General features: G+C 40.2%; 4 protein-coding genes and 3 non-coding genes across 12 annotated transcripts in view; 2 read left to right on the plus strand and 5 right to left on the minus strand.

Annotated features, from left to right (window-relative positions):
• The first annotated feature begins 6,765 nt into the window (after positions 1-6,765).
• crebrf (creb3 regulatory factor) lies at positions 6,766-35,696 on the plus strand. Of its 6 annotated transcripts, XR_014906546.1 has the most exons (11): positions 6,766-6,896; positions 13,593-13,791; positions 17,926-18,051; positions 20,677-20,852; positions 23,000-24,156; positions 24,624-24,821; positions 26,277-26,466; positions 26,686-26,759; positions 27,074-27,193; positions 30,163-33,025; positions 33,058-35,696. XR_014906546.1 is itself a non-coding variant. In XM_085364595.1 (10 exons), exons 3-10 carry the CDS (start codon positions 17,941-17,943, stop codon positions 30,279-30,281), a joined length of 2,145 nt encoding a protein of 714 aa, XP_085220721.1. In that variant the 5' UTR covers positions 6,766-6,896; positions 13,593-13,798; positions 17,926-17,940; the 3' UTR covers positions 30,282-35,696. The 6 variants fall into 6 exon arrangements, 5 of the variants coding, with proteins under 5 accessions (XP_085220721.1, XP_085220717.1, XP_085220718.1 ...); XM_085364595.1 differs by having other exon boundaries at positions 13,593-13,798; positions 30,163-35,696; XM_085364591.1 differs by having other exon boundaries at positions 30,163-35,696.
• Positions 35,697-42,563: 6,867 nt separating this feature from the next.
• On the plus strand, positions 42,564-47,649 carry bnip1b (BCL2 interacting protein 1b). Its single transcript, XM_085363912.1, has 6 exons — positions 42,564-42,647; positions 44,046-44,138; positions 44,260-44,351; positions 44,597-44,704; positions 45,578-45,696; positions 45,794-47,649. Exons 1-6 carry the CDS (start codon positions 42,564-42,566, stop codon positions 45,988-45,990), a joined length of 693 nt encoding a protein of 230 aa, XP_085220038.1. The 3' UTR covers positions 45,991-47,649.
• Positions 47,650-49,183: 1,534 nt separating this feature from the next.
• stc2b (stanniocalcin 2b) lies at positions 49,184-54,105 on the minus strand. The gene is made up of 4 exons (XM_085363914.1): positions 53,970-54,105; positions 52,011-52,153; positions 49,766-49,977; positions 49,184-49,523 (listed from the first exon to the last, which is right to left on the minus strand). Exons 1-4 carry the CDS (start codon positions 54,103-54,105, stop codon positions 49,184-49,186), a joined length of 831 nt encoding a protein of 276 aa, XP_085220040.1.
• Positions 54,106-64,082: 9,977 nt separating this feature from the next.
• trnad-guc (transfer RNA aspartic acid (anticodon GUC)) lies at positions 64,083-64,154 on the minus strand. The gene has a single exon. It is a non-coding gene; the product is annotated as a tRNA-Asp (tRNA).
• Positions 64,155-64,731: 577 nt separating this feature from the next.
• trnad-guc (transfer RNA aspartic acid (anticodon GUC)) lies at positions 64,732-64,803 on the minus strand. The gene has a single exon. It is a non-coding gene; the product is annotated as a tRNA-Asp (tRNA).
• Positions 64,804-65,345: 542 nt separating this feature from the next.
• On the minus strand, positions 65,346-65,417 carry trnad-guc (transfer RNA aspartic acid (anticodon GUC)). Its single transcript has one exon. It is a non-coding gene; the product is annotated as a tRNA-Asp (tRNA).
• Positions 65,418-69,869: 4,452 nt separating this feature from the next.
• The window catches only part of bod1 (biorientation of chromosomes in cell division 1), a 2,490-nt gene continuing 1,036 nt past the window's right edge, over positions 69,870-71,323 (minus strand). The window contains exons 3-4 of the mRNA XM_085363915.1: positions 70,451-70,665; positions 69,870-70,371 (exon numbers count right to left, since the gene is read on the minus strand). Coding sequence (XP_085220041.1) covers positions 70,452-70,665 — 214 coding nt within the window. The 3' untranslated portion in view covers positions 69,870-70,371; position 70,451. The remainder of the gene's footprint in view (positions 70,372-70,450; positions 70,666-71,323) is intronic.

Raw genomic sequence — 71,323 nt, forward strand, 5'->3', positions numbered from 1 at the left:
TGGATAATGTGATTTCTGTTGTGTGTTGAAAAGTGGCTGATGACACTGATTTAAAACACTGTGATGGCCTCAGAATCAATGTGGTGGAAACTGTGTATTTTTAGCCTTTTTTTTTTTTTTTTTTCCCCAAATTTCAAAAATTGCTTCTTTAGGCAGAACAGTACAATTTGTAGCCCCAGTGCTCGTATATAAATCTTCTAGCGAATACACATCTCAATACTGTTCAGACTACTTGTCTGTGTCAGCTGTAAAGTTCTGATCATGAAAACATGATCAAATTAAAGACGAATGGGGTCTGAAATTGGAATTATCTGGCAAACTCCTGTATTTATGGTCTAAATATTCCCGTCCCAATTTGTGCACTCTGAATAGTACAGTAGTACTTAAATGACGGGGGGTGGGGTTCCTCTACAAGTAAAAATTAGTATAGTCATAAAGATGTAATAAAGCTGTACTGTAAGAACAGAGTGAAAGTAGTAATAAATTGCCCCTTGGTATTACTCATTATACTGTCAGGTCCATAAGTATTTGTATAATGACACAATATTTGCATTTTTGTCTTTGCATAGCACCACAGTGCTGATTTTCATCTTTAGTTGAGTGAGTTTATCAAACGTGTTGCATTAACTGTTTGGAAATTACAGCAATTTTTATACAGAGTTCCCCAGAGGCTCAAAAGTAATTGGACAAACATAATTTTAAATACCAGAATTGTTTTAAATACTTTGATGAAAATCGTTTGCAGTCCAATCCTCTGAAGTCCAGAACCCATGGACATGACCAGATGCTGTGTTTCCTTCTTTTAGATACTCTGTCAGGCCTTTACTGCAGCCGCCTTCAGCTGCTACTTGTTTTTGTGTCTGTGGCTTCAGGTTTGTCTTCAGTAAATGAAAAGCATTCTTTAATAGAGGTCAGATGTTGTAAAGATTTTTTTATTAACCATTGGAAATAATTCTGTCATAATGCACTTTAGTTGTTTTCTGTGATCTTTCAGGCCTTTTGATGTTTCCGAGTTGGTCAGTGCATTCCTTCTTTTTCGCAATGTACCAGATTGTTTATTTAGCCACTCCTAAAGTTTTTCCTGTCTCTCTGTATGTTTATTTTGGTTTTCAGCCTAATGATGTCCACCCCCACAGGCATCAAGTATTTCTTCTTACCTGATATAGAGTTCCAGTGAAGAGCTATCAAATCGAAGGTCAGCTCCAGATCTTTAATCTGGCCATCAATGTGCTTGTCGCATTATTGTTCAATTAATTTTGAGCCTTGGAAAATGAAGGACTGAATAAAAATGTCTGCAGTTCCTAATCAGTTAACGAAATGCTTGTTATTGTCCAAATACTTAACTAACTGTACATGACCTTATTGGTTTGTATACAGCATGTTATTCTTGTAGCTGGCTGGTAAGGCAATTTTACCTACTTGACATCCAGCTGGGGAGTTCAGTCCAGTGATTCCTGTCCTTGGGATCAAGTCCTCCATATGAGAGATCTGAGGGGCTATTGAGGGGGCTTGACCACCTAAAGACTTGATAACAATAATGAGCTGAGGGCTATTTCTGTGCTAGAGGTCAGATGCCTTAATTCACTCGGAACCAACAAGTTAATGTTTAACAAAGTGTTTAATTTCACAAAATGTCATACACTGATTGTAAAATATTGTACTTGCCTAAATGTATTTCTTTTTGAAATGTAAAAATGAAGTGGCATTAATCAACATGTTGCATTTAATCTTTCTGATGCACATAATAATGCATTTTAGAGTAATTTGCATTTTTCTCTGACTGTTAATAGAATAAAAGTTATTCTATTGTAGCGAGCTATTGTTCATTTTGGCTTTCAAACAAGGACACTAAGAAGTCTACTTCAGTGCTGACTATGTGTCAGCAGACAGGGTTTCATTTCTTCTCTATTAATAATTACACATAAGAAAATTGATTTGTTCAATAATGCAAAGTCCTGAAAAACAAGCCTCCTGGTGTCCAGTGAAGTTTTAATTCTGTGCTCCAGTTGGCATATAATCGAAATCACTCTGACAGGGTAAGTACTTATTCCACAATGAATTATTCGTTTTGTTTTTCCTGTCACTGCGTCTGTACCTGGAGAATTGACCTTATCTCCAGGAAGATTACCCAAGGTCCTTTAGTCGTTCTCTGGATCACAGAATTTCTGATGTAGATCAGATCAGATGGTTACTGAAGATAAAGACATTAAAAACACATTTTAATCATCTACTGAAAGAAATGCAATTAAATATATTTCCAGGTTATTACATGTAAACGGATGATGGTGCTGCTGTAGGAAACTTAAGGCAATAAAAGCCATCTCCAGGCTTCCAGCAATGTAATGTAACATATAATGGGCTCTGTAGCTTCTCCTGCTTGGCTTCCTAGCAGCAGGAAAACAATCACACTGCTGAAAATAGAACGCAAGTCTCCCAAGGCTCAACCACTTATGCACTTTTTCGTCATTCAATCAACCGGGTTGATGGGCACATAGCCAACTAGGTCAAACTCTTATAATTAAATATTTATGTGACCATTACCCTGTTTTACAAAGGCTTGATGAGTTATGACCATAGTCATAAATCATCAAGCCTGTCATCATGCACCTTTATATACTTCATAACTCATAATGAATTGACTGAAGATGTTTTCTTCAGATGCAAGGTTCCCCTTGATTTTAAATACTTGGGACATTACATCATTAGTAATGAAAACTGAACAATAAAATATCTCTCCAGTCGTTTTTATAATGCTTTTAGGTTGTTTACACCAGCAGGCCAGACCAGGAAATCTTTTTTTTTTTTTCCAATCTTCTATCTAATTTTGGTGAGCCCATTCCTCAGTTGCTGTAGCCTCAGTTTCCTGTTCTTAGCTGACAGGAGTGGCACATGGTTTGGCTTTCTGCTTCAAGGTTTCAAGTGTTGTGCACTCACCAATGCTTTTCTGTGTGTTTTTGGTTGGAAAAAGAGGTTATTTGAGTTACTGTTGCCTTCCTATCAGCTTGAGGCAGTCTGGTCATTCTCTTCTGACATCAACAAGGCATTTTTACTCAGAAAATTGCTCCTCGCTGGATATTTTCTCCTTTTCAGACCATTCTCTGTAAACATTCTCATCACAAACACTCAGACCAGCCCATGTGACACCAACAAACATCCAACATTCATGCTGATATCACCTTTCTTCCCCCTTCTGATGCTCGGTTCAAACTTCAGCAGGTTGTCTTGAGTATGTCTATATGCCTAAATGCACTGGGTTGCTGCCATGTTATTGGTTGATTAGATATTTGTAATAACGAGCAGATGAGCAGGTGTGCCTAATAAAGTAGTTGGTGAGTGTATGTATCATACAGACACAAGCCAAATGGTTTATCTTTATCTGAAATACATCTACTGATTATAGCATTTTTTTTAGAGAATTATAAATTGCTATTAGACATATTTTAGATGTGGGGTAAGTGGTTAAGAAATTGGACTGATGGATTTACAACTACATGCTTATAAATGCTGAAAAACTAGTTGATGCATTAATTACTTCTAGGGTGGACTGCTGCAATTCATTATTATCAGGATTTCCTAAAAACTCCCTGAAAAGCCTTCAGTTGATCCAAAATACTGCAGCAAGAGTACTGACAGGGACTAAAAAGAGAATCCAGAATTGAATTCAAAATCCTGCCCCTTACATACAAGGTCTTGAATAATCAGGTAGTACCATATCACCCTGTTACAGCACTTTGCTCCCAGACCGCCAGTTTATTTGTACTTAAAAGTAGAATGGGGGGCAGAGCCTTCAGCTTTCAGGCCTCTCTTCTCTGTAACCAGCTTTGAATTTGGATTTGGGAGACAGACACCCTCTCTACTTTTAAGATTAGGCCTAAAACTTTCCTTTTTGCTAAAGCATATGGTTAGGGCTGGATTAGGTGGCCCTGAATTTTCCCTTAGTTACGCTGTAATAGGTGTAGGCTGCTGGGGGATTTCCATGATGTACACTGGCTCTCATCTACAACATGTCTTTGTCCTGTCTTCCTCCCCTCACCCCTACCACTTGTGGTAGATGATCAGTATGTAGTACTATGCAGTATGATCCTTTTCTAGGCTGGCGGAACGATAACTCATAACCAAAAACGTGTGCTAAATAAAGGGATTTAATTGATAACAGTGCAGCTGAGTGGGCAGACACGAGTTGCTCTGAGGATGCAGTGAATTCCTGTGAAATCTAATTTCAGCAGAGGCTCAGAAATTCCACAGAACTCTCTCTCTCTCTCACTCACTCACTCACTCACTCACTCACTCACTCACTCACTCACACACACACACACACACACACACACACACACACACACACACAATCCATATTTCATACTGTTCTCTTCTATCTGATTCTCTCCCATCCCTTACCAGCCTGGCCGAGCTTCCCACAGGCCGTTTGATGTGCATGTGATCTGTTTACTCTGAGGCTATTAAATCAGTGGAAGTCTGTAAGACTGCTGTATTCAGCTGACAGATACAGATGGGAAACAAATTAAAGAGGAAAAACTGACACATATTTGTCTTAGTGAGGTATTGGTCCACCATATGTTACCAGAACAACTTAAGTCTGCCTTGGAAGTCTGCAGAAGAGATCGATGTGATTCTTTAAGAGAGTCCTCTGACTGCAAACCCCCACATCTGAAGACCACCCATCAAACCCCCCCAACTATCGTATTATTAACCTCACTACTGTACTAACATTTTTTGGACTTTCACTTTTTGGACTGAGTAAAAATGAAACTGAAAGAGCTATGTTGTTTCATTTTCTGTTAAAATGACTAATTTTTTTCTGCTCCCTTTCTCTCATCAAGACTTTTAGTTCAGATCAAAATATAAGTCGGATCTTTTTTTTTCAAGGATGTTTTAATGGTAAATTTAAATTTGTTTGTGGCAGTCTGTACCCGTGTTGACACTTGGTGGTTTCTCTTTCCAGTGAAGAGGTGGGTGGAGGCTGCCTGGAACAGTTGGCTTTATGACCCCCTTTTGGATAATTTCTTTTGGAATGAACTCAATGGAGACTTACTCTGTTAGTCCTGCTTTTCCTCAGTCAGAGAGCTGAAAGCTTTTAAATTATATTTTTCAGCTTGCCACTGCTTCTTCGGTGAATCTGGAAGGATGTGTCTGTTCTTCGACAAGGACACTAAGTTGTTTTATCATATAGACTCTTTGTTAAAAAGCTGTTTGATAACTTTGTTTGTTCTTTACTCAGTTAGTCATAACCATGGATGTTCATTTGATCTCGCCAGGAACTCGCATGGCATCTGAGTATATTCTCACTTTATCACCCCATCATTATCACTCCTCAAAACTTTTAAGGAGAACTGTGAAGGGAATCTGTCCGTCCTTGCTCAGTGTTAGTGACTGCACACCCATAGAGTTTCCTGTTTTTATTCAGGGTTATTGACTGATTCATAAAGCCCAACACATACCAAAAATTTGCACTGTTGCAGTCGTGTTTATGTTCTCTCCCTTTATGCCTCTGTCAGTGTTTTGTTTTTTTTTAGTTTTTTTTAGCTTATTTCAGTTGTGTGTTTGTGTGATGTGTTTTCCACTGCCTGACCTGGTTTTGAGTCTTGTAACATTTCAACTGTATCTGAATGTTTCAACTATGTTTTGCAGATAGTTGTAGACGTTCTCTCCTGACCTTCACCATTCATACTGATGGTGTTTTGTTCTTAATGTTTTCAAATTTGGATTCATCACTCCATAAGTTCTTGTGTAATTTGACATACCTCAACCTTTTTGCCTTGTTTCTCTTCCTTATTAATGGCTTCTTGACAGCCACCCTTCCACTGAGACCATTTCTGATGAGGCGTCAGTGAGCAATAGATCATCTGAAGGATCAGATGCATCTCTCAGGTGTTGTATCAGGTCTTTGCTATACTTTTCCCCATTTCTTAATGACATCTGCTACAGATAGACTTTTAGCATGTCCCCTTCTTCTTTTGTCCTCCACTTTTTTAAGGACACACTGCACACTCAAAGGACACACTAAGGATATATCCCAAGTTTTCAGCTAACAGCTTTTTCGGAATCACCTTCTTGGTGCAAAAATGCTATTTTATCTCTCTCAAACTGTGTTATCTTTGGCATTTTTGTAGATTCAGCAAAAGTTTTGTGACTAAAGATTAAAAAAAAATAAACTGGTACTTTGCTAAGTTGTTTGTTATGTGTAGAAACAACACTGGTTCATCCCTTGAGTCAGATGACTTTGTGTGTTTGAATGATTCATAGATCAGAGTTCACTGTCTTAGCAAACAAACACACAAACAAACAAAGAATATTCCTCTGAAAATGCTTAGGTACAAGGACTGGGCCAAAAATGAATGAAAAAGCAATCGGTGTCTAAACAAAAACTTATTTAGACACTGATTAGACCCTTCCTAATGCCTGACGAACAATTCAAAATCACTTTAAACATATTATAGCGAAACACGATTCCCAAGAAACACAAAAAATCTAAAGCTTTCTAAATAAAATGTAAGAAATTAAAATAATAATAAAAATTATAAATTTGGGGATAGTTTCTTTTGAGTGCTTGGTCTCAGTTTTCTAAAGCAGACAGAAGTCTAATAAATTGTTTATTAAATAATGAGCTGAACCTCCTCAAGAAAGTGGGAAACAATGGTGAAATGTTGCAGGATGTTAAGGTCCAGCCTCGAGCTGCTCTCCCATTGGCCCTGCGGCGCACCACGTGGTAAGGCAGTCACGCGCTTTCCAGGAACCCGTCAGGAAGAAGAAAAACAAAACAAACCCGAGAGAGCTGTAACAGCGTGCGGACTCCATTGAAAAGGGAACGTTATTATCTCTAACACGGGACACACACGAGGTCCAACACCGAGAGAAACGTGTGTGGGGGCGTCCTCAAAGTGAGTACGACCGTTTTTCATCCGTTTCGGGGAAAGTTGGGCTTGGCAGCGGATGGGTGTTTTCATCGCCGCGGCGGATTAGCTTTGAAGCTAACTGTCGGTCGGTTGTTGTTGTGTATCGGGCTTCAGCTGGGATGAGGAAGGGGGCGGACGGAGGCCATACTGACTGAGGCTGCAGCTGAAAAGGAAGCGAGACTGTCCAGTTCCGCGTTAAAAACACAACCAGAAGGAATAAAACACGAGCTGTTTGGTTGTTGTTTTTTTCTTCTTTTCTGTTTTTTGGACCGCAGTTTGTTGAGCTCCTGTAGGAAGTGGAGAAATGTGGCTAGCTAATGCTTTACGACGAGCTCAGGTAAATTTCGATCACCGAGCCTAAAAACCTGTCCACAAAAGACAGACTGTTTAGCTGATGTAGTCCTCTAAGGTGTAGTGGGTCAGTTCCCAGAAGTGACTGATTCTGGATCGGCGTGGTCAAAAGTGTACTTATGTAAGAAGATTGGCTTGAACTCTACTTTAAAACTACCTACAGTCATCCTGCACGGCTTGGAATGCACTTAAAACTACACAGCATGCCTTTATATGTGTGGCAGAGCAATTGTAGACTGTTTGGAGGTGTATTTGTGGTAGGAAAAGCCTCGGTAGTCGCGTGAAACCCCTTCTACTGTGACTTTTTGCAGGCAGCCCGAAGTCTCATTAAGGTACACGCCCCCCAATGCACAACACATCGAGAGCAGCTGGAAAAAAACTCGACACAGCCAGAAATTTCCATGTGGTTGAAGGCAAACAGCAGACTTATATTTTCACCGAGGAAATGGCCTTAGTGACGATTTATTAGTGTTATTATATTACTTTGGGTTTTCACCTTGATAACTGCTTTATAGTTTATCGTCTGGATTGGGCACTTAAACGTTTGATTCAGTGTTTCTTCTTCGATATAAATGACTAAACGTGCCCCAGATTGAGTCGTACTGCAGTGCTGCGTTGAGGTTTTGTGGTAGGTGGTGGATTTTACTTTAAATATCTGTGAAACACGGTTATCTAGGCCACGGGCATGTAGGCCTCCAAGTTGTTTATCTTCTGCCTCAACCTAGGCTGAATCCAGGCTGTTTGTGATGAAGCAGCTCGTTTGATTGACGGCTGCGACGGCTATTCCAGGACACGTAGAGGCGGGACATATTCTCAGCTCGGCCAATGGAGGATTGGGATTACGTGGGTGTTGGCACAGAATGGTTAGTTTGAGGCTTTGTTTTGCTTTGCTGAGGATCTGTGATGAGTGCAGTGACTGGTGAGATACTGGTGACATTTATGGGTTTACTGGTGTTTTGTAATAGGCCATTTGTAATGTACACCACTCCGGTATACTCCGATTATTGTTTTGATGCGCACGCTTTTGCAAAACAAATGCATCCACCACGAAGTGGTGCAAATATGTGCATGGAAGACATTTAGTAAGAAGCAGATAGTATTTGCGTCTTTGTGCAGGGTTGATGTTACAAAGCTCACCCTGCATTCATCACCTTTTATCTGTGCTTGATTTTAGTTATGAGTGCTCCTTTTAACAGGATAAAAACATCTGTGTTGTACCATACAGTTATCAGGCCATCATATGCCTCAAATGCAGGGTAGTTTAAAAAAAATGCCTTCAAGCATGAAATACTGATTTTATTTGCTTTTATCATAAATAATTTGAAACCATATGTTATTGAAAGCAGTGCTTTTCATGAACGGATCCTGGATAGCAAAGTAATTTTACCATTGAAGGAATGCTGGGATCAGAGCGCGCCAAACCTAATTACCCAAAAGCCTGTCCTGCAGTGCTGATAGTGAACTTGAGATTGATTTGAAAATATTTTAGACTCGACTGGTTTATTGGGGATCACCAGATTTAACTGTTTTGTTTGTTTGTTTTTTAAATTGTTTGTTTTTTTGAATTTTAACTTTGTTTGTTGCAATCTTGTGACTGCTTTAAGACCTTTAAACAGCTCTTCTTTCTGTATAGTTTCCAAATGATTCACGTTTATCTACGCCTTTCAAAGCAGGCCTGTCGTGGCAGGAGAAGAGGAGGTAGCTGAGTCGCATGAATTTTTGCCACAGTGGTATGCATTACGTTTGTCTGTGACAATCCAATTAATTCAGTTAAGTTTCACGTCTCGTTTTTTTCTTCCGATCACGTGCCCGCCCAGCACAATGACTCTCTGTCCTTCTCAAAGGCAGCCAGCCGCCCTGCAGTTTTGGAACTGCTGTGTTACCTGTAATCTTCTTGCAGGTATGACGTTGTGGACTAAAATCAAACATCTGAAGTGAAGTAGGCGTCAGCCATCAGTGCTTATATATAGTGAAATGATTGATGTTTGTCAGATGCTGAATGCAAAGATTACTGAGCTGCAGGGTTAGTGAAAACACTGTCATAAGATTCAAGATTCAAAGTGTTTATTGTCATGTGTCACAAGAGAAAAGGCATTTCTTTGTGCAATGAAATTCTTTCTTTGCTGTCCACCCACAGATGCCAATTAATATATACAATAGAAATAGAACATATAAATACAAATAGTACAAATAAATAGCTGAAGACAGAAAAGGAGACAAAATATGGAGATTTGAAACAGACGTGTGCAAAAGAGCTATAGCTTAATATGCTGGCTTAATATATAAACATATTCAATTTAAAAAAAAGTCTCTGAATCTTCCCATGTGAAGTTGCTGCGTTAGCTCTTTCTCCGCATAAAGACAACATTTTTTTGCAGCTTTGAAAACCTTTAGGATTTGTATCTGGTTTTTCTGTGCTGCATAGGCAGAGACCATCCTCACTAACTTCGTGTGCAAACCCTGTCATTTTGTTCTATAAGCAGGCTTGAAATATGATAGAAACCTCTCAGTTCAGAAAAGCGAAACAAGAGTTAAGATCTGTTCACTGCGGAGGATGCTGTGGTAAAAGCTGCTCAGTGAACTGAAATCAGTCTCAAGATTTAAAAATCAAATCCTTGCTCATGCTGAAGTTTAAAATAACAGTTTTTCATGGAGTTTGTAAAAAAACTGAACATTGTTTTTCTTAAAAATGCATGAAACTGATTTCCAGATATATAAGAGCAGAGAGAAAGAAATAGATAAACGTCTGTTGGTACATCCTTAATAAACACAGCTGCTTTTCTAATGTTGGTATATGTTTTAACATGGAAAATCTCAAGGTGTAAGATAGTTACCTAAATGTGAAAAGCAACTTAAAGTTATTAATATTTTTCTCTGTCAGAAGACAAACACTGTGATCATTCATCACTAGATGATTCCTCTGAATGGCCGACACATAATCAATAATTGCCAGCTCTAGTGCCAGCTCTGTGCCTGTACCACTTAGTCGTAAACTTATGTATAAATAAATAATCTCCAGCCTTTAAGCACAGTTGCCTGTCAGTGAGCGCTCATACCTAGTTTTCTTATACGACTTATGGATTGGTGACCTTTTCTGATATTTGCAGACTTCCTCACATGTCCGTGCTCAGAAACAGACTGCTGTCTCATGCTTGTTATCACTGTAGGGATCATGGGCTGACTGCTATCAGTAGGTAACTCATTCCAAATAAGACACTGCTGACTGGCCTACTTGGACCACGTCCAGTGTTGTGGAGAACGAGAGCTGTTTGCATGATAGCGCAGCTCATGATTTGAACTCAACACTCAACTCCCCCCTTTTTTTCTTTTTTTAACCCTCAGTGCACTGAACTAATAGGGAAGAGAGGAAACAAACACCACTGGGTTTTAAAAAAATGATTTTTTAAATGCTTTTTTCCACATATAAATGTCTGAAGCTTCAAAGTTAATGGTCGCCTTTGAACGCTACTTTCCCACAAATCTATAGATTTAGTCTCAGCACAGTGACACATGTTGCACTCTCACACTTATAGTCACGCTTTCTGTTTTGCTTTTAATTTTAGTAAATGGTTTTTGGTATTGAAAATGCAGCAGTTTCGCTATCGGCTCATTATTTGCTATCGTTTTAATCATTCAGTGCAGTGATGAGAAACGAGGAGCAGGTGTTGTTGTTACTTTTTAAAATTTCCTTTATTTAACCACAAGTGTAATTATTGAAAATCGCCAAGGCCAAGATGGGTAGCAGGTCAATCAGCAGTGGCTACATACTCTAATAATGCACACATGAATACACAGCAAAGCACACAAAATAAATATACACACATAGGTGAGACACATACATTATAAACATTAAAAATAATGCAGCTTAAAACTTGAGAACATGTTTTAAATGTGGGGGAAACCTTTGAGAGAGGTTTAAAAAAATGATATCAGGGATCTTAAATATTACCCATAAATAACAGCTGGCATTAAGCAGATACACCAGCGTTATGATCAGTTTATGACTGCAAGGCTTACCTTGTTATGTTTGCTTCAGTCATGTGGCCTAGGTGGGTCTGTATGCTGCTTAAATGGGATGAGACATCTCAACATGTGTTATTGTTAAAAGGATATGCTGGCTTGGGCTACTCAGTGCACCACAGGTGTATAAATGGTGCAGGCCAGTGTCTCCATCTGATGGGATACATTTTTAAAATACTCAAATGCAAGGCCCTCTTTCTGAACTATGGCCAAAGTCTTCTTCTGAAGCCTGAAAACAGAGCTGTGCCCAGATCAGGTGCAGAGTCAGATCGTCTGAATTACAACGTGCTAAAAGGTTGTTTTGGTATTTTGTTGACTTCACAAGCTTTAATAAATACTAACAGATCAGCTGTAAAATGTTGCATTCAGTGGTATTTTTCTACTGGTTGACATTTATATCAATCACCCAGTGTTTGTTCATTGTACACAGAAACAAAGACAACTATTTTAAGCATTTTGTAGACAAGAAACCATAGATTTGCAGTGAAATAGCGCTATGACCAAAAAAGCCAAAATTAGTTGCCAAGAGTTGTTATAGAGAACAACAATTCATATTGTAAAAATGGTGTAAAGCGTGTGAGCAGAATGATGCAGCCAGAGTGCATCCTAGCAGCATAATCAGAAGTCATTTACATTACTGATGGTGAGTGCTGTGTTTTATTACTTGGTCTGGATGGGTAAAAGCTGACCCTGAGTTCAGACTCAACCGAGATGTAAACATTATGCTGCAAAAGAATCTGACCTGTTGAGCGACTTTTTCTATCTTCATAGCAAGCCTTATAAAAGAAAGAAAGAAAATCTTTAATGTTCCCAAAAGCAGCCTTGGAGAAAAAACAGAAATGATTGAGCTCGTACAAGAATGCTGATATAAGCGGAGGTTGCTGTGGCCTTAAATAAAGCTCAGTCCTAATGTACAACACCTAATGGAGGCGCTTTTATCTCTGAAGTCCAACCAAACAGAGAGAGGAATTCTTCTTCTGGGTTCTTGCAGCCTGCCACGGTCGGTCATAAATATCTGGCTCTGCATCACAGCCTGTGTCACCCACTGGGTAGTGAGTTGGATTAAACTGTGCTGCTGGAAAAGATTCAGTGCTACTTCGACTGGATAACGGTGGCTCATTTTCCACATGTTTTTGAGGACCTCTGGTTGTGGACACGGGCTTTCTGTTTCCCCTCTGTGATAGCAGCGAGTTTGGATTGATGCTGTTGTTATTGTTCAGGCCATATATGTCATCACTCTGCTTTTTTTTTCTAAACATGAAACCAGACACAGCTGCCCAGGAAGGAAGTGCACATCATGATATGGTAATAAGAGAATTTGTATTTCAGAGGAGGAGGAGCTTCCAAATGGGTGACCAAGGTGGTTAGTGTGTATGTGTGTGTGCAGAGACTTGTTTACTCACATGTGCATTGATGTTGGTGAAGGTGTTGCTTTTACAAATGCATTTGTCCCAGAGGTGTGCACGGCTGTGTATTTTTTTTTTTTTTTTTGCCCACTTCCTGTCTCTATGCAAAAGTGTGTATACATAGCTCAGGGGTGAGAAGTTCATTTGCAAGAGGAAGTGATGTTGTTATCTTGCTCAGAGAGGAGTGTGATTCGTGTGTGATATTGTGTTGACAGATTGCTGCTGGGGTCGTGTCTCCACGCAGACTCTCGTGTGTTTGCTATGCAAAAGCAGCAAAAGGACCAAAGATCAATCTAAATGTTGCCATCATTTGGTGATGCAAGAAAGTGAGCGAATGACAAACAAGCAAAGAATGAACCAAGCTTGATGATGGTGACGGAGGTAATTAAAAAGGTTGCAGCTAAGCTTGATGCGCGGTTGACTCAGAACAGATCAGATTAACTGTGAGCGATTGCTTGGCAGCATTTGAGTTTGACAAAGAGGCTGCTTACCGAATGTTTGATGAGGACAGGGATCAGAAGGTGGCACAAATTTGGTAGAGCGTTGCTGTCTACTTTTCGGTGCTCCGTTTATAGTCCCGAGTCATAGAGACTAATGATCTTTACCCACAATTTTTAGTATTTCATGTGTGTTTGTCTTGCTTGCATCAATTTTACATCATGCATCATTTATGTCACAAAGTTATTTCAGTCTGCTGAATATTTTGGCTGTTGTTTGATGAAACAGAACCGAATTGTTTCTGTATACTTTATTTTGTCGTTTGCTTTAACATTACACAGTTTACCATCCTGCGGTTTCGTTTGAGAACAACAACCAAACACAGCAGCTGTGGTTAAAGTCTACTTCTTTGTTTTCAACTCTTTTGATTTTAATACTTGCTCTCTGTGTGTTCTTCTAACCACAGACCTGAAGCTTACCAAGAACCGCACCAGACCACAACAGACCAGACCTGACCAGGTTGAGCCCAATTATTCACAGTCTCCCTCTCCCCCCCCCCCCTTAATTTATTGTGCTGATCGGACAACCTCAAACCACTGGGACTGGACAGGAGACCCAGAGGTTCCCACCACTGGAGCTCTAAGCTGTGCCTGGCAATGCCTCAGGTAAGAGGTACGATAGGAGGAGGGGAAATTGTGCTGTCGCTGTTGTTGATTTGTTTTTTTCCATTAACCCATAAACCCACGAACAAAAAGTGACTTGATTTTTTTTTATTTTTAAATGGTCTGAATGAACTCTCCACAAAAATCTGAGACAAAACTTCCTGTGAGCAAGTATGCAAAACACCTGTGGACAGACAGAATCGTAGATGTGAAACACGGTTCAGGGGCTTGAAAGAGGAGAGTGACTGACCCCAGTGCTGTATGATGTCTGTAGACCCTGCATCCAAACAGCTGCTGAAGCCAGATGGGCTGACTGTGAGCGACTTTCTCAGTCCTTCTAAAAAAATAAGTGCAGAGTGCCAACTCTGAGCAGGCTTTAACATTTTTGTAATTCTCTGCGGTGCCGAATTAATAGCAACGTAGCAAAGTCAGCTCCCGGAAATGATGGTGTCAGCCTTGACAGTGTTTTTTTTTTTTCTTTTTTTTTCTGCTGTTCTTTTCTCCTGTTTTATTATTCATATTAGATACCACAGGGACTGTTTGTTTCTTAGGGTTTTGTGGTATCTTGCAAAATGTGCAAGTATGTTGTGATTGCAGCGCGTCTGTAGCTGCAATCTTATCAAATAATTCCCTCAGCTGTTAGAGTGAAGAACAGGAGATGCTGGTGGTTTGTTGGGCTGAGACACGTGTTTAACTTCAGCGCTAGAACAAAAATAACAACAGCAGCTCTGGAGTAATATCTGTAGATGTTAACTTTATTGCAGATATATTAGTAATGGGTTTTATTTTAAATTGCAGGAGTGTTTTTACAGTATTTTCTATTGCTGATGGAAGTTTTTTTTTTTTCCTTGATGATGATGATGATGGAAAAAATCAGACAGCTATCCATTATTTTGACATATTAGATCACTGATATACTGAATGTAACATGATTTTTTTCTCATAACCATTAACTACAATATATTATTCTCTGTCAAAGTCATGGAGCATGTCTGGGAGCATTACAGGGTAGCAGGTGCTGTTGCTTCCTGATGCACCTGTCAGTAGCCATGTTTGTGGGTTATACTGATTATTAATCAGATCGGTGTGCACGCAGACACTTCCTCTGATGTTCCAATGGTGGTAAAATTATTCTCACTTTTCATGTCTGTTATGTCGTGTTTCGGTGTCCAGTGTGGCAGTAGAGGGGGAGCAGAATAAAATCACATATGAAAAGTTGTCTGTATGAGGGAGCGGATGGAAAAAAGCCTCCCATTCATGTATTTGATTATGCTTCAGTGCCCAGCTTAAGTTTGCTCAGTTCATAGTTGCGTGTTTGGGCACAATAGCTGCAGTGTTTTTGGTTGTTTTTTTGTTTTTTTTTGTGTGTGCTCTAAATGCAGAAAATTTATTTATTTATTTATTTATTTGCTGTTGACATGAGACATGACTGCACAGTCAGTGCTTTATCTTTTCTTTTCTCTCTCATAAATGCACACTGCTTTCTGTTTTAGTTTTTAGTATTATTGTTTATTGAAATACATCTAATGATTATAGGAAGATTGAATGACAGATAATTGTATTGTGACTGATTATATTATGTAGGAATGATGAGATGCAGAGTCGGTCAGACTATTTAAGAAGTTGAGAAACAGCATGAACTCAATATAAAAGATGGACGTAGCCTTAGGATGTCTCCCGTTGGTTAGGCAAGACTCATCTCATTCAAGATCCCAAAAAGCTGATATTATGTAAAATATACAGAAAGAGTATTCAAGGATTTGGCAGTCATGTAAAACTTTAGGATTAACAGTAAATGGTATGAACGCAATTTTATGCTATTAATTGTGAGGGGCAGCACATGGGGGCAACAATAGACTCACGATTGGGTATTTGGAAAAAAAGAAAAGAAAAAGCTTTTTTTTTTTTTAAATTAAGGATAAGGAGGTGATCACCACTCTGTGAAAGACTGCGTGGGCAAATTGAGCATTTATTAGTGTCACATTGCAAAGACCTGGATAATGTAATCATGTACAGTACAAAATATCCCTAAAAGATTCAACAGATGATGTTGAAATCAAGGCAATATTGACTGGTGATGAGGGCAGGGATAGCTCAGTAGGTAGAGTGGTGGCCCCATGATCGGAAGGTCGGGGGTTCGATTCCCCTGAACAGCTACCCTGAGGTACCCCTGAGCAAGGTACCGTCCCTACACACTGCTCCCCGGGCGCCCAGTGGCTGCCCACTGCCTCACTGAGTGAATGGGTTAAATGCAGAGAGGGATTTTCCCCACGGGGACCAATAAAGTACACTTTCTTCTTCTTCTTCAGGCCTTCGGACAAACAAACAAACAAACAAAACGGCAGACATGACTTTTTTAGTGCAAATCACAGCGTGAGCTAGGGAGCACTTCTGAAACCCACTGTCTGTGAACACTGCATCGATAAATACCAGCCTGTTTTGCACAGGTCAAATGCATTTGTGATGTGATGCATCTGGGAGGTGCATTGGTAACTTGCACTTCTGTGAAACCCTTTCAAATAAGACAATGTCAAACCGCATTCTGCACGTATTCCAAGAGCACAGCTCCGTAGCAAAACAGTCCCGCTGGTAAACTGGTCTGTGTGCAGCAAATGATAGCTTCATCTATCTTTAGAAATTGAAGTCAGCTAAACTGTGAACTTACATAATTCAAATAACTGCACTCAAGTCGGATTTGTGTGTCCACTCAGCTGTTGTACAAACCTTGATCATAATGACACAAAAATACACACAGAAAACACCTGTAGCTTCCTCCGTCTAGCTTATAATAATTCCTGGCAGAATTGAAAGTATGGCACACAAAATGTAAAAATAATGGTAATAACTTTAGTTTTATAGCACTTCTATAGCACAGTTACAAAGTGCTTCACACTTTAGATAAAACCACACACTAAAGTCAAGTATACATGTTCAAACATATTGTCTTACATTCTTTCCTGCATGCACATGTTGAAAGAACGAGAAATATATGGGCGAAGGTCCTTTAAAAATGAGTTTTCATCAGTCGGTTAAAACAACCCACAGTCACAGAGCCGACAGGCTGAAGAAGGCTGTTCCACAGTTTAGGAGCTTTAACCTCAAAAGTGCGGTCACCTCTAAATTTTAACATAGGAGGATGAAATAGTTAAGAGACACTGATGAGATTATCGGAGAGGAATAAGGTCTCAGCAGCAGCTCTGCTGTATACACAGGGTCAAGGCTCACTAGAGCCGGTGAGAACAGCAAACTCCTGGCACATCGTTTTCAGACCCCACGCGGTCTTTCGCTACTCACATTAAACATGATATATAGGTCACTTAGATAACTTAAAAATGTTCTTGTTTGGCTTTTTTTCTGTGTTTTATTTGTTCCTCAGTAAATCGGTTTGGCTGAGATTAAAGTTATAGTTTTTACACAGCTGAATAAACATCAAACAGAAAACTGATTAAACAGAAGTGTGAAATGGTAGAGAATTTACTCCAATGTCCTGTTATATTTTAGATAGCAAGGAGCAACGGCCGAGTTTATTAAACTCCACCGAGACAATCTGCAAATTTCATTAAAAGTTTAATAAACTATCATCTTGTCTTTATTTTTGGTTGACACATACCTAAAACACTTCAGGCTGTAAGTTAATGATAGCTATATAAGAGCAGATGCATGCTGGTGCAATAAGCTGTACGTTTTACGTTCAATGGATGCATGCTTTGATTAGTCGACTAATCGACAAAAATAATCGGTGACTGTTCAACTACCAAAATAATTGTTTGTGGCAGCCCAACTGCACAGCAATTGTAGGAGATACATTTGAAAAGAGTAACATAAAGAAAGAAGAACTGGACCAAGGATTGAGCCCTGAGGGACACCACATGTGAGGGGCACTGATGAGGACATGTAGTTATTAATATGACATCTGAAGTGTCTTTCAGATAGTAATGATTTAAAAAAACAACAACACACATCTGATAATATGACAACAAACATTACAGAACAATATTCTTTTAAACAATAATCTTTTAAAAACTGAGCAACATTAAAAGGAAGACAAAGGTTGAACTGAGTTTATCAGATTTTACTTGTGTTGCTGTGCATTGTTGTTTAATCAAGTGTTCCCCCCCCCCCCCGTGTTTGTTGCAGCCCAGCGTCAGTGGGATGGAGCCTCCCTTTGGGGATGCCTTTCAGAACTACTCGATTGCTGACCAGGCTCTGACCAGCACTGAGCTGCTCGCCACCAGCTCTGACCCAGATTTCATGTACGAACTGGTGAGTAGACACACACAAAGACGTAAGACCTTGGTAACCATGCTTTGAATCCGGCTTCTTTTCGCATCAGTCACAGCTGCTCATGCTGAGCTGACACTGAGTTGCATCCAAATGAAGGATCCGAGTTTAAAGGTCAACAGCAGCAACTCAATATCGTCCCCCATCACAGTCACAACAGCTTTCTCAAATAAGAAGAAGTTATTTTACGGCAGTGAATGTGTGTATATACAGTTATATTGATTCTTGTTAAGTGCTACAGTTGCTCTAAAAGACTTATATATATTTGTCAAAAAAAATCAATATAAACACTGAAAGTCACCAAGATTATTCTAAACATACATACTCAAGTAGCTGAGCTGTAAACTAAGAAGGTTTTGATTGTGCTAAGCCACATTTATAGATTCGCCAGTGGAGACCCAGTCTCTGCCGGCGGGGCTTGATCAGACACAGCTGCTCAAGGGTCAGCTTGGCCCAAGCACCCCCACAAATATCAAAGATCAATATAAGGTTACACAGCACACTGTTTAAGGGGCCACAGAGCAGGAAAGCTGCAGGAAATCCAGTATCGTTCTTCTGATTAAAGGAAACCATATTATAAATGTTCCAATTCTTCTTTTTCTAACCTAACATTGACTTCAAGAAACCTTAGAAACCAAAGTTATTTCATCAGTTTAATTTCTCAATTCAGCATCTTTGCTTCGCTGGTCTTCTCCTGTAAACATTTCAAATTGTGCAACTTGTTTGACAATTTGTTAAATCTGTGTGCGATGTCTAAATAGAAATCACTGGAACAGTCAAGCCAAACTGAATCAGGGCCTGTCATGTAGGGACTTTGCTGATCTGAAGTTGGTGGGTATAAATCGATTAATTTATTTTTCAGCCCGAGTTGTCTTTGACAAGAGTGCAGTGGCACAACAGTGTTACTGTGGTGAACTAATATGTCCCTAGGCTTTTAACATAACACATATAAACAAGCCAAAGTCATTTCCTGTGATGATTTTCACACAAATTATCAGCCTCGCAGTTGGTTAGTTACGGCTAGTTATTAATTGCAAACAGAAAAACAGGCAGGATATCATTTGGGATGAAACAGAAGGCACTTTGGTTTTCTGGGATGCTTCCGTAGAATGAAGCTATCATTTATGTGATAGATAATACCTGTCAAACCATCTGCTGCAATGGCAAAAGGACTTCTTCGCCAAGATTCACAATTGAAAATATTGAGGTCGGACGTGATTCCTCACCATTTACAGGGATTATTTCAGTAATGGTGAGAAATCCTGAGGTTTATAGAAACGTTTAATGAATGCTGCCGTGGACTCGGCTTAACTTCCAGACTGGCGTTTATCAAAGCAGAGACTCGTGTCTAATTGTTTAGAAACTGTCTGACATTTGCCAGGCTCACAGCCAGGTGATATGAAGCACCGCTCATGTTGTCAGCTGCAGGTGTCTGCCTTAATTTACTGTCCTCTGTAGACTAAACAATAGTGATTGACTGCCTCACTCTCAATTTCTTTCACCCTAGTAACCCATTAATGAGATGATGGTGTGCAGGATGACCTTCCATCTCCTTTAGTTAGTTTGTTTATCATTTGGTGTGACACCCATTTATTATTAAAGCAGCACTAGTTAGTCAGGGTGCAGAGTTTTCTAAGCTATTCAGCACAGTGGGGTGTTTTTTCTTCTTTTCTTTAACAAGAGTATTGGAAATCCTGTCTGGGGCTGCGTCAGCATCTTCTGCCCTTTTATGCAATCCCAGACTGATTTCACAATGTTGACATCAGAGCTCTGTGGGGGTTGTACCATCTGTTGCAGGGCTCCCTGATCTTGGTCCTTTCATGCAGGTTCTTTATGGCTTTTGCTGTTTGGGACCGCTGTGTAGTGAATTTCCAGACAGTCAAACACCTGGTTGCTGGCATTATGTGGTGGCTTGTTATCATAAATGTCTTTTATGAAAGTTAACTAAATCATTCAATAATGAAATCTAAGCTAAGTAGAATTTCATACAACATCACCTACCCTACCACCTGCCTTGATCAGCTCTCTGTCTCTTTAAACACTTTGGAGGACTTTAAAGGTCTTTTTTTTAAACTCAACAAAGCATTTAATTGTTACAAAATCTCACACAAGGTCTAATCATCAGATAAAATGAAACGGTGGCACTTCATGTCCAATAGGTCAGCATGACTTCAATGTGAAATCTTCACTAGTCGGTGCCCTTGACTCAGTAACAGAAGAGGAGATTGTGGGAATATTTCACATTCAGTTAGATAGTGAAATGATGACACTGCATGGCTGAAGTTTAGGAGGAAGGTGGTTGGTGGTTTGATCTCTGGCTGCTCCAGTCTGCATGCCAAAGTATCCTTAGGCAAGATACTGAACCTCAATTTGTTCTCCGATGCTTTCATTGGAGTGTAAATGCATGACTGTTGGAAAAGCATTTAGGTAGAAAAAGGTGCTCATATGAATAAGGCATGTTGTATGAAGCACTTTGATTAGAGTAGGACCAGTCCATTTACCATGATCCTTTGTGTCTGGGACAAGGACACGCACTCTAACTTTACAGATCATCCTATCCTATAACAGCTGCATGGAGGTAATTCTTTAATTTGCTGCTCTCTTCAGGACAGAGACATGAGCCACCAGCAGAGCCCCTGTGGGGACAGCATTGTGGGGGTCGGGGATGGAGGCAAGGAGGTTGAGGGTTGCGTGGACCAGCTAATGGGTCTGGGTGAATGTGAGACAGTCTGCAGCAGCTCGGCGTTCGAACAGTGGGACTCCTACTGGGAAGACCTCACCAGGTACTTATGATTTATTCATGTGTTGCAGCTTTTTTTTTTTTTTTTTAAGGCCATGTTAAACAACAAGTAACTGACACACAAAACTTTGACCTCTTAAACTCTGTGAAGCTGGTTTGGTTTGTAAATGAATAACTAGCAGATACTTTATATAGTGCTTTTCAAAGAGTCACAAAGTGCTTTACAAAATCCAATACAGAGCATACAAAGCCAGGCTTAAAAGCAGCAGAAAAATGGAGCAAATCACTGACTCTAAGAAAGAAGCGAAAACGAGAAGCCTTTAGCAACAGTTGAAAATGCATAGGTCACATATTACATGTGTCAACTTGAATATTGAAATCATACAGAAACACATCCAGTGTTTGATCAACAAAGTCCCGTAAAGTTGACTTGGTGGGTTTTTGTGTGTGTGATAGTTTCTTATAAATTATGTAATTTTAAATTTTTCTGTCTTTGCTTTGAATCACGTGGGTTAGCTGACGGAGCAGAAAGTGTTGAACTATTATGAGATGCATTAACATGTTGTTGATCTGGTTTATTTTTCATGTCATTTGCTGCTATTAAGATAGGTAGGCTTCCTGTATTTTTTTAAACTAACATTTAAAATCTGAAACTCACAGTTATGCTGTATTTTTAAACTATTATTTAGATATTTCACCATCATCTTACTGTGGTCACGCCAGGTTTGTAGTATGAGGAGGCTGTAGTGGGCCCCTGCTTTTTATAAGCTTGCGATTGATGATACGACTGATTTTAAGTTAAATCTGGTTTTAGTTAAATCTGTTGTTACGTCTTTCAATGAGCCTCATGAGAAAGGTCAGAAGGCTTTGAAGGTTTGTACAGAAGTAGAACAGTAATTGTGAAGGCCTGTCCTTTTGGTCTCAAATAGACGCAGCAGATGAGAATTTGAAGCAGATAGTCGGTTAGCCGGGAGGCAGGAAGTGGTTTAAGAGGCCTGTAAACAACAAAGTAGCTGGCTGCCGCAGTCTCCTGGGGTCTCAGGTGATGCTCCGTCTGTCCTGCAGCTACCCTGATGTTTTGCTGCCAGAGTAGCTTGTGTACTCCCCTCCCCAATGTTGAGTGCAAACTGAGGGCAGACTACTGTCTCTGAAAAACAAAGTCCATTAAAACCGGGGTGGAATAGTGCTGGTTGTTGCAGGGTTTGAAAAATCTGCTGCATACAGACTTAGGTTTGGGTTGTGCCGAAGTGGAACAGAGGAAACTGCTGTATCTTTTTTTCCTAATGTGCAAACCATACTTTCCAGCTTTGACTAAGAATGTGTGTTTCGGCAACTTCAGATTAATTTTGTTATATTGTTGTGCTCTGGTGCACCAAAATAACGTTTGGTGCTTGCTGGTCTTACCAAACTATAGTTTTCTTCACCGCACTGAAAGTGCTGAGAGAGCCTCAGAGCTTCCTGTTTACATCTTGTGGCATGAAGAGGCTTCACTGTTATCACTGGTTTCTCACTGAAGTTACAAACTTTAAACTAAGTTAAAAGTAAAGTTGAAAAAGAAAGTTGAACAGTTACAGATTTTCTCTGAAATGTTCCAGCTTGGAAAAATGCATTTGTCTCAAGCTCTGCAAAGATAAAAGTGAAAGTGGAAGAGTCACGCTGTGCTGTGCTGTTTAACTGCTATATGACTGGACCATTGCCATCATGTGACAGGCTGCCATTGCAGTTCTAAGTAGAGACAAGTGCACTTCCACATTTAGCATCCCCTCTGTGGGGAAAACAGGTTTTCACTGCAAGTTGCAGTAAATGAATATTTCCATTACTGGTTTTGCTGAACATTTCCAATATTTCCCTTCAGTCAGTTACTCATCTTCAAGTTTCATATATAACAGCAGAGCATGAATGTTTAGCATGCTGAAATAGTGTTTTAGTAGTTTTTCATGAATAATAACTTGTAAATTCTAGTTTTTCTCTGATGATCATGTTGGTCGGCTGATTATTGTATTTGCAGGGTCATTTGCATGATAAAAATGTGCATCAACAAGCTAGTATTCTAAAGATTTAACAAGCTTAGGTTATTCAAATGTAGACAAAAATAGGAAACAGCTGCAATGCAAAGATGTAATGAAGATACTATGACAAGAAGGCGAAGGTTTCCACTGTTGCTAGTCTGTGTCTCTCTGTATTTCACAGATACACACGGCTGGCCAGCTGTGATATCTGGGGCACCAAAGAGGTGGACTTCCTGGGATTGGATGACTTCTCCAGTCCTTACCAGGACGAGGAGGTGATTGGTCGAACTCCGACGCTGGCTCAGCTCAACAGTGAGGACTCACAGCCTGTGGGTGAGACGCTCTACCCTCCCGCTGACCTGAGCTTGCCCCAGACTCAGTCATCCCAGCTTCCCTGTCACAGTAAGACTCTCCTGGTCCCCGGCCAAGGATCAGGCCCTGGCTCTGTTCAACCTTCACCAAGCTCCACATCCTCTTCCCGTCCTTCGCGCAGCCTTCTCCCGGACTTTCCTGAAGGCTCCCAAAGAGCAACCAGACCTGTTCCTTCCAGCACTGAGACTATGGCTAAGACTCAGAGCCACCTCAGTCTCACCCAGGACCATGGTCATGCTCAAATAAAGCCCATGGTGCGTGGAACCAAAATGGGAGCCCCAACTTCCTACAGCTCTGACTTTGTACGCAAGGCTAAAGTCCGTGTCAGTGCTGTACATAAGACCCAAGCGGACATGCCTCCCCAGACGGATTTTGAGAGGTCAGATCCCATTCTACCTCTCTCCCAGCCTCGAGTTGAGAAAGCCTCTACTTCAGCAAGTGCCGCCTTAGTGGGACTACCTGGTGCTGCCGCCGCCAGCTGTTCGGGTGGCCTGGCGAGCTTTGAAAGGAGAGTAGAGGGGACAGCGAGGAGAGAGATGCCTGTAGGCAGGTCTGCCACTGTGCCTCAGCTGGTTGAGGCGAGCCAGGCTCTGGAGACCAGCACCTCTGGGCTGGTGATCAGCGATGGTGTTTGCAGCGGGGCTGGCAGTCTTTTGGTTGTTGAGGGTACGGAGAAGACCAAGGAAGAGGAGCACAACTACTCTCTCTTCATGACCCGCAGCAGACTGGGCAGCAGAGGCCACCCGCAGACAGAGGAAGAGGATGAGGAGGATGAGGAGGATGAGGAAGAGGCAGAGGCAGAGGAAGAGGAAGGAGATGGGTTGGAGCTAGAAGACGAAGACCACGATGAGGGTTTTGGCAGTGAGCATGAGCTGTCTGAGAATGAAGAGGAGGAAGAAGAGGAGGAGGACGAAGACTACGAAGCAGACAAGGACGATGACATGAGTGACGCCTTCTCTGAGCCAGGTAGCTACTCTCTATTTAAAATAGTTAAAGTGATTTTTATTACCTTTATTTTACCAGGTTGTCTGATTGAGATTACAATTTCTTTTAAAAGAGAGACCTGATCAAGATAGGAGCTGTACAACCCAAAACATTGAAAAAACTCTACACGTACAACATAAAATATAAATCCACAACAAATACCCATAACAAAAAGCATTAAAAAATTAAGTGGCTAAGAGTGAGGTCAAGTAATTTGGACATGTGAAAAGGCATGTGTGGTCCCATTTTCAGTAACTATAATCTCATTGAACGTATAAAAAAAATATGATACATTGCTACATTACAAGCAGATGATTACAGTATTGTGTTACTTGGTATTTGGTGTCACCACAATACTGAATACACAATACATCCTTTTCTTTGTCTCTGTCTCTGTTGCATTAATTTCCTCCCCTTCCTTCTGTGTCTCTCTCTTCTGCCTCCGTCAGGCTGTGACATGGAGCTGATGGAGGACATTAAAGGGCTCACAGCAGGAGTCTCCAGCCGAAAGAGAGGAAAGCGCCGCTACTTCTGGGAGTACAGCGAGCAGCTCACCCCCTCCAAACAGGAACGCATGCTCAAGCCGTCCGAGTGGGACAGACACACGCTGCCTAGCAACCTGTACCAGAAGAACGGGCCTCTCCACGGTACTCACACATGCACAACTATATGCGCATGCAGGCATTATTAAAGTCTCGCTTTGAGCTTCAGTTTTATATGGAATTAAATAATCTTTTGCATTTAAGTGTTTCCGACATTTTATTTTACATGCCCAATATCGGCATAAAAATGATCGTATACGGCTTTTAGTGGATAATGCAGAGTGATCAGAGACAGGCTGGTTGGATCGGTTGGATTTTCCACAGCAGCAGCTGTGCACAGCATGTTGCAGTCATGCTACAGTTTGAGTAATCACACTGGAGTTATTAAATAAATTAAAGATGTATATTTTATTTCACACATTAAAGGACTCCTCTGTTTGCAGCAATGCAGCAAACTATTTGTCTTGTATCCATATTCTTATTTATTCAGTGTTGTAAAGGGAGTTCTTTAAGTTGAATAAAATGACTCATGTTGGATTTTGATCATCATAGTTTCAGGCTTTTAAAAGTTAAGGTCATTGTCAAAAAGTTGCTGTTTGATGATTAATAATTAGGTTATTAATGCATCCCCACACCTGTCAGACCCACTGCAGGTTACCAGCTGTTGGTGCGTAGAAAATCTTTATTTAAAACTAGGGCTTTGCTATATGACCAAAATCTCATATCCCGACATCTATCGTCCCGATTACGATATAAATCACAAAAATTTAACATTTTCTGTAAATTATGTGAATCTCAGGCAGCTCCACTTGCGTGAAGTGTTTCCAGCAGGGCGTCGTGTACCTGTAGTCGAATGTTTTAACCGATGCATGAAACGATACATTTTTAGACATAAGTTGTAACGGCTGCCGTTTTCTTTGTGAGTATTTATTACACGGCGTGCTGCAGGGAAAAGCCTGTTCTAACGTTTGACTCGTAAGGTTTATTTTTTAGCACCTGGCGGCTCTTTTTTACTTCTCATCCGTAAACACTCTGCATACTCTTTCGCGTGATTCAGTTTATTTTGAAAAGTCTCAACAGGATCTTGAGCTTTATTGTGAAAGGTTTATGTAGAAAATAAACAAGCGGACACGCAATGGTTTTACCGTCGTTGTTGCTAACGACAACGCATAAAAGCAGGCGCTTGTCCGTCCGTAGTGTGGTTATATAAAATATAAGAGAAAGAGAGAACTTTAAGAAATTAATATAGCCACTACAGTGACCATCAAAACGATGAAAAAATATTGCCGTAAACAGTTTATTTTGCGACACCACGAAACAAAGGATAGCGTAAAATGAAACGATAGACGTTTTTATATCGTCATCCGATATATATTGTTATATCGAACAGCCCTATTTAAAACCAGATCAAGCAATTTAAAAAAACAGAGGTACACTTGCAGTTGGCTGGTTAACTTGAAGTACCATGTGCACAACTAGTGTTTGTTCATGTTTTCGAGAACTGAAACATATAAAATGCGATTGATGTCTAACTCCTTTGTTTTGATGATCTTTACAAAGGAAAATACATGCTGAAGAAGTCTCGCCGCACAGATGTGGAAGACCTGACTCCCAATCCACGCAAGCTGCTGCAGATCGGCACAGAGCTTCGTAAACTGAACAAGGTGATCAGCGACTTGACTCCTGTGAGCGAGCTACCACTGACTGCACGGCCACGCTCTCGCAAGGAGAAAAACAAGCTGGCCTCCAGGTAAACCACGCATTCATGTGTTCGCTGTGTACACATGACAGCTGGAGAACAGCCATATGTAAAGTCCTGATGACTGCAACAGTATTATTTTCAAAAGGCTTTACCCTCTCGAGCCTGATTGTAATAAAAGATGCTGATTTGAAAATAACCTTTGTTTCTCAGTGAGATCCTCTTTCCTCCTATTGATTAGAAACTCTTCTTTCTGTCTGTGTGTTTCAGAGCTTGCCGTTTAAAAAAGAAAGCCCAATATGAAGCAAATAAAGTGAAGCTCTGGGGACTCAGCACAGAGTACGGTACGTTGGCTCTGACGCTACATGATCTAAATCTTTACTAGAAACAACATCTGCATGTATTTTTTCTTGCACTGTTGGCAGTTCAACGGAAACTTAATAGACAATGATGACAGTGACTGTTATGACATTTTACTTTTTTCTTTTTTTTCTTTTCTTTGTCAGATTAGAAATAAGATCATGATTGATAAGAATAACTAAATAACTGCTCATACTTGTCACCAATTTTAAAAAGAATTGTTACAGTGTCTAACCAGAAGACAAAAGCACAGAATTTTTTGTGAATAATCTGTGGTCAAACTGGTGTTTTCCTGCAGACCGGCTGTTGTTTGTGATCAACGCCATCAAAGAGGAGATAGTGGAGCGAGTGGAGGACTCTTCTCCGCGTCCAACCAACATGTCTGACACTCTGGAGAGACTCATAAAGGAGACACTTGGTGAGAATCGAAAAGAAACACAAGTTAAGCCCGTATTATGCTTTCTGGGGTTTTATCACTTTATTTTAGTGTTGAAGCTTTTTCTTTATACATGCAGATGTTCTGCATATTCACAAAGCCCAAAATCCATGTCAACAGGAGTTTTTATCTTCAGTGTGCCTCAATTGCTTGAAACAACTCGTGAGTCGTGAGGGAAAAGATCCCTGGCTGAAAGTAACATTTAGACAGCATCTGAACACATACAGTGTCTCACAAAAGTGTGAGTACACCCCTCACATTTGTGTAAATATTTTATTGTTTCTTTTCATGGGACATCATTGAAGATATGACGCTTTGATACAATGTAAAGTAGTCAGTGTACAGCTTGTGTAACAGTGTAAATTAGCTGTCACCTCTAAATAACTCAGCATACAGCAATTTATGTCTAAACCGCTGGCAACAACACTGAGTACACCCCTAAGTGAAAATGTCCAAACTGTTCCCAAAATGCCAATGTTTTGTGTGGACAGTATTATTTTCCATCACTATAGAGCTTCACAGGGTGCCACTGGGATCCTCTTCCACTCCTCCATAATGACATCATGGAGACACATTTTGCTCCTCCACCTTCCATTTGAGGATGCCCCACAGATGCTCAATAGGGTTTAAGTCTGATGACATGCTTGGCCAGTCAAGTACCTTTACCCTCAGTTTATTTATCAAGGCACTGATCTTTTTGGAGGTGTGTTTGGGGTTGTTATCTTGTTGGAATACTTTCCTGTGGCCCAGTTTCTGAAGGGAGGGGATCATGCTCTTCTTGAGTATGTCACAGTACATGCTGGAATTCATGGTTCCCTCAATTAACTGTAGTTTCCCTGTGCCAGCAGCACTCATGCAGCCCCAAATAGTGACGTCCCACCACCATGCACCATCATGCACCATCATGCAAGGCAAGACACACTTATCTTTGTACTCCTCACCTGGCTTCCGCCACACACCACTGACATCATCTGAAACAAACAAGTTTATCTTGGTCTCATCAGACCTCAGGTAATCCCCCCTTAGTCTGCTTGTCTTCAGCAAACTGTTTGGAGACTTTCTTGTGCATTATCTTTAGAAGAGGCTTCCTTCTGGAATGATAGCCATTTGATGCACCTCCAACCTCTGCAGCAATGCTGGCAACATCTATTTTCAAATGACAGCCTCTGGATATGACACGAGCACGTGCACTCAAGTTCTTTGGTCAACCATGGCGAGGTTTGTTCTGAGTGGAACCTCTCCTGTGAAACTGCTGCATGGTCTTGGCCACCGTGCTGCAGCTCAGTTTCAGGGTGTTGGCAATATTCTTATAGCTAGGCCGTCTTTATATAGAGTAACAATTCTTTTTTTCAGATCCTCAGAGAATTCTTTGTCGTGATGTGCCATGTTAAACCTCCAGTGACCAGTACGAGAGAGTGCGAGAGCAATTCAACACACCTGTTCCCCATTTGAACCTGAGACCTTGTAAAAGTAACGTCTCACGTGACACCAGGAAGGGAAATGGCAAATTGGACACAATTTGGACATTTTCACTTAGGGGTGTACTCACTTTTGTTGCCAGCGGTTTAGGCAATAATGGCTGTGTGTGAGTTATTTAGAGGTGACAGCAAATTTACACTTTTGTTCAAGCCGCACACTGACTAGTATCTTCAATGTTGTCCCATTAAAAGATTTGACAAAATATTTACAAAAATGTGAGGGGTGTACTCATGTTTGTGAGATACTGTCCAAATGCAAGCACTGCACTAAGCTACATCTTTGCTATCATAATGACCGCACAGCTGAAACGGTCACCAGACATCATCAACAACACAAATATAAAATCTTTTTGTTTTTTGAGTCGGGGACAGTGCAGGAGCAGGACGGCCGCCATCTTGAGCGGCCGAATATTTCTATTCAGGACTCTTTGTCTCTGGTTACAGTTAGTAACCGACACTCTCTCTTGCCTCTTTTGCTGGGCTAGCTGACCAATCTGATCAGGCTGGGTTTTATTAGCATGTGGAGACTTAACTCTTTACCCCATAAAGACAACATATCATTGCCTCCTCTTAATAACATGTTTTACACCTCAGTATGTATTAATAAACACGTGGTTTGATGACAATTAGAATAGTTTCTGGGGTTTTACAAGAGTAGCTGCCGAGGCAGAGTCATTTTGTTCTGTAAGGAGGCCTGAAATATAACAGAAACCTTTCAAGTGAGAAAAGAGAAACAAGGGTTATTGCTTGTAAGCTCTCAAGGCGTAAAGAGTTAAAGATACATTTTTAACTTTTAGTACAGCTACAGCGATTTTCAAGGTTAGAAAAACGAATGTTCTTTGAACATTAAACCATGTAAAACCTAAAATGCAGGACCCCAAATGAAATCGTGGACCTCTAAGTTAGCATAATATGGTCTTTTTACAGTTGACTGGCCACCAATCAATGAGATACTGTAGTTTACGGTGACTGTGAACGATGACTAAGAATAACTTAAAAAACATTTTAAAGACCATCAGAATTAAATTCATTGCAAAACTATCAAATATATTTGATAATGAATAATTGATATAATCAATGATGTATCAAAGTGATAACCACAATAAATAGGCAGATGCATTGATTATATTTATCACCATATTCAGTCAGCTATAACCTTCACAATTAGATAAGCTGAGTACAAGCATACAGCAAAATTGGAAGCACCGCTGAGCTTGGTGTATACAGACAAACATAAACAGTCCTCCAATTAAATAAAAGAGTAATAAAGATGCTTTCTACGCAATGAAAAATAAAATCAATAAATAATAATAAATTAATAATCCTAATGATAGCAGCTTTAATGGCTCAGGTAGGCAGTGAAATTGATCGATACAGTAGACGTATTTTAGTTCAGTTGAAAGTAAAAGTTAACTTTACTTTTAGTATTTAGTATAAACATGTTCTAATGTATCTTTGTATCTGTGTGTGCAGTGCCATCACCTGTTGCTGGGCAGACTTCAGACTTCGTCAACAAGATCTTGGAGAACACAGGACGCGGCGATCCCACTGGCGGACTGGTCGGCCTGCGAGTCCCCACCTCCAAAATCTAGACAGGCCGCCTTCCACTGAGAGCAGTGGACTCAGTATTACGATCGTGCTGTCCTGTTGTAACTATGCTCCCCTCTGCATGCCCCTACAACCCAGACTTTCATGCACATTGTTAGTCACACAAACACACATACCACTTCCTGTGTGTAGGTATGTGTGCTTGTTTTTGCCATGTCATCTGTATGGCATACACCCTAGCTTTCTGGCTCTGCGCACTGCGTGCAGAATCAGCGCATCACAGTTCTCCCAACTCATTGTGAACGTTCGTTGGGGGGGAAAAGCGCCTCTAAAAGCAAGTGATGGTTAGGTGTATAGCTAATAGCACGTCCTAAATCCACTGGTGATGATTAGATGTGTTTAACATAGCATTGTGTAGGGTTGTTTCTGTTGGAGGCTGAGACAAACAGCCGCATGAGCGTAACCACTGGAATACTTTCACACGTTTGTTTGAGGTTGTAGTGACAAAGGACGAATTTACATGAAAAAAGTTCCAGTTATCATTTCTCAGAAGACTTTCACCTCACAGGGCAACAAAAGTGGACTTGAGGTTGTCAAATGAACCCAATCGAGTAAAGCACCTTGATGAAAATGGCCTTGTAAGCTGCAGTGGAAAAAGCGGCTTGTTCCGAGGCGTTACGGGGTGGCAAGAAATATTTTGTATTGAAGGCCTAAATATGTTCATGCCATCCCTGCGAAACAATAAAGCTGAGAGTTATCATTAGAGCTTTTATTAAGCGAGAGGCGTCCTGCTGGTTTGAAGCTCGTGTCAGGCAGGAGGAAGCTTAACGGCTCATAGTTGACCATGTGAAGAGGAAGCGCATGTAGCATGGTGCTTTTTGGCCTTTGTGCTGGTTATAACTGGACTGCGTGGAACAGACCAGTGTGGGATCAGACAGAAAGTGAGGAAGATGATGATGGTGGTGCTGTTGGCGGCGATAGAGATGACATAAACAGTGATCCATCTCCTCCAGGAAACTGTAAATAACTGTGTCTCCCAGCGAACGGCACCGGCTTCCCTTTTTTGTACAGTAGAGATGACCAGGCAGTTTGGTGTGTTCATACTAGTGTTTGATCAGAGTTCTATTCATTGTGCCTTGTGTATGTATGTGTATGTGTATGTGTGTGTGTGTGTGTGTGTGTGTGTGTGTGTGTGTGTGTGTGTGTGTGTGCGCGCGCGCGCGTCTCCGTAAGAGTGAGTGAGTGTGAGCGGGGCTGAACGAGGAGAGGTGATCGGCCAGAACTCCCAGCCTAGGAAAGGACTACTTATAGCGAGTGTGATGAGGGACACGCTGGTGGAGTTTGTGTCTTTCAGCTGTTTCGAAGATATTCTGAATGTACATAAACAAATGGAAGCTCTTGTCGCGTGATGCCACAGAGTCTGTGTATATAGGAGGGCTCTGCAATAGATTACTTTTGGTTTTTGGTACTTTCGTCTTTGGGGATTTTGGGGGGGGGTTTAAGGATGACAGATATTTTTCTTTTAGAGTTACAAAAAAATATTTGCACACTATCTTTTGATTATGTTTTGTACCAAAGACACATGCAACGAAATGGCGACCAGCCAGTTAAAGTAAGGTTTTGCACAGCTTACCTGACGCCGTATTGAATGTAAGATTTGTGGGAGGGTCAGGGACTTCATAGAACTGTGAAATTAGCTTGGGTCCAATTCTGTACAGAAAAGGAACATTCATTTGCTTCTTCTTCTTCTTATTATTATTTTTTGAATCTAAAATTGAACCCCTCTGTTGGCTTCTCCAGTAGATTTATTGCTTAAGGAAGCCCTTCATTCCTGAACTGATTCCTCCCTCCACCTGCTCATTGTGTTAATGGCGCTAGCTAGGATGAATACCAAGAGTGCTACTAGATAAGCTACGTTACAATTTTCTTTTCTTCTTCTTCTTTTTTTTTGCTTGTTAAAATTTCTCAAACAGTAACCAAAATCTTGTGTTCCTGTATCACTTGTTTGATTTCTGTATGTAGATGAGGTCTATAGACAAATATATTAACTGAATATTGTACATAGAAACATTAATGATATATCTATGAATGGTGAAACGCCACTTTTCATGACAATTGATTCATTTTTAAGCATGACACATTTCTAAAGCCTATCCTTGCTTTGAGAAAGTTAGAGTACAACAAAAAACCCAACAGAAAAACCAAAAAAACATGCTCTTGTTATATTTTTGTATTTTAGCTGCCTGCTAGATTTCCCGTTGGTTTGGGAGTGTTTGTTGGTCACAGGTGGAGGTGTTTGGCTGATGGTTTGATCTATAAGCTCCACCCTTTCTGTTATTCTTAGCTGGCTGATTTGAAATACAGAGAATCAAGACAGGATTTATATAAAACACAATGCCGCGAAGTGCTGGTCTACTTTGAGGGGTCTGTGAGGGGGAACGTTGAAGTGCCGCTGTCGGCGGTTCTAGCGTGAGAGCAGATAAGGAGCGAGATACAGTGTTGTGTCAGATGGTGTAAGAAAGCCAGAGCCATCTGAGTGTGGCTGATCTGGATTCAGCGCTGTCGTTTAGATTTTCATGCATACAGCAGCGTGCAAAAGTCTCGGCGCAGATGATCTAACTGATCTAAACAAACAAAAAAAAGACGAGCAATGTAAAGAACTCTAATCATGCAAATTAATAATCTACATATAATACTCGGAATCAGTGTAACAACAATTTTAAAAAAAATCTGGTTGACACTCATTTTTACTCCAAGCGGCATCATTACTGCCACCCACTAAGCTGAAGTAGATTTATGTGGTCGCCTTTTTTTGCTGAGGAAATTCAGCCCTAATAAGAAAGAAAATACACTTATCAGGCTACAGCTTCACCTTTTGGTGTCATTTTGATATAAGAGGAAAATAAAAAGATAATCATTCCATCTTTAACTTTATGCCTTTTCATATTAGTCCGCTATACAGAGTAAAACTTGCCCAGACTTTTGCATGCTGTTGTATTCTGTCTTGAAGCATGAAGCTGGTTGAATTGTGTATTTTCCTGAGATGGTCATCGCTGCCTCTGACCTTGCTTTGCTGAATTGAATCTCCATTAGTCATATCCTTCCTGACTGGTCACAGACATAAAGAATAACTTTGGTTACCAGTTACGGTAAAGTCCTTTAAGGAGATGCTACCTATTCTGGGAATGTTTCACAATTCAAGCAGAATTGATTTATTTGGAGGTCATATTAAAACGAGAAAAATGTGAATTTGACAAAGCTGAATTCAGACTGGCGTGACGTGAGTCTGCTGATGATAAAGTTTGTGTTGTGTGACTGAATAACAGCTAGTGCTACACACACACACACACACATATAGATTTTTTTACTGTTTTCCGTTCCGTCTAAAAAGGGAGAAATGGTGCTTTTTCTGAAACTAGAATGACGAGTATCCATGATTCATATTTGATTCTTAGACTAGTTGTAGCCTAATGACTTGCTCTCCCCTTACCGTCCATAGCTATTTTCTTAGTAGTGATTCAGTTTTGTAAATAAACTATAAGTTAATATGTATCTTCTAAATGTTAAATATATGTATAGAATACTCTATCTTATATGTTTAAAAAAACCGAAAGCACTTTGTCCAAAAAAGAAAAAAAAAAAAAAAAACAAAAAGAAAAGAAAAGAAAAGAAAAGCATTTTTTTCTCTTCCATTTGCTGCTAAATGGCCTGGCGTGAATGCTGCAAGTGTACTTGACGACTACTTGCTTGGATAGGTCTATTGCCTGACTCTGCTAGGTCTGTAAACTAGCGAGGGGCAGGTGTACGACCTGACGAGGGTTAGATCTACACATTTCTGGAGCCATGACATGATATGAGCGCACAAGAGCGTACCATTGCATGGCTTTGGGAAGCCCAGTGTCTTGACAGGATAGGTCTATTTCCTGGTCAGGGACCGAGTGAAAGTATGTTTGTGGTCTTAAAAGAAAACAAAAATTATTAAAAAAAAACCTTAAAAAAAAAAAACAAGAGGGTTTTGATTCCAGGGCCCCTACGTTGATCTTGATGCTGACCCCCTTGGCGTCACGATTCATTTGCCTTCAGTAGAGGTTTCCTATGGAAAAACTGATTCTGCTTTGGCTTCCTCTTCAGGGTGATGTACAGTGTAGACACATTTCTTCAGAGAGCTATATTGTTATCATTTGTAAACTGATTTCTACTTGTGACTTATTGAGGAGGAGGGTTTAGCCTGGGGCGGCCAGGAAGAGCTTGTTTGAAAGACGTTGCTCCCGGCCGCCTTGGGGGAAGTTACTATATCACTGTACTGTATGGCAAGCCAATTACAAATGGAGACTCAATCCGGACACTTATTGCCTTCTTAAATAACTTTTCACACACAAACAAAAATAACAACATGGCAGACAAAGTCGGCTGCCCAGAGTGGGGGGGGGGGCCTAACATTGTTCTGCCGATATGGTAAACAACAACAACAACAACAACAACAACAACAACAACAAATCAATTCAGCCTGACTGGCTCAAAACAACCTTGACTAAAGTAGCAGACGTGATGAAATGTATCTGAAAGAAAATGACTCCAAAGGTTTGAACTGCTTTGGAAGCGATGCTTTCGGGTATAATTTCATCCAGGTCTGGCAAGGGGTCAGCAGTGGTTGAAGGGCCGCTGGTTGACGGCCGGCTGACAAGAGAAGCGTGCGTGTGTTTTGCTGTCGATCACAAGGCTGGTTACAAGAAAGAGTCCTCACAGGTTTTTACATTTAACAGAATAGGCGCAAGCTGTGCAACTTTACATTCAAACCAGGAGACTCTGTGGCATTTTAACAGTTAAGGAAATGAGTGAAAATCCACGCCAGTAAAACTATTCCTTTTATTCTTTTCTGTTTTTTTTTTAAATTTTTATTTCTGATTACATAAATCCTATACAGTCAAATATTAAGCTAATAGAGTGTGTAACTTTGTGCTACTCTTGTCCAATAAAAGCTACGTGGATCCATAAAGCTCTTCTTCAGCAAATCAGGGTAATATCGTTCTTCTATCTGACATATGTGATGACATATATAAAAATCAAAAGAAAGTATATTTATGTATTCCAATTATTGTCGCCATTCTTTACTCTGTACAAAATATTGTGCGTACTGTATGTGTGTGAGAGAGAGTGTGTGTGCGTTATGAATCGTTAATGTCAATCACTATGGTGCAATGCTCTATAAAAGTTAAAAGCAAAGGCCAACAGACTTGTTACAAAAAAAACTCACAAAATGTCACCGTTTTGTCCAAATTTGGTCTTCTTGCAAACACAATCTGCAGCATCTTCCTCTCTGAATGGTTTCCACTCTGATTTCCAGTCGTGATCCAGCTGGGGTTTGTCACATGGTGCTGATTACGTCTCGTTGTCCCGAGAAATGCTACGAGGATTTATAAAAAAAAAAAAAAAAAAGGCACCCGTATTCAGATGTGTTTACAGAAAACACTCCGTGTGACCATTTCATTCAGTGTAACTATGATCAGATCAGACTTCCGCCCAGATCACTTTCACTGACTCACTGTCGGACCAATCAGAGGAAGAGTTGTACTGTTTCTTGTTTAAAACAACAACACCGCTTCTGTGCTATCGACTTGTATGATCGTTATTGTTAAGCGTACCAATACTTCTTTTGTAAAAGCCAGTCTCACGGATTTGATACCACCGCTCAAAGCCACAGAGGTTCTGTTAAAGATCACGTGGATGTAGCTTCATTCAGAAAGAGCAGTTTTGAATGAGTGCAATTAAGTGCATAGAAGTGCTCTTGAGATGATTTTTAATAGGGTAATGCTTTGTTTTACAGTGTGTAATAATTTCCAAAAAAATGTCCAGTTTCCTCCAGTACAGCTTTGTGTAATTTGGTGCTAATTCAGGAGAAAGTATTGAAATCATAAACTTCCAGTTATATTATTGGAGTCCAGCATGTCAGCTCAATGTGACATTTATCTATAGCCAGAATTATAAACAGTGATTATTTACTTGGACTAATCAGTTTGTCTACATGTAAACTCTTTTTTTTTTAGGTTTTGCTTCGTGCTCATCGTCTCGGTTTATTGGCTGCAGTAGATGGCTGTCTGCTGCAGCCAACAACCGGTAGAGACCAAAACAGAGCTACAAGGACAGTCATGTGACCAGTTTTTCTTTGTTTTTAAAAAAAAAAAGATCTTATTGTTCCCCTTTATTGGTACCAAAGTACATATGGTAATTGTTTCCAGGAAGCTTCTTACCCTGTAAAATAGACATTACCATAAAAAATCATTACAGGAATAAAAATGTTAAATGACCTAACCTCGGACTAGCTGTGCTGTCAGGTCTAAGAGTCTGGCTTTGAGGGTTTTTTTGTGTTTTGTTTTTTGGCATTTCAAATGTATATCCTGTCTTGTTTGAACCCTTGTTGCTTGTACAAACAAAACAAAAACATGTACTACTACCACCCTCCACATTTTCCCCTAAAATGAGAACGCAGCTGTCTCTGCATGGCGATTCCCTGCATAGCGCTGAGAGAATCAAGTCTGTGAGTTCCTCGCAGATCGGGAAGAATTCAGGAAAGGGTGTTCATTGTCACAAAGTTGTTGCATGGCTTTTTGGGCTCTCTGTACGCTCTGTTGTATGATTTCATACTTGCTGCTATTGAATGAGCACAAAGAGACATCAGATTTTGGTTTAGGGTGTCCATACCACAGTTACAGTATATTTATACCACACATACCTGTTGGGGTTTTTCTTTTGTTTGGTTGGGTTTTTTTTGTCCCCCCAATCTTTCTTTTTTCCCTCCCTGTGGCAGTTAAAAGACCAACAGCATTACTCACCTTGCACTTGGTTTGTACACTTAGAAGGAAAAAAATATTTTGAATATGATGCCTGCTGAACCAGGTGCCTTAATCAGTTATATGAGAACACAAATCTGCACCTTCTGTCAGTCTGGAGGGGGTTTCCCTACAGAAACCAGGGACTGGGTTTCCCAAAACCTAAACTTGAAGTTCAATAATGAAATGAAAACCTCATCTGAACCCTAAATCAGTGCATTTTATACAATAGTCAACCTAAGAGGCAGATGAGAGCCGTTAGTCATGTCTCGATCGTAGAATAGCCTTGCTGAAGAAGAGCAGAAAAGACAACCTGTAAATTGAATTATTTTGGGAAACCTGGTTCTGTTTTGAACTCTTTCTCTGCCCACTATGCCACGTTATCGTGTATTCTGCATTGGCTGCTGCTGCTATCACCGCTGGTGTGTCCGCGTAGAGAAGAGCAAACTTCCACTGTGTCTGAGACAGAGGGAGACTTGGGCCTGCTTTTTACCTAGACAATTAAAATGCATTCTTCTTCTTCTAAGGTTTCGACACGGAGCACTCTGTTGCTACCTTTTGAGACCTTGTCGAGAGAGGAAAAAAAAAAAAGATCCCAAATAAACGCGAACTTTCCATTTCTTAACTTTGCTATAATGAAGTGCCAGACCCTCCTTGAAGTCAGTGTTGGCACTGAGTCGCAGGTTGCGAATGAAGCGACAAACTGAGCATGGAGGTACACTGTGGTGCTAATCTGTCAGTGGCTGGGTGCTAACATGGCTGTGTTAAATAGCTGTATTAGCCATATTATTCCTTCTGTTGATGACTCTGGTCAGTCTTGTGTTTCTGACTTCTGACCTGCTGTATGCTGATATAGCGAGGTATATAATTCTGCTGCTGCTGCTTTGCTGATGAATGTAGACTAGTCTTCCTCAGCAGGATCATACAGACAGACGAGCGTTTGGCAGAGCTTTTCCTGTTGTCTCAACAGAGGGAGACTCTTTGTCATCAGGATCCAGAAAGATCATGAATGTTGTATCTTTTAATGGCTGCTGTCCTGCTTGTGTGTTTCAATCTTTTTTTTTTTTATTATCAATATGGTTTGATATTTATGCTCTGACTCTATCAAATGTTGCACTTTTTTTCCCTAAATTATATTTTATTGTCATTTTCTCTGATCCCAGTGTTCTTGCCATTTCTTTATTTATTTGTTCGGTCCTTTAATTTAACAATGCAAGGAGACAGTGATTGGAGCTAGACTTTAAAGCTTTCCACTAAAGCAGTCTTTACCACAAGTCAGAGACTTGTCATGAGATTCACAGATCTTAATCAAAGTCACAATGAAACTAGAAACTGTTCATACAAAAATTATATATATTTATTTTTTTGACAAAGATCCAATTAGTATAGAAGAGAATTGGGACCACTGGAAACAATCTTCAAGTTTTGACTGGGGAAAAAAAGAAGAAGAAAAAAATCAAAATCATGAGCAAAAAGTCTGGAAAAAAAACTGGGAAGTATATCTTAATTTTTTCCCTCAACCTATTCTGTAAATAGCTTTTATGTACACACCTGTAATAGCATCTAGAGATGTAAATGTCACTAACTAATGCTCAGTTAGATTTAAATAAACTGAGCTCACCTATCACAAATTGGAAAATAGACACTTTAACATAACGATTACAAACTTAAAAAAAGTCAAATGTGAATCTAACTAAAATTAAGGAATTGTCCTATATTAGTTATTACTTACAAATATTTACTCTTTTTGTGCAAATAGAGTTATGATTGGTGTGACTGAGCTTCATGAGATATTCTCTGCTGACATGTACCCAGACATCCTCTTGCATAATAGTCTAATAATGACTCCCTCCATTAAAGGAGCATTGCAACCATTTTTAAGTTGTAGATGATTTGTTTTCTTACTATAACTTGGCTGAGAAGTTTGATGTCACTGCAGCCAGCAGCCAGTTAGCACAAATACTGGAAACAGGAGACAAAGTAGGGCAGTTCTGCCAGTACTTCATAGTCACAAATGCACGTTTGTTTTTTTAGGTGATATAGATATATATGGGGACTCTCTTTTGGCCAGGCAACCAAAAGAGACTTCAGATGTTTGCTGTGATTAGAGATGGAGACTGAAAATGAAACTTTAAGCAGATTTAAGACTGAAGGTGGTCTAAGGAGATAAAAATAATTCATTATTTTCTAAGTAAACCGGTCCAAGTCAGACTACAGTTTCATTGTGAGTTTGAATTATCGCTGTCTGTGGGGCCCATGAAGCGGAAGTTTAATAAGTCCTGAGAAAAGCTCGGTGGGTCACCAGACTGAACCTTGCCTTTAGGTGACTCTTTGGTCATGACTCTGGGCTGAGGTTCAGGTGCTCCACCGCCACGGAGCTGAGGTCAGGAGTTGGCTTGCTTGCGGTCTCTAACTTTTGGTGGGGAAAATTTAGTTTTAAGGAAGTAAAACTTTACCACTGCGCCAGAGATGTTTTGCCCCTTCTAGGTGCTTTTTTAATTTTAATTTTTATCAGAGGGGCTTTGGTTCGCAGTTGTCTTGTCAGGGAACCCCTGAGATTAGCCAGGGGCCACTAAAGGCTGGTGGGCAGAGACCCCTCACCTTCCCCTTTGCAATGAATGATGGGGAAGGGTTAATCTCCTCTTCCGGCAGACTGATTCAAGCAAACAACCACCCACACTTAATAATAATAATAAAAAAGAAAACCCCTCTTTCTATTTCTACATACGTCCAACTCATCATCCAAACACTGCAATGATTTACATCTCCTTCCAGACTTGCCAAAATGCATGAAGCAAGAGACATTTACCGAAAAAAGACGGCATCTGTTTGGTTACTATTCTCTCTTTATAAATTTTAATAATGACAGACAGACGGAGGATTATAATAGGAAATCCATACAAGTCCAAACATGTAGCGGATGTGGAAGGTATCGGCCATACTGAGCTCCACAGCTACATGCCATTGTTACGATGCTTCTGGTCTTGTATGGTATTTGACTCGATCAACAGCATGGGATCTTTCTGTAGTTAGTCCTGTGTGTGTTCCTCTCCCCAGTCTCAGTAGGAGGGCTGTACTTCATTGCTAAGTGCTCTATAATAGATCTCTTGGTGATTATAATTTCATAAAGAAGCAAAACCTGCAGAAAAAGTGTATCCTGCTGAAACTAACTTGATCCTCTCTTTAGCAATGACGTCTATATTTGTAGTTCACATATATGCCTGTTCAAATACAATATCTTGACAGTTGCTATATTTATGTTGTGTAATAAATGTTGTGCTGGGTTTATACTTTTGTTTTGACTAACTTTTTGTTTAACGTTGTATTTTTATTTTTTATTTTTTCTCTTCTTGGAGGCACAGTGGGTGGCTTTATGCACAGGCATGGAAAAGTAAAAGACCTTTATTTTATTATTATTATTTTTTGGTTTGTACTGTAACAGCCCGATTCTCTTTCAGAGCTTCTGACAGTTTTTGTCTCTGGCTGCTCGACATTCTGCAGACACCTGCCCTGAATCTCTGTTGTGTAATTGTGCCTCTCTCTTTATTTTCTGTTCTTCTTCTTCTCCTTCTTCTTCTTCTTTTTTTTTTTTTTAATCGTTTTTCTCTGTTGTATCAACCAGGAGTTGGTACCACAGCTCTGCTTGTAACCATGTTTGTCTGATTATGTTTATTGATTTTAATATCAAAACAATAAAACCATTAGCACCCCAGTCTGAATCTTGTTTATTTAACTGACCGAGTGTGTGTGTGAGTTTTCCAACCTGATTTTTATAAATGATTTTTGAATTTTTCGTCGCTTAAAAATGTATTTTAAGCAAATGAGTTCATAAAGAGTTCAACAAGATATGCAGGAGAGCATTCCTGAGTACACAACAGATCCAATATTACAGCAGCAGAAGACCACACCAAGACTACAATCAGCATGGGCTCACTAAAATTGCAGCATAAGTATTTGGTGCAATCAGCATGAAAGCATGGATCCACCCTGCCTTATATCAACAGTGGCGGTGCTGTAATGTTGTAGGGGATACTTTCTTGGTACGCTATGGGCCCCTTTGTGCAAACTGAGCATCATTTAAATACTACAGCCCACCTGAGTATTATTGTGAGCATGTCTATCCCTTTACGATAGCTGCTCAAAACTCAGATCATCTCAAACTGGTTTCTTGAACACGACAGTGAGTTCACTGTTCTCAAACCTGCAGCAACTGTGTGACGCTGTCATGTCAGTATGGACCCAAATGTCTGAGGAATGTTTCCAGCACAATCTATATATAAATAAAACGGGATCATTCAAGCGAAGTGAAACTTAAGATCTTCACCAGTGTTTCTGGTTGATTTTTGAGTAATGCCATATTATCTCCTCCACAAGTAGTGCCTGTGAAATGGAAAGATGCCTTTATCCAGCCAAAGAGAACCACTGATAGGAACACTTCTGCTGATGGCTCTAAATTTATTTTTACCACCAGCAAATGTCATTGGGAGACTGCAACTGAAAGCAGACAGCTGCTTCTACTACATACATAATTTCCTTGATTCTTTTTTAAAAAATACTTTAATATAATTTGATGCCCTACATGTACACCGCAGTGGTGTGTGGGATGGCGTCTCTCCCCCTCCCAACCTTTTCATAATGAAAGAAAATGTTTCCCAAAGCAACAATGTGGCTCACTGATGTGTTTATTAGGTTTGGACACATTCAGAAAAGGGCTGCATCTAAACAGGAAGTGCTTATGATTAAGTTCTATTCATGGTTTTATTGTCTTTTGTATATAACAGTATGGAAAAAGACCACATTAAAATAGCTCTTCCACTCTTGTATTGTACATATTTTGCTGGTTTGCTGCTGTTTAGACAAAGCACAAAGTCTATCAGAAAAAGGGAGAAATTTCTGTCTGTGTCTTTGTGTCTATTATCTTGACAGGGTTACTGCTGGGAACACGGATCAGACATGGGCCTCCTTTTTCCTTTACAGGATTTCCACAAAATTAGCTGGTGTAAAAATGACACAAGACCCCCCTTTTCAGTACGTACTGTTAATACTAACACTTAGTAGAAAAGTAATAGTACAGGCTCTATCCATGATGTTAATAAAAAAAAAAAGAGTATATTAGTAACAGCCGAGGCTGAATTAATTTTAGTAGTTTTTTTTAGTTAAAAATGCCACTTTTGACTCTCTAAGTATAGTTTATATATTACAAACTTAAAATTATTTAGTGGTTCTGTTTTATATGATGTTTAAACATTTGAAAACACATTTAAATTTCAGTGTGGATCCTGTCTGTCCAATAAGTAAGGACAAAATTATAGTGGAAGCTGCAGAATGATAAGTAACTGCACTTTTTTTTAAAGGAATTATAAAATCCTATTTAAGTATTTTTTTTTGTTCCATTTTAAGTAACATATTTATTTATTCCACGGATAATTAACATCCGACTACCGTTGGTCCTTCGTCTTTACCTCTTTTGGACCTCCAGCTTGCCATACAAAAACAACAATGGCGTCTTCTGCGGATGTTCACGTCCGAATTTGCGCACAAGAAATTATCAAATATGATCTGGAAATTAAAGCTCTCATTCAGGTAAGGAATGAAGAACGAGCGCCTTGTTTGTCCTTTCATCCTGAGCCATTTCTGAACCGTTGGTAACTCTGGAGAGCTGGCTGAACATGCGCACAACAGGTCTTCAAGTTGAGCTAAGAAGAAGCTAACGTTAACTTTCCGACAGTCAAAAGACACAAAACATTCTTGATTTTGTTTATTTTAATTAGGCAAAAAATCATTCCTGAGACAGTTATAATACTTTTGAGTAATAAATCTCTAATTATTCAAATAACCGAGAGAAGAAAATGATCATTTATTATCAGATGTTATTTAAAAAAATATTTACGACGCACTCTTTGTTTAGTTCTGCGTTCGTGATATCCTAATTAGTAAGGGAAATTAAAATAAGTTAAAACAAATTGTTTTAGAAAATGTAAATAATATGAATATAAAAAAATATATTAAGTTTTTTTTTTTTAATGGAGAAAAATGTGCTAAAATTTATATTGTATATCCTGAGCCAGATGGTGGAACGGCTGTAAGCTGAGAGACACCTGCCCTATCAAAAAGTGACCGCCAGTGTTTCTTTGTCTAATGTCTTTGGTTATATTGCTAAATAGCTCTAGTCAACAGGATTTAAAAATGGATTTCATATATAAAGTAATAAAAAATGACATATTTTGCAAGTATTTTTATGGTTCTACATTACATTGCAATCAATCAAGTCCTTTTGGCCATTTAAAGTATCTTTATACAGCTGTTATATTTGTATAGATTTCTGCTGTCCTCTTGGCCAGATCATCACTGACAGCTGATGTCCATTGGTGAGGGCCAGAATGTAGAACAACCACTAAATCTCTTTTCACCACAGCAGGCAATTACAGTGCCACATCCCCTACTTCCCCTTTCCCTCTCAAGACCCCGAGTTGCTTTGAACTCCACCACTTGGGGGCAGCAGCTCATGTGTAGTGGTGGACACACCATTTCTCAGCCACCTCACACTCTGCTGCAAACTGCTCCACTGCAAGCTGGAGGTCATTGCTCGATTCAACCACCAGAACCACATCAGCAAAAAGCAGAGATGAGATCCTGAGTCCACTGAATTTGACTGCCTCCACCTCTTGGCTGCACATAGAAACTGTCTTCCAAAAAAACTTGTGAACAGAATCAATGATAAAGGGGCAGAGCTGGTGGAGTCCAGGATTCACAGGGAATGAGTCTGACTTGCTGCCAAGCTCTCAGTACACTATGTACAATGACAAAACACTTTATAACAATGGACCAGATGTCTCATACTCCTAAAGCACAAGCTCCTTTGCTCACACAAAGATTTGTGCATTTATGAATTCACATGATGTATGTCTTACTCGATGTGATATAATTATAAAATATAACTAATACATTATATTTAACTCAATGTGTGTGTGTTGTCTGTAGGACATCAGGGATTGTCCAGGACCTCAGTCTGCTCTTGTGGAGCTCAATGCTCAGGTCAAAGAGAAATTCAACAAGCTGAGGCTCAGAATTCAGGTCAGGCCTCAGCTACACATCCACACGGTGCTGCATCTGACAGGGTTTTTTTTTTTTTTTGCTTAATATTGGATCTGTGTCATGTGATGCCATGATGTTGTTGTTTTTTTGTTTCTTCCAGGATCTGGAGCAGATGGCCAAAGAGCAGGACAAAGAGTCAGACAGAGTGGCCATCCAAACAGAGACCGAGAGCCAATGGAAGCAGATGCTGAGGTGTTTAGACGCAGACGCACACAGACACATCTAAAAAAAATAAGCCTGTGCAGCACCAGTCATTTTATTTTCCCCTTGAATCACTTGCCTCGTGTCCCAGTGAACATGTTGTTGGTTTCTGTTTTGTTGCGATGATAATGTAAACTGGAAATGCAGACACAAGCGAGCACTTAAGATGGAAAAAAAATCTAAAACAAAAACTTTCAGTCTCAAAATTGTTTGCTTTTTCTTGTCTGTCTTGTCAGCAACCAGACAGCGTGGAGAAAAGCTAACCTGGCTTGTAAACTTGCCATAGACAACATGGAGAAGGACGAACTGCTGCATGGTGAGGAAAACCACAACACCAGACAGAGGTAAATATAGTTTCTGCCAAGGCTCTGCTACAGAGCACTGTACTACGAAGACAGTTCAGTGTACCCCGAGTTTGTTTGCGTTATGTAGATTCCCGTACTTCTACACCTGGTTAGAGCTGCTGATATGCAGTCTGAACTTTGATCAGTGATTTTTGTATACCTGCAGCCAAACAGGAGGAAATTAATGTCACCTGTATTAATTTACCTGGTTTCTGTTTAGCTGTAAAAGGCTGATGGGGTATTATCGTTACCCTGCCGGGCAGAGGCATCGTACACACCTTGAGAACAAGGCTGCTTAGGATTTTCAAACTGATACCATAGTTTCTGTCAGTAACTTCTATCCTCTACTTCCTGTAGTTATTACCATTACACTGTTTTCTTTCTGTTTTTAAGCCCAGGCCACCAATAATATTTCTGTTTTACACAGATGTGTGTTTATGTTTATGGAGTGTTATCAGATGAATCGCAGTATGACAACTATGTCAAAACAACAGCTAATCTGCTGTACACTGAAATACAGATACACTTGTTAACATCTGTAAAACTATCTTTTGTCTAATGTCTGTGGTTTAAAATGCTTTCATGAACGATTATTAAATAAGATTTTTTTAATTGTTGCTTTTGGTAATTTGTGATTTAAAAAAATTGATTAAAAACTGGCACAAATGAACCAAAAAAGATAAATGAATATAAAAATAGAGTGGCTAGTTGCACTGGTGGTAGAAACACAAGGTTCTAAACTACTTAATGAGAAAAAGATTCCTTCTAGTCTCCAATAAATCACTTTAATATAATCTAATAATAAATTAGGCATGTCAGAACCCATCTGCAGTACTTCACCTGCTCTGTTCTGTGTGTGTGTTTTTGTCTCAGGAAAGCAACCAAGGAAAATTTAGTGGAAACCAGCAGCAACATCACAGAGAGTCTGATGTCTATCAGCAGGATGATGTCTGAACAGGTGAAGCAGAGTGAGGACACCATTGGCACTCTAGGTAAAAATCTAATTTTATGTTTCAGTCTCCTGTCCACATTTCCTAACCGATCCTCCTAAACCCTTAATGCCTTTAATTCTTCGTCCTCCTTATTCAGCCACCTCATCCAGGACGGTGCAGGAAACCAACGAGGAGTTTAAAAGCATGACAGGAACCATTCACCTGGGCAGGAAGCTCATCCTGAAGTACAACCGGCGGGAGCTGACAGACAAGCTGCTCATCTTCCTTGCACTAGCCCTCTTCTTTGCCACTGTCCTCTACATCCTCAAGAAACGTCTCTTCCCCTTCATTTAGTCGGCCGCCTGGGTCTGTTTTTCCTCAAGGACGTGGGGACTGGCTTGGAAGGAGTTAACACAGTGAATTGTAGGAGGTATGAAGTAGAAGCATGAACCACATGGACTCTTAGAAGCAGCACTGAAACTGGACTGTAGCACACAGAGGCGGCGTGAAGTGGGAACGTGTTACTTCTTACATATAATATGCAATATGAAGGGTTGGAAAATATCTGAAGCTCAAGATCCACTTCAGCAGTGAAAGGAGCAAAGTGAGTAAAACTGACATCCAGAGTTTCATAGAAAACATTAAGAAGCCACAGCCTGCCTCGAGTAGATATGGTTATACAATGTATTGTCAAAAGTTTGAACGCATGTTGCAAATGGTCACAGTTGAAGAAGGGATCTGCTGCTTTTTAGCCTTTTCCTTGATGCCTCACACTGCCTCCCTGGTGTTACAGTAAGGACTCTGTTATCCTAATGTGACCATTTCTATCATTCTGGATGATGGGTCTTTTTCAGAAAGCCTGAACTTGAGGAAATTCATGTGTTTACATTGAAATTTACATTAAATTGAAGTAAATACAGAGAGCTTAAAGGTTCAGATGCTCATATTTGCCAAATTGTGTGCAGTTTTTGAAATGTTGATACCTTAAAGCACACTGTAGGTTTCACAATGCAATAAGACAGCATCTAAAGATCAGCAGCCTGTATGCTCATGTAATATCTCTTTGTACCCCTTCAGTCCAGCGTAAAAGGAAGAAAAGGTAGTCTGTGATTCTGCCCTCATGTCAGTCATGTTGAAAGGTTGGGAGTTAGAGACTAAAGCAAGGGACCACTGGAGGCTTGTTTTAAGCCTCGATTGCTGCAAATAAACAAAATCCATCCAAAGAGGTGATCTGCGTGATAAAATGTTTCAGCTTATGCAAAATATTCACGTCCTCCAAGCAGAGGGCAACCTTATTTGAATTCAGCTGGAGCTTCACTTTTACACAGAGATGGGAAGAAAAGAGGGGGACAGAAAAGTGAGCAACATTGTAGGACTCCATCTACTCCTGTTGAGTCATGGTTGGTTTCTGAGCTGTAGTAGTATCTTCTGACTTAACCAGCCTTTAATTCTACAGCTTAAGAGAAAAAAAAAAACAAACAAAAAAAAAACACAACCCCAAAGCGGGTTGCCCTCCTAGTGTCCAGTACCTTTAATTCAGAACTAGTCAGGGTCATGGTTGCAAATAGGGCTGCCACGATTTGTCGACTAGTCACGATTACGTCGACTATCAAAATCGTCGACGACTGATTTAATAGTCGACGCGTCGTTTGAAACTTTGTAAGATCACAAAAGACGCAGGAATAAGTGGCAGGATTTAAGAGTGTAATAACGGACTGAAACAGAAGATGGCAGCATTGCATGTACAAGGATGTCAGCTACCGTTAAACCCCGAAGAAGAAGAAGAAGAAGCAGCTGTGTCCCAGAATTCATAGCGCGGCCCAGCGCAGTTTCCAACAATGGCGGCAGCTAGTTAGTTTTAATGTTACTCTTATTATTCTTTCTGGGTCACAAAATAAACGTTTAACATATTTTCAGGCGAGAATGTAGCTGTGTAAACCTCAAATATCTGCTCAGTTTATCAGGACACCACATATTTTCAAAAGCGCTCCGACGTTTTCGGAGACATCTGTTACCCACTAGCTCGTTAGCGAGCCGGGGGCTAGGCTCACTAGCGCCGTGAGAACACCGGACTCCCCGCAAATCGTTTTCAAACCCACCGCCGTCTTTCGCTACTCAGGTTAAATATATATGAGTCACTTAGATAACTTAAAATGTTATTGTTTGGCTTTTTTTTTTAGTATTTTATTTGTTCCTGAGTAAATCAGTTTGTCTGAGATTAAAGTTAGTTTTTACACAGCTGAATAAACGTCAGACAGCTGATTATCAGAAGTGTGAGATGCTCCAGAATATACTCCAGTGTCCTGTTATATTTTAGATAGCAAGGAGTTTATTAAACTTCACCAAAACAATCTGCAAATTTCATTAAAATTTAATAAACTGTCTTTATTTTTAGTTAGCACAGACCTTAAACACTTAAAGCTGTAAGCTAATGATAGTTATATAAGAGCAGATGCTGCAATAAGCTGTAGTTTTACGTCTAATGGATGATGATCTGATTAGTCGACTAATCGCAAAAATAATCGGTGACTAGTCGACTATCAAAATAATCGTTTGTGGCAGCCCTAGTTGCAAAATGCACCAACCTTTGTTTTTGTTTACTTTTGTTATAAAGTGTGAATGTGCTCAGGAGTGTATTTAGTGTACATTTTTTTTAACCTCATGCCTTCCTTCCAAACTACTGAACCAGTAATCCAGTGAATGATTGTTGCCCTGAAAGGTGTCAGATTGTGAATGTTGAACAAAAGCCCCGTGGGTTAGAGTTCATTTAAAAGTCTCAAGCACCAGCAGATGTCTTAAAACTCAAAATATCAGTTTGAACTGCAGTGCTGTTAAAAGACTTGTTCAACAGGATAGGACTAATTTAAAATAACACACTTCTGTTTGTTCATCAGTATCACTTTATTTTAATAAAATTCAAATAACTGTTCAGAGTTTGTGATCCATTGGAGAAAAAAAAAAAACCCACAACATTTGACACCAGAGGTCTGTATGAAATGTGAACAAGTGAACATTAAAAATACATTTCTAACACATATTGACCTATGAGTGCTTTCCTTTCTGCACACTGCGCCTCATCTGTTTCTCCATGGTACACAATATGACTTTCTCCATAAATACAAAAGCAGATTCATAACTCTGTTCCTAAAATGTTGTGATGCTGTGTAAAAGTTCAAATTGAGCAAATGTTTTTCATGAAACAGTAAAGTGTCCCAGTTTAAACACTTGGTAGGTTTTCTATGTTCAATACTGAATAAAATATAATGCATTCTAATGGTATTTAGATTTTACACAGCGTCACAACTTTTTTGGAACTGGGCTTGTAAACAGGATACTGACTTTGAGCCATGAGCTACACTTGACCTACTGATTCCGTGTGTGTGTACGTCTGATGCTGAGCTGCAGTGGTCTGTGAGATTGAAGTGAGGTAGATAATTGTTCTTCCATCCTTAATGGAGCACAAATGCCCAGCAGATTGAATAAGTTATGATGCATTACTACACTGAATACTTTTAGCCACTACTGCTAGTATTATAGAATTGTGTACTCAGTTTCCATCTGTCTGTAGAGGAGTGACACTGGATTTCTCAGACACAACTGAATCTGGTTCAGTTGTGTTGTCTATATGACTGAGCCTGGGCCCATCCTCTGGTTTAGCCTCTGTTTGTTGCTGCAGGGGTCCCCCAGCAGCGATAGGCCATGGTGCACTGATGGGTGGGGAAGTGCTTTGGTTGAGGGTATCGGATTGGCAGAGGGGGCAGTTTCCGGCAAGGCTGCTGCAAAGCGACCCCCAGTACTGCTCGCATTGTTCACGCAAACGGCGTCCGACCCACGTCTTGACCTCCTCTCCGCACTTCAGCAGGAAGTTCGTCAGCTCCACGTATGGCCTGGCAGGATGCGAATACATCACTGTCATCAATAAATACTTGGCTGTTTTGTCCAAATGTACATTTAGAAAAAATGTCACTTACAGGAAGTGCCAAAAACAATAGAATGTCCCAGTTTTATTCATTTTTCCATTTGAGCAATTAATGACATAATTTTGAATGCATTTATTTGTACACATATCTATCAAAACAATAAAATTGTGGCTGTTAGTAGTTAATTTGTGTGAGTTTGTGTTTCTCACCCAGGGGGAAACATTAGGTGAAACTGCACCAGGTTTTCCACGGTGTCCATGTGATCCCGCAGTGCCAGGCAGAGCTGGTGTTTGGTGTAGCACTCCCTCTGAAGCACGCACACCATCTCCTTTATCGCCGAACACCGCCGGCTGATGCAGCTGAAACGCTGCCGCAGCCCCAATGCCAGGCACCGCAACGTGTCCTTCACAAATGCTTTGCCCTGCGAGAAAAAGGAGAACAGTGAGTGGACGATTACAGGGAAACCTATATACATACACACGATTTCCCCCCCCCCCCACATAATGTTTTATTGCAACCATGTTTTTATTTCCAATAGTCTTTTCTATCAGATTCAAAGACTTTTATTTAGTTTTTTATTCTATTATTGATTTATTATTTATGTCCATGTTTGATTTATCATCTTTTCAGTCATCTATAAAGTACTTTGAGTTGGTCTAAGTTCTATGAAAGTGCTACGCAAACAAAAACAATTTGTGACAGCCTTAAATCAAGGGGTTTACCTGAAGTACTGTTTAGGAAATAAAACCATTTTTATACACAGTCCTTGATTTTTAGAGGCTGAAAAGTAACAATTTTAAAATAAGGAATTTTTTTTTTTTTTTTTTTTTAAGTAGTTGGATTAAAATGGTTTGTAGTCACCGACTGTGTGACGTCTAGAACCATCAGACATCACCAGATGCTGCATTTCCTCCCTTCAGATGGTACGTCAGTCCTATACTGAAGCCACCTTCAGTTTAAGCTCGTTTGTGGCTCTCTTTAATTTCAGTTTTATCTTCAGAGGCTGAAAACCTGCTGACTTGAAGAATATCCCATTTCTTTGCATTGAAGAACTCTTGTGCTGAATTGCTAACGCTACAGCTATTGCAATACTTTTGTTAAATCCCTTGAATTAAAGCTAAAATCTGCACTTGAATGATTTGAAACCTGTGGTGTCCAGAGACCAGAAAACCAAATGCTCTGTGAAAAACATTAGTTTTTGCTGTATGATCTTTACCTCACAATATAAAGTGCCTCAAGGCAACCGTCTTTGTTATTTGGTACCATGTAAATAGAACTGTATTGAAAAATAACTTATGACTTACAGAGAAGGGGTGAGGTTAAATAAATGTCCACTTCTTCACACTCCTTTTTGAGTATGTAAACTAAATATCTTGTAATGCATTTCACTTCATTTTTGTATACTTTAAAAGGAATATTTTTCCTAAATTACATTCTGTACACTGTTGGAAGTTCTAACAGACGCTTGGGGTAGGCTCTGAAAGCCAGACTATCCTCATCCACTTTTACAGTAGAGAGCGAGAGAAAACAAACCACAAAACCAAACCCAAACCACAACATGTTGACAGCCTGGCACAAAAACCGTTTGACCTCTGTGGATGCTCTACATAGATCTTCATGACAGCTGGTGAACTCGCCCAATCGTCAGTGTATTTGGCCAACTGCTCAACTGGCTGTGCATGTACAAAGACAAATTTGAATCTGCGAGTTAAGCAGTGAAGAAAACAGAAAAAAAAACAAAAACACGAACCTGTGGTGCCGACCTAAACAAATTTCAGATTGTCATCTATACCCTCAACAAGTGCCCCAGCAATAAGTGGTGCACACTAAGAGAATGGTAAAGGCCTAAATGCTCAACCCCTACATTGAGGGGATCCGGTGGCTCTGTAATGCTGCGGGGGGCTTTTTGCTGGCACGTATTGGGTCTTAGGGGATCTGCAAATCTCTACAAAATTCTTCTGGGTGATCATCTTTATCATGTTATGAAACATGAAGCCCTGAAGAAGTTTCCTGCAACACTTTATCCTTTAATCCACGACCATCTGTATCAGGTACATTCACTCAGAGATCTTCAAAGAACATCTTCTGTTTCTGCTCAAACTGGGGACACATTAGGCCTGCATCATTTTCGCATACATTTCTATTCTAGTAATGTGGACAGGATGTTCCTGTTCTCTCCTTTCACTTCCCCTCTCACGCTGTGCTGTAACTGTGCTGCCATGCATAACGATACACTGCTTCTTATACAACAAGCATTCCTCACAAATGACCGCAATGATGGAAGGGATTAAATGAAATAAAAACACGCATCCAGATATGCCTTCTCCAACCCTGCCCAGGCAACTTCTGAACTTCCCCTCAGCCTGTCAGTGCCCCACAGGCGTAACGACACAACTGACTTAATGAGTTTATTTTGAGTGTGAATGAATGTGAGACACACTGGCTTATCCTCACCTGCAAGTCGTAGTGTCCAGCGTTGTGCAGCAGAGTAAGACATATGTGGTCCAGCCCTCGGATTTCACAGGAGTTGTTGCTCAAACACTGAAACATCCCACAGCCAACATCAGCTGAACTCAACAGGCAACTCTGGAGCTCCGCTACGAGACACAGTAGAGATCAGCATTAACTTTCCAGGTGAATGTATGTGCCAAATAATATAATATTAAAAACAATACACATCCACTGTCAAGCCTCAGACCTTTGGCCTTCACTTTTCAGAAATTAGTATTGTGCCATACTGCAAATTTTCATATCCATCCAACACAAAGGAAATGCAGGGCCAGTAATAATAATACTTTTAACTTAAACAGGCAGCTTATGTAGGGGAGAGGAGTGTCATGATTTAGTAGATGAATCATCATCCATTTGCAAATTCTGATCACATTTTAATGACCGCTAAATTACTGTGTTTGTTTATTTCCCACAATAATTAATTAACAAACAAAGCACACCTTTCAGCTTTTCATACATTTTGACACTCATGTTTTTGGAGAGGTATACATTTTTCCATTTCCAAAACAAATAAAAATGTATTAAAACAATTCACTGGGCTACATACTGAACTTAAGATAGAAACAAAGTATCGATCCTGTCGAGCTAATATGGATCCACGTTGGTATCGACAGTATCATGTTTGGATCGAGCCCCTCAACTATCAGAAACCTATTTGTAAGTGTACAGAATGTAAATATGAGGATTTAGACATTTAAATGTTAGATAGTACTTTTTGATCAGCTTTCCTTACAGATTAGACACAAAAGCACAACCAGAATTCATACATAAGGCACACTGTCGATTTTTGAGAAAATGAAAGTATTTTAGTGAAAGGTTAGAGTCCGGAAAATACAGTATACGAGTTATGTAAGGTAGTTTGTTTCGGGCCAGGAGACAGCACAGTTTCACACACTCTTCATTTTGCACTTTATGGCGCTGTTGTAAATGGTGAAAATACTAGTGCTAGTTGCACGGCGTCAACACGTTAACGAGGTAACCGCTAACCGCAACGCTAACGCGTTGACGCCGTGCAGCCCCACGCACGGGGCGATCCGCGGTAACTCGTTAACGGAGACTTGTCGCGTTAATACAGTTATGGCGTTAACCTCATTTTAACGAGTGTAACGCTGCAGCACTAAAATAGTAATCTCCAAATGTTCTCTTTTTACAGACCAGCGCCTCTTTGATAGCTGCCGCGTCCATCTTGTCGTTAGCTGCAGGTGAAGCGATGGGGGAGGGGGAGTTGTGTTAGTGAAGGAGAGGCCGAGTAACACGTAGAGAGAAAAGCGAGACAAACTTGCAGTTCCATGAATATAATTATAACGTAACAGTCTATCTATATAAACGATATAGTCACACAGCTTATCTCGTATAAAAATATATCGATATATTTTTAAAAAACTCGATATATCGCCCAATCCTAGCTAGAAGCATACTTTAACGGGTAAAGTTAAGTGGCAAGCCGTCTTGGCTTTATGAATATGAGCTACAAGCATACTCTGATGGGCAAAGTTAAGTGGCAAACCGTCATACTAACTTAACTTTGTGCTGGAATTACTATGACAGCAGAAATGTGCATAAACTACTTACGGTAGGACGTGTTGCCAAAGTAGGATGTTTTTCAGAACACCGGGAAAGGGATACAGAGGGAATGTGCATGGACAGGGTCGAACCACCGGAGTCGCGCATTGAATTACAGTCACCAACAGCACAGGAGGTTAGAGAGGCGCGCACGGCCAACAGGTTGTCTTACAATGAGATTAAATGCGCAATAAGGGGGAGAAAAAAGTAGCACCCCTCAAGCTCTTTTTTTAGGGCCAACAAGGGCCTCGGGCATGTAAAGTTTTCTTCAAAATGCAGTTTCCGACGCTTAAATGCGACCGTTACACGACCTGTGAAAACTTGCACGTGGCGGCTCACCTGTGCTCTGCAAAGAGAGGCGCCTTCTCATCTGGCTCACTTCTTGCTCCAGAACATCATGCTGGTCGTTGGTCAGCACATGACACACCAGCAGCAGAAAAAACACAGTGGAGACAGCGGACGCGTTCACCGGCATCACTGAGGTCGAGTCAGCGTATGTGCGGTGCTCTTTTCTTCTCTTGGTAGAAGTTCGCGCAGCTAGAGCTCGAAGCCTTTGAATAACTTTACTCTGTGACGAGGAGATCGAGGCTATATATATGTAGAGCCGCAGGAGACCGGCGCGTTCACGAAGGCTGGAGCTTGGGTCTCCACCAATCACAGCCTAGCGCCGTGACCGCGCAGCACTTGCGCAGCTGAAGGTTTATCATTGATGAGAGTAAAAGAGGAACCTCCACCCCCTCACCCCAGCAGAAGATCCATGAATTTGAAAACAAAAAGAGACAAGTAGTGATTTCGGGGTTTTTTTTGGTTTCTTGGTTTAAAAAAAAACACACGAAGAAGGACCCACGGAGGACAGAAATGGGATCAGGCAGAAATGGGAAGGATCACGTTGAGCGAACACACAAAAGAAAGTGAATCCCATTCCCATCAGCTCTCCCCAGAAGTGAAAATGTTCTTATAGAGGCCGCTTGTTCCTCCAGAGTCTGCGGGGGTGTGTTTGACGGCTTGCAGCTGCTTTCTTGGCGAGGCGCAGAGGCGTGCAATGAGGAACGTGTCAGACGCGCCCGGGCTGCAGCACATTGAAAGAGCACCGCGTTTTTCCAACTGTGAGGAAATCCTACAGTTTTCCTACATCATATTAGCGTGAAACAACTTCTGCGTAAACACGCAGCATTTTTATACTAAACATCCAGGAACACTTTCACACGCGAAATACTTAATCTTTTATAGATCTCTCAAAAGGCACTAAGAAGCAGCGCAGGTAGTATGACCCGTTGTCCATGAGGACTGCTGCTGAGACTGCACAGCAGCCCACTCCGCTTTTTGAGACATTGTCCCACATTGTGATGTGTTGATCTATGGCTACATCTTTACTGACAACCAAAGAAAATGAGCAAACAGAAGTAGAAGTACCAGTGCACTGCAATAACTTCTAAAGTAACAGTTTTAGAAGTTCTTTTAATAGAAAGTGAAAATATAGATGTGCACAAAAGAGCTATTGCATAGCCTCCATTTACATTCCCAAGACTTCAAGTCAAAACTGATCTAAAGTAAAATATAGTAGCTATAGTTAATTCTCCTTCACATCTTTGATATACTAAACCTATAACCTGCACAGTTTGTGCATGTTAGGAATATCAGACCACCTTCCAGTAATCGCTCCATATTATTTCACCCTAATGTCACCAAAGACACTACTGGAGCTGGAGGCAATACTTAATGATTAATTTGAGAATACTTAGATATTTATCTGTGTGAGACTTAGTTACACATTCAAGTGTTGTTGCCACCTATTATCAAGTTTTTTGTTTGCTTCCCGTGAACAACTGGCCAATCAAAATTGGGTCAGCAGAGACTCAACTAATGTTTAATCAACTATTAAAGAACAACTTCAACTTTTTAACACCTGTCAGCCTAGAAGAAGCAACTTTTGAAACTTAGGGAACAAAATAACTGGGTTTGCATCAGAGGTTAGTGAGGGCGGTCTCTGCCTATGCAGTCACCCTTGGAAAAACCCACCAAATATTCAACTTGAGGTCAAACCACAACTTTATTGAGATAAACTAAGGTGTCTAGACTTTACATTAAGAGAACAGGCAAGGTCGTCAAATGTCATTTTGACATTGGGGAAAGAGTTAAAGAGAAATAAATCCACCAGCACTATCTGATATCAGTTAGAAAATAGCGCCAGTGCTCATATCATGTAAAATCATTCAATATAGCCAGACCCCCTTTAACACTTTATACCAACAGTAACCATAAGCTCGTGTTATTTGAGCAGGAAGGTGGAGGAGAAGCCAAAAAAACCCCAACGTGTAACAGAAAACCTGAAAAGCTGAATACATACATGAATAGCCTGTCATTCACAGCAGTCATGCCCTTACTTTTAAGCCTTGATACAATTTAAAGAAGTGAGTTTTAGCTGCACACGAACCTGCAGAGTTAACAGACGTGAACCAGTCAGAGTAACTGCAGTGGCACCTTTGCATATGCATGTTTAAGAATGTGTACAGCTCTCTCCTTTTACATATATTTTTGCAAAAACTTTCAGCTGTCAGGACAGATTTTTTTCCTACAAAATCATCGTGGCTAAATAGATTCGCAATAATTGTAGTAAAGATTAATACTACAATATAAAAATGGATATGGGTGGATATCAGGAAATCAAGGAGAACCTGTGCAGTCCTGTGTGGATGCAATTTGGTCTAAAATTTGTTGGACAAAGGAAATGATTGTAGTTTTTATTTACAGTGGCTTGCGAAAGTATTCGGCCCCCTTGAACTTTTCCACATTTTGTCACATTACAGCCACAAACATGAATCAATTTTATTGGAATTCCACGTGAAAGACCAACACAAAGCGGTGTACACGTGAGAAGTGGAACGAAAATCATACATGATTCCGAACATTTTTTACAAATAAATAACTGAAAAGTGGGGTGTGCGTAATTATTCAGCCCCCTTTGGTCTGAGTGCAGTCAGTTGAACATAGACATTGCCTGATGAGTGCTAATGACTAAATAGAGTGCACCTGTGTGTAATCTAATGTCAGTACAAATACAGCTGCTCTGTGACGGCCTCAGAGGTTGTCTAAGAGAATATGAACACCATGAAGTCCAAAGAACACACCAGACAGGTCAGGGATAAAGTTATTGAGAAATTCAAAGCAGGCTTAGGCTACAAAAAGATTTCCCAAGCCTTGAACATCCCACGGAGCACTGTTCAAGCGATCATTCAGAAATGGAAGGAGTATGGTACAACTGTAAACCTACCAAGACAAGGCCGTCCACCTAAACTCACAGGCCGAACGAGGAGAGCGCTGATCAGAAATGCAGCCAAGAGGCCCATGGTGACTCTGAACGAGCTGCAGAGATCTACAGCTCAGGTGGGGGAATCTGTCCATAGGACAACTATTAGTTGTGCACTGCACAAAGTTGGCCTTTATGGAAGAGTGGCAAGAAGAAAGCAGTTAACAGAAAACAATAAAGTCCCATTTGCAGTTTGCCACAAGCCATGTGGGGGACACAGCAAAAATGTGGACGAAGGTGCTCTGGTCAGATGAAAACAAAATGCAAAACGCTATGTGTGGTGGAAAACTAACACTGCACATCACTCTGAACACACCATCCCCACTGTCAAATATGGTGGTGGCAGCATCATGCTCTGGGGGTGCTTCTCTTCAGCAGGGACAGGGAAGCTGGTCAGAGTTGATGGGAAGATGGAGCCAAATACAGGGAATCTTGGAAGAAAACCTCTTGGAGTCTGCAAAAGACTTGAGACTGGGGCGGAGGTTCACCTTCCAGCAGGACAACGATCCTAAACATAAAGCCAGGGCAACAATGGAATGGTTTAAAACAAAACATATCCATGTGTTAGAATGGCCCAGTCAAAGTCCAGATCTAAATCCAATCGAGAATCTGTGGCAAGATCTGAAAACTGCTGTTCACAAATGCTGTCCATCTAATCTGACTGAGCTGGAGCTTATTTGCAAAGAAGAATGGGCAAGGATTTCAGTCTGTAGATGTGCAAAGCTGGTAGAGACATGCCCTAAAAGACTGGCAGCTGGAATTGCAGCGAAAGGTGGTTCTACAAAGTATTGACTCAGGGGGCTGAATAATTACGCACACCCCACTTTTCAGTTATTTATTTGTAAAAAATGTTTGGAATCATGTATGATTTTAATTCCACTTCTCACGTGTACACCACTTTGCGTTGGCCTTTCACGTGGAATTGCAACTTTAATTTAAGCAGTTTAACAAAAGTATTTCATTAACTGTTTAGGAACTATGAATATTTTATTACACAGTCAGCCATTCCAGAGGCTCAAAAGTAATCGTACAGACATACAAACATAACTGGATTGTTTTAAAAGGTTGTTTGAAAATCATTTGCAGTCATTCTCTCCCTAAACCCTATATCCAACGGACCAATGTCTTTGTGAAAAAAATTATAGACCTAACTGTACGCGCCCACTCATGTGTGTCTGTGCTATGAGCCATAATTTATATTTCTTGTTAAAATATTAAGCAATGAATTTAATTCCTAAAAAAAAAATCAGATGGTACATTTTGAATAAAGACCAGCCTCCGATGTCGTGTTTTTCTCATCTTGCACTCTATTTGTTGTGGTTAAATGTTTTGACTCGGAGTTTCATCAGTCTCCATACGAGCTAAACAAATACCTCATCTCTCTTACTCTCACTCTACTGCTCAACTACTGGCAGCTTAGCTTCATCTTCACTGCATTCAAGTGGCCTTCAGCAGGACTGACTGAGAAACATTGTGTGTGCGTTGCAGCAGGAGGTCAAGGAAAAAAGGACAGAACGTGTGTGTGTGTGTTCATGCAGGGGCCCAGTATAGGAAGACATCCTCTCACACGGGGTAATATTTGGACATTTGAAGACTATTTTCATTACTTTTCAAGCTGATTCGGCCTCCCACAACTTGTGGTGACCACCCACACAATGACCCTTCACTGCCAACAACAAACATGCACACTCGCATGTTCAAAACAACACCAGTGCACACACATCGCTGTGCAAATAGTATGTATGCAGGGCCTTCTTGTTCTTGCACTCTCATGATAAACACGATACATGTCTGCCTCATTGCATACACAAATCAGACTCACTACTAGATGTAAGATGTTTATGTATGTGTTTTGTACAATAGGTTACAAAACTTGGACAACTTCAGGGATGACATAACTGGTTTTAAATGTCCCAAACCACAATGACTGCATTTTTTTAATTTATGTCACTAATGTAGCCATAATATAATTCAATAAAGTCATATTTTCAGCCAAAGCTTTTATTTTTAATCATTATTGTTTCATCAAAACACCTTAAAGTGAGGTTAGATGTTCCAGTTAGCTCTACATCTCTGTCGTGTTTATCTTCTTTTGCTTTGATTTCTACTAGATATCAATAAGTAAACATGTTTTTTTTTTTATGATTCAGTTGAACATCTATAGATGATCACACGTATCACAAGTACTGTATTGATAGACAGGAGGATGGCGGAGGATGACCAATGGATCTTACACAGTGCAAACATACACATGGTGCAAGCATGTGGATCAGTCACCTGCCGAAAACAAGGAGTAAAATCAATAATATTAGCCGCAGTGACACACAAACACACTCACACACTAAGCCGACTGACTGACTCTAGGATTAAAGCCAGAGTTCATCGAGGATTTCAGAGTGACGGGGCTTCTCTTCAATGAAAACCGTAAGCACAAGAATCCCAGAGGAAGGGACACTGCTGCATAAACTTGGATGCTGATGATGCACATGACAAAAAAACATGTTTGAGTTCTTTTTCAATTTTTGCTCCTATAGTTTTGATGGTGTTTTTCCAGTACAGAATAACCATTCATGGTTTATGTATGTACCACACATACACTGCTGCTTTTTTTGGCAACGATTTTCAATTAACACAACCGATTAGCAGTATAAATGTTGGGAATGGTGACAGCCCGTGCACAGAAGACTATAGTGGACAAAAATATATTAGATCCGTAGTGGTTTAGGACTCCCAAAGAGAACGAATTGGAAACAGTTTCGATAAATGGTAGGTGGATTAGTTCTTATATAGCACTTTTCTATTCTACCTGAGCACTCAAAGCGCTGTCCAGGGAGAGTTTTGAAGCTACGGTTTAGAAAAGTTCAGTAACTGTCATGTGTTTGAATATTGTTTAATTCCTGAGTCTGTTCAAGGAAACCTGAAACATTAAGCAGTTGAGGACGTTCCCAAGGATGTCACAGTCTGACGTTTAACATTAAGAATAAAAAGATATTGCCTCCCCGTCGGGGAATCGAACCCTTTAGCTAAACGGCCTAAACCGTTTCCCATTCATTCTCTATGGTAGTGCTAAACCACCACGGATGTAATATATTTTTGGCCACTACGGTCTTCCGGCGCTGTTGCGAGTTTGAGATGCGGCGGCACTTTTAAAAAATCTCCTCTTTTACGTTTCGGGAGAGAAAACGAGTAACTCAACGCTCGCAACACATCCCAACGCTCCTCATTCATTGATCAAAGGTAAGAAACGTCGTTTGAAATAAGAGTAAACCAACAGAATACATTTACAGGTGTATATTACAGGTAACAGGCGTGTTGCGATTGCATTTACGAAGCATCCATCGCTCAGTTAAAGACGGTGGGAGTTTATCTACTGTTGTAAAGTGGCACGGTAAAAAATGAATGAACGTGATCCTTAAATAAATTGCGTGTTTCATTGACGTGTTTTGCCAGTAAATAAACTTTGTAGGTTTCCGACTGCTGTGACACTGACATTACTATAATGTGGTACAATTAAATAACCAATAAGTGTCTTGTTATGAGATGACATGCTAAATGACTGAACCTGCTTTAAAAAATGTATTGCTTTCATGTTGTAATGGTCAGTCACCTTATCAATGCGAAAGTCTGTTTTGATATCTCTAACATGAGCAATGCCCACTCGTGTATGAATAAACACGATAGCTTAAATACATATATGTTGTTAATCTACCAGCAATTCTTATGTGCCATGACTACTAAGCAGTTACCACAAATTTTGCAGATATGCCAATAATCATTCAACCATGAAAGGTTTTTATTTACAGACAGAACAGTTTGTTATACCTGGAGGAAAAAACACTTTTATCGCAAATGTTGTCAATGTTCTTTCAAATTGAGTCTCGTTATTGTTCTCCTGCATCCTGCTGTGTAAACCCAGCAGCAAGATTATAACCTGAAATGTCTTTGTTTGTGTTTGGAATCAATTTTGTTTAATATAATTGTTTATTTTTTCACTGCTTATCAAGATGCAGAAGAAAGTTGCGCCATATCCAGGGAAAATCTCTGTGGTGTTCCGCAAGGGGCCACTTGGATACCTTCTCCAGGACCTGTTAAAAATGACCCCAAACTGCAGGACAAGTCTGCACCTGTGAGGGAGGATGCTGTACATCAGAATGCTCTGACTGTCATCTATCAGAGAGGAGGGGATGAGTCTGACATGAAGGAAGTGCAGGGAGAGTACATTCTGCAGTTTGGAAAGTATAAAGGGAAATCTTTCCGGTGGCTTCTGGGGAAGGATGTCGGGTACACCATGTACCTGATCAAAGATCTCCAGAAGGAAGAGGCTGCAGGGACCTCTGTGGAAGAAGGGCATGGCAAGGAGAGCTTGCATTCATTTGTACAGTATGCCCTCAGCTTTACAGAGATAAAGACTCTTCTGAACTGCAAGACCAGCAGAGTGAGTGTTGCTGCAGAAGCCTCTGAGGATGATCAGCTGGTTGGCTTTGGCTCACGAGCCAAGAGCACCTGGAAGGAGATTCAGGAGTCTCCTTTCTACGAGGCAGAGAGACAAAGATGGGTGGAAGAAAAGAGGAAATAGGGGAGAAACTGTTGATATTGTACATATAGGGCTGCTCAATTAATCGAATTTTAATCTCGATTACGATCTGGGCTTTCAACGATCATTAAAAAAGACTGAGCCGATTATTAGCCCCTCCCTCATGCTTTACTCTCGCGCTGCTCCGTGTGGCAAATCGAGAGCACCTCTCTGCATTTCGAACACGTGTCACAACAATTAAGAGCAGCGGTCCCCAACCTTTTTTGCGCCACGGACCTGGCAGTTTATGCCCGACAATATTTTCATGGACCGGCCTTTAAGGTGTCGCGGATAAATACAACAAAATAAAACTAGTACCAGTACCGAAAAAAAAGATGATTTATTCATAACACATGTGAAAAGACCAAGGAAAACCGAGTAAACGATAAAAACGATAACAAAATAACGCTGAAAACCGATAAAACCCCTGAAAACACCTGAGCCTCAACTCTCGCGGCCCGGTACCAAACAACTCACGGACCGGTGCCGGTCCGAGGCCCGCGAGTTGGGGACCGTTGATTAAGAGGACCCGAGGGAAGCTCGGAAAGCTAAACAGAAGTTATTTGGAGAGGAGAGTGACTGCCGTTGGTTGAAAAGAGAGATAAAACAAACTTCAGTGGTGTGGAAACATTATGGGTTCGCGGAGTCAGACGTGGATCAAGCAGACATAGTGTGTAAACTTTGCTACGGTGTCGTAGCTGCACCACAGAGCAACACTGCAAAGTTCACTAAACATAGATGTTTACATTTTTCATTTATTTTTTATATTGCAAACATTTGCACTGTTATCAGTATTTGCACACTATTTTATATTATTTTTTGACAATCTTTAAAGTCATTATTCAATACATTGTTAAATAAATATCGTCAAATAATTGAGATCTCAATTTCAGTGAAAATAATCGTGATTATCATTTTTGCCATAATCGAGCAGCCCTATGTACATAAGATAGTTTTGTTCTAGTTTTGTAATGTTTATTTTGTTTCTATAAATAAACTGATTGTAAATATAAAAATGTGAATAAATTGTGTTCTGTAAAAATAGCAGCACAGCTCTCTTCTTTATAACCTCTTAGAGTTAACCTGTATGTTTATATACCTGTGTGTGCTCACCATCAGGTAATCAGTTTTAAAAAGCTGTGAGTGCTGCCCTGAAAGCTTACATATTATTTCTAAATCACTTCATGTAATGATAACAAGCCATCCTTTCTCTAGTGGGGTCTCACAGCTTTTATCTTTATAATCTTTCTGGTTGATTTGTAATATTAGAAACATGACTGCTGTCTTTTATCTGTTTGACTATACAGCCTGTCTCAGACATGACAACCAGACAGTGTCTGAAGTTATCTTTAATACATGCAACACAGCTGGAGATAGTCCAGACACTTTCTCACTTCTGATGATAATATTTTTGGTTTAGGTATTGTTGCTTTCTGGCTTGAAGCTTATCTACAAAAGCAGTTCAATAAGGAGAGATCATGTGGAAAAAACGAACATGATTTATTGAGATACAGAAATAAATGTAACTGTTTGGCAGTTAGACTCCAATGACCCATCATAGCAGAAGAAATCTCAGCAGTGACAGGATTTTGCATAAGCCACACCCCAGAGTCAAAATGCTGATAGTAATGAAGATGAAGATGGAGGCTGGGACAGGGTTCTGAGTGTCCACAGTGAGGAGGAGAAAGGAGAGGAGGCGGGCTGCATGGCTGCGGATCTGAAACGCAGAAGCAGAAGAGCAACAGATTTAAACCATGCTCGGTGAAGGCAGGCAAGAGCATGACTGGAATAAAGTAATGATGTCAGTACTGAGTTTGTGCTGGAAAATGAATAGATATAAACTAGCAGTTTATAGTTTTAGCTTTAGTCTTTGTATTAAAAGTTGGATGTGTGCATAATTGTAGACTATATGTCTGGTATGTATCATCTCAAAACTGTGATGATACAGATTAGTCTGAGTTATGTAGTAATGCAGGAAAATTGTTCCACAGGCCATAACACTATATAATATAAACAAAATGATAATCAAATAATAAGAAAAAGCAAAGTGAAAAATAAATGTTACCCACAATAAGTAAATTGAAAATGGTGTTTAACTTTTGATAATGTAACACAACCTTTGTCCCAACCAGGACTCGAACCCGCGCTCAGACAGTTCAGTGTAAAAAAAAAAACCAAACTCTTTTTTTTCCCCCAATGCCCGAAAAGCTGCCATTTGATTGGCTGTTTCTCCGTTTAACCTATACGCGATGGGCCAACTCTATCCACAGTGGGCTAGTATTGCCGTTTCCCCGTTTTGATACGTTAAGTTGTGCACGCCTGTAATGTATATGACGTTTTATGGTAGATGGATTAGTTCTTATATAGCACTTTTCTTTTCTACCTGAGCACTCAAAGCGCTGTCCAGGGAGAGTTTTAAAGCTACAGTTTAGAAAAGTTCAGTAACTGTCATGTGTTTGAATATTGTTTGATTCCTGAGTCTGTTCAAGGAAACCTGAAACATTAAGCAGTTGAGGACGTTCCCAAGGACGTCACAGTCTGACGTTTAACATCAAGAACAAAAAGATATTGCCTCCCCGTCGGGGAATCGAACCCCGGTCTCCCGCGTGACAGGCGGGGATACTCACCACTATACTAACGAGGAAGGTGACATCGGACTCGTATGTTCCAGGACCGATCGTGACTCAACTATGTCCACAGTGGGATAGTATTGCCGTTTCCCCGTTTTGATACGTTAAGTTGTGCACGCCTGTAATGTGTATCAAGTGTTACGTGCAAATAATAGCGGACAGAGATTATAATGACTAGAAGCCTCAACGCAGAGTTCTCTACCGTCAACGAAAGAGACAAAACCTCTTCCAAAACAACCATAATGAACGTATCACGTATAAACTACAACAGCGCCAGAAGACTATAGTGGACAAAAATATATTACATCCGTAGTGGTTTAGGACTCCCTTTCCCAAGAATTGGAAACAGTTTCGGTAAATGGTAGATAGATTCGTTCTTATATAGCACTTTTCTATTCTACCTGAGCACTCAAAGCGCTTTCCATGGAGAGTTTTGAAGCTACGGTTTAGAAAAGAGCAGTAACTGTCATGTGTTTGAATATTGTTTAATTCCCGAGTCTGTTCAAGGAAACCCTGAAACATTAAGCAGTTGAGGACGTTCCCAAGGACGTCACAGTCTGACGTTTAACATCAAGAATAAAAAGTTATTGCCTCCCCGTCGGGGAATCGAACCCCGGTCTCCCGCGTGACAGGCGGGGATACTCACCACTATACTAACGAGGAAGGTGTCATCGAACTCGTATGTTGCAGTACCGATCGTGACCCAACTATGTCTTCAGCGTGGTAGTATCTCTGTTTCCCTCGTTTTGATATCAAGTTTTACGTGTAAATAATAGAGATTATAATGACTAGAAGCCTCAACGCAGAGTTCTCTACCGTCAACGAAAGAGACAAAACATCTTTCAAAACAACCATAATGAACGTATCACGTATAAACTACAACAGCGCCAGAAGACTATAGTGGACAAAAATATATTACACCCGTAGTGGTTTAGGACTCCCATAGAGAAGGAATTGGAAACAGTTTCGGTAAATGGTAGATAGATTCGTTCTTATATAGCACTTTTCTATTCTACCTGAGCACTCAAAGCGCTGTCCAGGGAGAGTTTTGAAGCTACGGTTTAGAAAAGAGCACTAACTGTCATGTGTTTGAATATTGTTCAATTCCTGAGTCTGTTCAAGGAAACCTGAAACATTAAGCAGTTGAGGACGTTCCCAAGGACGTCACAGTCTGACGTTTAACATCAAGAATAAAAAGATATTGCCTCCCCGTCGGGGAATCGAACCCCGGTCTCCCGCGTGACAGGCGGGGATACTCACCACTATACTAACGAGGAAGGTGTCATCGGATTCTTATGTTGCAGTACCAATCGTGACTCAACTATGTCCACAGTGGGATAGCCTGTAATGCATATCAAGTTTTACGTGCAAATAATAGCGGACAGAGATTATAATGACTAGAAGCCTCAACGCAAAGTTCTCTATCGTCAACGAAAGAGACTAAACCTCTTCCAAAACAACCATAATGAACGTATCATGTATAAAGTCGAAACAGTGCCAAAAGACAATAGTGGACAGAAATATATTACATCCGTAGTGGTTTAGGACTCCCATAGCGAAGGACTTGGAAACTGTTTCGGTAAATGGTAGATGGATTAGTCCTTATACAGTGGCGGAGCGGGGGGTGGCTTACTGGGCTTAAGCCCGGGTTGTTTTTTCAGAAGCCCGGGGTCTTTTGGAGTGTATGAACATAAGGAGCTTCTTTCAAAGAAAAAACTCTGGTAAATGTTATTTCATATATTATGCTTTGTATGTTGTTCAGTATATTTCTATGCAAAACAAGAGGAATTTCAATACACAGTATATTCACAATTTAAACCAGATATTTACATACACTTTATGGAAAACGCAAGAACATTTTTTTTCTGTACAACATCAATTTAGAGTAAACTTGTTTTGTTTTGGATAAATAAATATTGAAATATCTTTTGAATTAGTTAAATGTCAGAATAAAGAGAGACAGGGCTGTCTATTTTTTGTCACCTTCATCAAATTTAGGAGTACATGTACACTAAGTTTATTGTTAATTAATAAGAAAACTTCAGACGATTCCATTCTGAGCTGAAGAAGCTTCTGATAGGTTAGTAGAGTCCATGTGAGTAAATTGGTGGCACACCTGTGGATGCATATAAGGCAAAACACAGAGCCTGTTTCTTTGAAATGGGACTGCAGGTCATAACTTCTTACCTGAAGTTCAGTTCACCTGACACTCGGACCGGCGGCTGCCTCGGGTCTCTCCTCCTGCCTCCCCTTCCCTCATCCACCTGCTGGCCTCTGTGGAAGCCCCGCCATAGCCACCACCAAACAACTGAGTTATTTTTACACATCGACCTGCATCTGGCCAATCCACCACCTCTCATTGTTCATGCCATTACAAAAAAAAATAAAAAATAAGTCACTGGGCATATGCCCGGTATGCCCGATGGCCAGTCCAGCTATGTTAACCTGCAACCAAATCTGCAGCTCCATACAGCAATGTTACGACTAACGACTAGATTACATCTTATAACTCATAACTCTTATGTTAGCTGCCCTCAGTAGCATACTGTCTGATATATTCAACGGCTGCAATAATTCTTTAAGTGTAATTTTTTCCTTGGTATTCTAATTTCACCGAAGTTTACTAAACTCAACAAACTTAATATTACTTACCTGGACATTTATTCTGTTCTCATTTTCTTTCACTGAAAAATTGTTTCCTGTAGTGCCGTCTTTCGTGCTTGGCTCTCCTACCTTTGCTAACTACCTTTGCTAACATGATGCACATAGCGCAGAAGCCGATGCTGCATTCACTTACACTCGGATATCTGAGCTTTACCGTGAAAACATAATCGGACATTTGATATTTGATTGAATTTTATTGTTTTGCCTTTGGGGTGGCACCTGGGGTGGCCAGTCTGGTTGGGGGTGGCCTGTGCCCCCCCAGGCCACCCCGCTGGACACACCACTGGTGGAAGGCAACAACTGAAAATATGAAATAAACACACATGTAAGCTGAGACTCTCTAAAGAGACAGAGTTGTTGTTTGGCTTTTCATTTCGCCATTTGTTGATTCACTCGAAGAGCAAGTAATGTAATATGGGTCAAGTGATCTGTTTGACATCAATCTTTTGTGATACACCGTCATATTTGATTTGCATTATTTGTACAGTACGAATGATTTGCCTTGGTACCTGGTCAAACTTCAGTTCTCCTCTGTCTGCCTGGCTGCGCTTCTCCAAGAGCGCACTCGCAGTGCTTCAATTATTGTGTGTAGTTTTTGTTTTGTCAGCCAGGCATCTAACTATGAAAAAAATACACTCCAAAAGACCCCGGGCTTCTGAAAAAACAACCCGGGCTTAAGCCCAGTAAGCCACCCCCCCGCTCCGCCACTGGTTAAGGACCTTCCCAAGGATGTCACAGTCTGACTTTCAACATTATGAATGAAAACTTATTGCCTCCCCGTCAGGGAATCGAACCCCAGTTTCCCGCGTGACAGGCGGGGATACTCACTAGGGGTGGGTTTTTATAATCGATTTATCGATTAAAATCGATTCTAGCTTGGATAACGTAAAATCGATTCATTAAAATCCTGAATCGATTTTTTAATATTAATTTATTTTGCCCGAAATGCCAGAATCTCAGGTGAAAGATCACAAAATTTCAACAACCACCAAACAGCTAAGACAGTAAATGAGAGCAGGTGCACGGCTTCTGCACAAAGACGTAAACACACAGCGCCGACGGATCAGGATCAGTTAGATGTCGCTTTTCTCAGCTGACGGTCGGGGCTGAAAGCCGACAGCTCGCTGATTCTGATCCGCGGGTCCGCGCTGTGTGTTTACGCCCTTTTTGCACTGATCATATGGCTGTTAGTTTTATCTCTCTCCAAACAATATTGACCGAACCAGCAGCAAAAGAAGATCCAAACCACGCTTCACATAAACATCGTCATGAATTCCCTCTGACTTTTGCTGACTTTTCAGGATAAAAATCACACTTCATGCACAGCTCTCTCTCTCTCTCTCTCTCTCTCTCTTTTCTGCATTATTCGCTTGCTTGTTACACACAAGTCTACCGTTGTTTACAGCGCTGTCGGCCGACGTTTTTTTTTTCCCTTTTACTTACTTCCGAAAAGTAAACCTAATTTCTGCCGTTCAATATTGAACAAATTTAAACTTTTTAAAATTAAGCAAAATGCAAAACGCTTAGCCGTGTCTCTAATAAAACCGCTGTAACTTCAGAGGTGATGTTCATATGTTGATTAATGGTTTTCTTTCGTTTTTGATGTACTGCAGAATATTTTTATAAAATCCCAGAACAGGAAAATCACCTTCATGTTTTTCTGTGTTTTATCTTCAGCTACTTTGACACAAAGGCATCTGCTGTGATGCTCACACCTTTGATAAAGTCTTGCGTGTGTCAGCTTCCTTTTAATAGATACAAAAATATGTAAATGTACTGATCTGAATTATAATATTTCTGACTGTCAAAATTTCCCAGAATCGAATCGAATCAAATCGAATTAAATCGAATCGTGGATCGAATCGATTCGGGACCTTGTGAATCGGAATTGAATCGATTCTAGAAATCAGTGACGATACCCAGCCCTAATACTCACCACCAAACATGACTGTATAAATTTGCAACAGCGCCAGAAGACTATAGTGGACAAAGAATATATTACATTCGTAGTGGTTTAGGACTCCCATAGAGAATGAATTGGAAAGTTCGGGACCGTTTAGGTACATGGAAGATGGACCCGTTCTTATTAGGGGTGTGTTTAAATAATCGATTTTCCCATTTAAATCAATTTTAGCTTGAATAACACCATATCGATTCATTGAATCCTAAATCAATTTTTAAATACAAATCTACTTTTCCAGAAACGCCTGAACATACACAGACCTTCAGTGCTGAAAGCCTACAGCACACAGATTCTGAAGCTGCAGGTTTTGTCACTCTCCAACCAAAATTCACTGAACAAACAGCAAAAGAAGATCAAAACTACGCTTCAGGTTTGATAAACATCGTCATTAATTCCCTTTTATTTTTGCTGATTTGCTTCCACCACGATCGCACATCCTGCATCGCTCTTTCTCTCTCTCTCTCTCTTCAAGAACAGTTTCCCATCTCAAATCTGTTTTCTGTATTATTCGCTTGCTTATTATGCATCAGTCTACCGTTGTGTGCAGTGCTGTCCCGCTGTTTTTTTTAAATGACCTCGGACAAGAAAGCATCATTTTTACTGTTCAACACTGGAGAAATTTAAACTTTTTAAAATATGCCAAATTGCAAAACGCTTACCTGTGTCTGTAATAAAACATCTTTGACTTTGCTCTGCTTCACTTCAGCAGCATCGGGTAATGATCATATTGAGCGAAATGCTGCGTCAGACAGCTTCTTTTATGTTAGACTTAACAAAGAAAACTAATAAACGCCATACACCAGCTTTCTTTACACAGAAATTGCTGCAGAGGTTTCCATCATTAAAAAGCGTTACTGTCATTTCCTCTCTGTTAACTGTATTGCCATCTCCTTTAAAGACAAACTGATAAAAATATGGTGTATCCACTGATGAAAGCTTAGCAACTAAGAGGAGGTAGAGAAAGACAAAGAGGGACATGGTGGCAGTTGTTTTTAATGTAAGCACATGAGATGGACAAACTTCATATTAAGCACACACACCAAAGAAAAATCTGACATGATGAAATGAAAAATTATGGCCTGTAAACATGAAACAAATTCATTCATTGCATTGTTCTTCAGTAATTTAGTTTTTTCCCCCTCAGTCTATCAAAAATGAGTGCAGACAGTGTGCAAGCATAAAAAATAAAAATAAAAAAAAGTAACAGGAAACTGGAAAATGTCTATATCATAGGCATAAACAGAGTGAGTGAACAATTGGCTCTGTATTTAAAAAATATATAATTGCTAAAAAAAAGAAAAAAAAAGAAAGAAAAAGTAATGCACATTGGAAAAAACCCCAAACAAACAAAAAAAGCCAGTACCGAAAAAAAATTAACAATCCACACTCAAACGATGACAGTGCACCACTCAGCGTTGTAGCCCTTCTCCCGAAGCAGCCTCACGCAGGAGCAATGACACACTCCTGACTAATCCATTGAATTGGAGGCACAAAACAGCCTCCTCTTTCCTCCTCTTCATCGTCCACCCGTCCGATGCTGCACCTTTCCAAAGGTTAATGCAGCCATACAGAATGTGCAGACCACTAGAGACCAGCATGTGTGCCTGTATCGAGAGAGAGAGAGACTACTCATTTTTGAGCTGCTGTCGACCTTACGCTGTGCTTTGGGTTTTAAACACACACCTCAGGGGGTTTTGGGGCCAGAGGCAGACGGAGCCTCTTGTGGTTCTGTCTGTTCAGATGGAGCAGAGTTCAAACTCGAGGTGCTTTCCTCCTTCCTGTCCCCTGACAGAAAGTCGTGGATGGCTGTTTCTATGTGCGGTCGGAAAGTGTGGTTCATCTTGGGGTCCACGACCTGAGTTATGATCCTGTCCACACCAGACTCCAGCATGCCCGATCTTAAAATACATAAATAAATTATGGCTGAGTGCATGGTCGTGCAAAAGTCTTCAGTCACTTCCTCATTTCTTTATATTTTGCTAGGAAAATGGGAAATAGATACACCAATTTATTGAAGCATGTGTAAACATAAACTGAAATACAATGTTTAACACAAAAACCCAAAAAGTGAGTACTTCAAAAACAGATCATTTCTTTATTTTATATATAACCTGTTCACTACAGTCTTTTTACTAATTTACGTAAAGAAATTAGATGTAAAAAAACCCCAAAAGCCAACATGTGAGTGTGCACTGCAGTAGTGCTGTTGTGGAAGGAAAGCTCTGGTTTGCACAGTCTGCATTTAACTTTATTTATTCATCCTGTTTTGTGGTTGGCGCTACGTTCTTCTTCATTAATATTGAGCGCAGTCTTGGCAGACGACATAGGCGATAAGCCCTCATACCTCCCTGTAGTGTGTTGCAGTTACAAAAACACATTTATGTGGTTTTAGTGTATGACACGTCAACAATGAAATTCCACATCAACTAATTTTTATAGGTGACATTGTCAATTGTGTTAATTAACCCTATTATCAGGCAGACAACTGAAAATCAATGCTGTTCATGTGCTGTAGATAGTTTTTAAGGCTTGCAACTCATTCAGTGTCCTCATATT

This window comes from Diplotaxodon limnothrissa, linkage group LG10 (genome assembly GCF_057381915.1).
Source record: "Diplotaxodon limnothrissa isolate DT_005_m linkage group LG10, D_limnothrissa_male_GT1.1, whole genome shotgun sequence".
NCBI classification, from domain to species: Eukaryota; Metazoa; Chordata; class Actinopteri; order Cichliformes; family Cichlidae; genus Diplotaxodon; species Diplotaxodon limnothrissa.

Excerpts from the sequence above, each read along its gene's own strand:
- stc2b (XM_085363914.1), bottom strand. The coding sequence starts at position 54,105 with ATGCCGGTGAACGCGTCCGCTGTCTCCACTGTGTTTTTTCTGCTGCTG. Across the intron at positions 49,978-52,010 it reads CTGGACACTACGACTTGCAG|GGCAAAGCATTTGTGAAGGA; the intron begins GTGAGGATAAGC and ends TTTTTCTCGCAG. Across the intron at positions 49,524-49,765 it reads CACCTAATGTTTCCCCCTGG|GCCATACGTGGAGCTGACGA; the intron begins GTGAGAAACACA and ends GCATCCTGCCAG.
- crebrf (XM_085364591.1), top strand. Across the intron at positions 20,853-22,999 it reads TACTGGGAAGACCTCACCAG|ATACACACGGCTGGCCAGCT; the intron begins GTACTTATGATT and ends TGTATTTCACAG. Across the intron at positions 24,822-26,276 it reads GAAGAACGGGCCTCTCCACG|GAAAATACATGCTGAAGAAG; the intron begins GTACTCACACAT and ends ATCTTTACAAAG.
- bnip1b (XM_085363912.1), top strand. The coding sequence starts at position 42,564 with ATGGCGTCTTCTGCGGATGTTCACGTCCGAATTTGCGCACAAGAAATT. Across the intron at positions 42,648-44,045 it reads AAATTAAAGCTCTCATTCAG|GACATCAGGGATTGTCCAGG; the intron begins GTAAGGAATGAA and ends TGTTGTCTGTAG. Across the intron at positions 44,705-45,577 it reads AACCACAACACCAGACAGAG|GAAAGCAACCAAGGAAAATT; the intron begins GTAAATATAGTT and ends TTTTTGTCTCAG.